Source organism: Sinohyriopsis cumingii, chromosome 11, assembly GCF_028554795.1.
Source record: "Sinohyriopsis cumingii isolate HCF-2022 chromosome 11, ASM2855479v2, whole genome shotgun sequence".
In the NCBI taxonomy this organism is placed as follows: Eukaryota; Metazoa; Mollusca; class Bivalvia; order Unionida; family Unionidae; genus Sinohyriopsis; species Sinohyriopsis cumingii.
Window position 1 is genome coordinate 60,688,169 of NC_142971.1, and position 72,089 is coordinate 60,760,257.

A 72,089-nucleotide genomic window follows, 5' to 3' on the forward strand; every position below is an offset into this window, starting at 1 on the left:
GGACAGAGTTTAGAACTGATGGATCGTTTACATCTGGACATGTGGTTGCAAGAGAAATATTTACTAAACGGGGTCAATGTCCGCCTGAGACTGAATCGGAGCAGTGCCGCTTTCCATTTGATAGGTAATACTGTTTGCAAAACTGTCATCGAGGAAGCCAGGCTCTACGTACGTCGTGTGGAAGTGTTACCTAAAGTGGGTAACGACATCAGTCAAACGTTGAGCAGAACGACAGCCAAGTATCCCATACGACGCGTGGAAGTGAAAACCTTCACCATTCCCAAGGGACAACGATCCATGATCGAAGATCATCTGTTCCAAGGACAGCTACCCAAGCGTTTGATCGTTGGTATCGTCGAAAATGAAGCCTTCAACGGAGCTTTGGCTAAAAATCCTTTCTACTTTCAACACTTTGGCGTGTCCAAGATCGAAGTCAGTCGCGATGGCAAGACCTTGTGTACCCGACCCTTTGAGCCTGACTTTGAGAAGAAGAATTACTTGAGATCGTACTTGTCCCTGTACGAAGCCACCGGTCAGTTAGGAACCAACACCAGTCACGGTATTACGTACGAGGATTATGTAGGAGGCTATGCTTTGTGGGCTTTCGATTTCACTCCAGACCAAGGCAGCGACGAGGGACATTTCCACCCTATAAAATCAGGCCAGATTCGTGTGGAAATTCAGTTTGCAAACCGAGACCCTGATGTAACGGTGAACGTCATCCTGTATGCAGAATTCGATAATACCATAGAAATCAACAGTTTGAGAGAAGTCATCCTAGATTATTAGAAAGCCATGGAAGACTGTTGTCCCTCTTTACCTAGTGGAGAAACTTTGGAGATGGAATGTAAGGAGACCGTGGAAGGAGAAGAATCTCAAGACAAAGACGAAGAAGTTTTGATGAAGTCAAGATGGCCAGAACAAGAAGCCCATTTAGTCTCCTGTTTTGCCAAACACTTGGTCGACAAAATGACGGAATTGATCAAGAAAAATTGCTATGGATGTCAAAACGATCATCCCAGTCAAATTCAACACGATAAATGCCTGATGTTAAGTCAAGAAGAAAAATTGGACGAGTATCTGGACGAAGCTTGGAGCCTCATCTCGAACAAAGACGTGTTGCACCAGTGGTATAAAGACTTGCGTGAACATTCTTGTCCAGCATTAACCACTCAAGAGATCCATCGTATCGAAGCTCTCCTGAATCAGAGTGAGGAAACAGAACGAATAACCGTTTATTCGTCAGACATTTTCAAGCAAAAAGTCAGGATCGAATTGACGACGTATTATTACCTGTGAAGAAGAAAACAAACACAAAACAATGGATACCTGGGAACTTTATTACCTTTTGAACCACAGTTCGTATACGGCTTCTTGGAATCCTGTCGTCTGTGCTAAAGATGAACTCCCTCATCGCAAACCTAAAGACCATCAAGCTTACGTGATCAACACGGACGATAGTCATCTCCCAGGAACCCACTGGGTAGCCGTCTACTTTCCTCAAGAAGGATGTGTGGAATATTTCGATTCGTACGGATTGCCCCCTTTGGAAGACGATATCATCGACTTTATGAGAAGAAATGCTCAAACCACCCGATTCAATAACGTGAAATTACAAGGCACAGATTCCTTGGTGTGTGGACAGTACTGTGTGTATTTTCTGCATCATCGCAGCCTGGGCTATTCCTTAGAACATTTAGTGACTCATTTTGATCCTCGTTCTTCTGCTAGAAATGATGTGAAAGTAGATCGATGGTTTTGTGACCATTATGCTTATCTTTTGTCTCAAGCTAGGAAACGTAGTGTCCATCAATGGCCTAATGATTTCCAACAGTGGAAATCACAATTTCATTCACAACGTTGTAAGCCTTGTTTAAAGTAGATTGTATTTGAAGAAAAAAATGTTTGTGATTTGAAAAAAATTGTTTGATGTTATAGAGTTGGATTATTGTTAAAAATGTTGTTGTTTAGTGTTAAGTGATTTTTGAATAAAAAAATGTTGTGTTTAGAAAAAAATGCCTTTGTCTTTTGTTTAGCTATAAGAATGTTGGATTGATGCTCTTTCATTTCTTACTATCCCTCTCATGAACGTTGCGGCTCGAAAACCGTGTGGGGGATATTTTCCTTCACGTCCGCGCTTTCACTTTAAGAACCGGGTTGTTCCCAGTCTAGCCATCCATTGTCGACTCATCCTCCTAAGAAGATGTGCTCCAAACTAGCTAAGCTCAACGAAGCCTACGTGAATTTGCATAGGGTCAGACACAGTCTGATACCGAAGCCAGAAGAAATAGAGAATGTGAGAATGTTAAAAATCACTGAAGACCTGATAGAAGAGCTCTTCAGAGAAGAAATGAACAGGGAGAAAGAAGAATGGACAGAGAAGTACAGACTTCAGAGACAGCAGCAACAGCAGCAACAGCAACAACAGCAGCAGCAGCAACCTGAAGCTGACAGAGGCTTTGTCGATTGTCGTATCGACACCAAAGAATTCTTCTTCTCTTTTCGAAGAAGCAGACCTATCGCCAGAAAGTCTATCCTCAGAGGACATCGCATTCTTAGAAACTAAAAAGAATGCCATAGCAAAACAAAAAAAACAGCCCTTTTCAGGGCTACCCAATACTCTAGAAAAGAAATAACCATCAATTTGCCAATGTGTGTAGGTAGAGTAGTGTGAAAATAAACACTAACTCTTTTTCAAAAAATGTGAGAGTATGTGTTTGTGTGTTTGTGTGATTGTGTTTGTAAGTGATAAAGTAGGTTGGTGTGGATAGTAGATTAAAATGATGTTTGGTTTTTTTTGGCTGTTAGAGGTGTATATTTGGAGTTAGATTGGATTGCTTTGAGTATGTGGATAGTCTATTGAAGTGATTTATAAAAAATTTTACAATAGTGATGGGTAGCATAAAAAAGTGAGTGAATGTTTCTTTTAGGTCCGCGCGTTGTTTGGTCATGATCTAGGTAAGATGAATTTTATGTTTTTAGGGGGATGTTTTCCTTCACGTACGCGCTTTCACTATAAATTGAAACTCGTTCGGCAGTCCAGCTACCCTTGTTGATTGATCAACACCAAAAATGAACACGAGACTGGAGAAACTGTTGGAACTTCATGTGCATCTGGAATATGCCAGGCGCATATTAAATGAACTGGCCGCGGAAGCCATTGTCGAGGAGGGAAGGATAAGAGAGGAGGAAAGAAGAAACAAAGAAGAGGAGGAGAGAAGATATAAAGAAGAAGAGGAAAGAAGATACAAAGAGGAGGAGAGAAGATACAAAGAAGAGGAGGAGGAGAAGGAAAAGGAGAGAAGAAAAAATTTCAGAATCCCAGAGAGCGAAAATTGGGATTCTGAAGCGACATATCCTGCCTCTGCTCTCTCCCCCCAAAAGGTAAAAAGTAACTGGGGGATAAGATGTGTATGTGGCGCCAGGCCTGGAAGGTGCCACCATTAACCAGGTGTCCATGAAGTTCCAAACAAAACAGCCCTTTTCAGGGCTACCCAATACTCTAGAAAAGAAATAACGATCGATTTGCCAATGTGTGTAGGTAGAGTAGTGTGAATATAAACACTAACTCTTTTTAAAAGATGTGAGGGTATGTGTTTGTGTGTTTGAGTGTTTGTAAGAGCTGAGGTATGTTTGTGTGAATAGTAGATTATAGGTTTCTTAGCGTATGTGGAGAGTATGGTTTGGGTTATATTATATGAAATGAAAAAGTAGGGGGATGTTTTCCTTCACGTACGCGCGTTGTTGGGTCATGATCTAGGTAAGATCCATTTTATGTTTTTAGGGGGATGTTTTCCTTCACGTACGCGCTTTAAGTATAAGAACCCACAGTATTCGTCGTTCAAACCATTCTTCATAGAAGATGGCTTCAAACCACCTGGATAAATTTCAATCATTGCAAGACGTCCTTGACAATTTGGGAATGATAGAACAAATGCTCGTACGACTAGTTGAAGATCACTATTCTTATAGTCAGCATAGAGTAAAAATGGAAATTAATAATTTAAGAAAAGCAAAGGATATGATAAGTGGTGTAATGAAGGAAATAAAGGAGGAGAAGGAGGATGAAGAAGAAAGGACAAGGATGAGAGCATGGAATGAAAAAATTGAAAAAGAAGAAGAAAATGAGAAGAGGAAGAAAGAAGAAGAGGAGGAAGAGAAGAAAGAAGAGGAGGAGAAAAAAAAGAAGAAAAAGAGTGTAGGTGAGAAAATAAGAAGTTGGTGGAGGAAAAGAAGAAATTAGAAGCAGAAGAAGAAAACCCAAAGGCCCTTTTCAGGGCCAGCCATATTTCTCGAAAAGAGATAGTCTTTGAATTGCCTACCCCTTTTTTTAAAAAAATTTTTTAAAAAAAAATCCCATGTTAAATTCCCCTTGTCCGTAGAGTGACCCACGATTTATCACCATGTTAAATTCCCCTTGTCCGTAGAGTGGCCCACGATTTATTCCCATGTTAATTCCCCTTGTCCGTAGATTTGCCCACGATTTTTCTCCATGTTAAATTTCCATTGTCCGTAGATTTGCCCAAGGGTTTTTTTAATGCTAATTCCCATTGTCCGTAGGGTGCCCCCATTCACTACTCTTCTTGTTCGTAGTATTTCTCTTTGAATTGTATTTGGTCTTCGGGAGTGTGACACCAGGAAGGATAGCCGCTGGCTTCTTGCTTCAGTTTCAAAAAGGCATCCACGTAGTCGGCGAAAATGCCTTTCTGACTGGGATCACCCTTGCAATACTGTTGTGTCTTGGGAAAGTGGCAAATTTCGTACACTTCTAACAGTTGGTATCCCATGTCCAAAGCTTTGAACAATTCTACGCTGACCCAGGTTCCCGTCAAGGCCCGTTCTTCCTGGCTGTGATGGCAAGGTTGATCTTGGTTGCACGTTTCGGCACAAGTACGGCACAAGGGAAACATCAGTTTGCCTTGACAATGGTGAGGTAAGACGGGATGGTATAGGTTCGTGGGAGGCAAAACTTTACACTTGATCAAGCCTTCGTATTGTCGAATGTTTTTCAGGTCGATGTGTTCCGTTAACAATTGCGGGTGCCCTACAGGAAAGCGACAATATTTGCACACGTAGGGATACAGCGAGCACACGTCCAAGTATTTGATTTCTTCTCCTTTCTCTTCGTCGGCTTGGTACAGCAAACAGGTGGCATTGGTCCTTCCTCCGTACAAACTATCCCTCGGGTTCAGCGGGTCCATGAACTGGTAACTTTCCACGAGGCGTTTAAACTCGGGATCGGTTTTCAAACGGTGATCGTACTCGTGTTCCCACATTTCCACCACTTGGTATCCTTGCTGTTCTAACTTTAGGCGTCGCTGACAAGTGTCCTGGTACAAGTCTTCCATGGTTCGTTGCAAAAACTGATTTTTAGTGCCACGGTCAGGGTAACAGACGGGACATCCGTGAAATAAGCAACCGTTAAACTCGTACACGATCTTGGGGTTTTCTAAGTCCCAGCCATCGACCGAATACGTTCCGATGGTCTTTTCGCCCCCTCCGTTGCGAGCATGCTGAATCCACTTGTCTTCCTTGTCGCACAAGTAATGTAACCAACGTAGGGCTTTGACCGAGTATTGACGTTTGACAAAGTGGGTCGTTTGAGGACTGATGACAGCCACGGTGTTTTCAGGCATGAATCGTTGTCGATACACTAAGGAACACGCTTTGGCAATGGTGCAAGCTTCTTTCAAAGGATCGACCCCTCCGTGTTCCATGAACAGTTCTCGAAATTTTCCACAGCAACGCCGTAAAATGTCCACGTCGGAACGACAATACTTTAGCATTTCTTCCTGAAAGTCGAAAGGGTCCGAGGCGTGAATCTGGTACCAAGCGTAGAAAGCTTCTCGTTGTTCGGTACGCATGTTGTCGGGGTCGTAATAGTGAGCCTCTGGTAAATGGGGTAGAACGGCGTGTTGATTGGCTTCCGTATTGAAAAAGTGTGGAAAGTACCCTTTAGCCATTTCTGTCATTCCAAACGTTTTAGGCATTCGACTCAAAGGCATGGCCAAATAGCTCATCGAATCTTTAAACTGTACTTGTCCCACTTGCATGAAAATGATTTTGGCTCCGTTCAAAGTCACTTTAGGACGCTCGGTGCCTTGTTCCGTATAGTATCTGAGAAGAAACTGTCCATCGTATCCGGAGAAATTGTGAGCCATCACTGTGGCATGGCGATGACAATCTCGGTAACGTTCGATGTCCTCTTGGCTCCATGTCTTGTCGACGGGGTCTAAGACCCATTGGGCAAAATCGGCTAACGTGTTTGGTCCCCGAAAGATTTTTTCACGCCCTCCGGGAATCTTGCTGCAGTGAGGGCAATGACTGAAGATAGGTTCTTGAATGCACTTCTCGCACGCTCGATGAGCCACTCAGAAATTAGGAATGTGAATGCCGGTTTCTTGCATGCATTCGAAATCGAAAAAGATGAAATTGCCTTTCTTCTTGTGACCGTCCTCTTTCTCTGGTGGGGGTTGGTATTTTTGCACGTAACATTGGTGTTCCAAATCCACGATGTGGTGACAAATGTGACATTTTTTCTTTCCTGAACATACGTGTGCCTTGGTATTATTGGTACGTATGACTTGTTCACACGTAGAGCACAATCTCAGCAGTTGACAAGCGCATTTCTTCTGTGAACCTTGCGTTTTCAGATGTTGTTGGTAACAGGTAGGGCTGACAAACGTGCGCAGACAAGTGGAACAAGGCACTGGTTCTTCGCTCAGACAGGGTGAAGAGGCCAAACATCCTGAGCATTTCCATCCACAATGTTTGTGTTGCTCTCGATTATTATAACCATGGTCACATTTCTCACAGTAATATCTGTATACCAGGAATCCAGTGATACTGGTAATGGTATCGAAATGGTCATCGTGATAATAGACATGAATGTATTTTCCGTCCTTAAAGTCTTGGCCTCGAAACAAGAGAGGCCCGCGCACTTCTTGAGGGTGCACTTTCAAGGTGTAGCGTGGAGCTAGGACATCTTGCAATTTTTGCATCTCGGGAATGCCACAGGGTGTGTCTTTGGGCAATCCGGCTTGTTGTAACAGGAGTTCTGCTTCGTTTCGTTGTTTGGCTCGGTCGGAACGTTGAATAGTGTCCCAGGTTCTTTTCCATTCTACCGTGTTGTTCTTGTTGGCATAGGTTCGTCCCACCACGATGGCACGGGCTAAACACATCTGGTCATGAGGGTTGTTAATTCGAACGAGACTCTTTTTGGTGTTGCGAAGGTCGTCCACCAATAACATCTTTTTGCGTCCTGTCCCTTGAGGAGGAGAGACGTGGGTCATGTCCAGTGTGGCTTTACCATCGGTGATGTCAAACTGATCATTAGATTGTTGTACGTGTTGAATCTTGTCCATGACTTTGGAAGCAGTCAATTCTGCAGGGGTGCTAAACTCGATCCAAACAGGGGATTTCAAACCGTCGTGTTGTATGGAAAGTCTCAAGCGATCGTCTTCTTTGGGTTGACATTGTCGCTTGAGTGCAGTGAGCAAAGAATCCCACACCTCGGTGATGAACACTTCTGCTTTCTCTAACGGCACTTCAGCCTTGAAATCTTTAAACTTCACCGTGTATTTGTAAGCCGTGGTTCTAAATTTTCTAGAGGAGCGCTTTTCCGTCTCTCGAATGGAATAGTACTTTTCAGGGTTGACTAAGGGTGGTGAACTTGGTTTAGAGGCTTCGGATTCTGGTTCACTCATGTCCTCTTCAAAATCACTGGCATGAATTTGTGCCAAGATTTCAGCCCTGGTACGAGGCGATAAATCACGTTTCTGCCTTTTACTTTCTTCTTCTTTTTTCTTGAATGAATGGGATCGTTTCATCTTGAAAGCAAAAAGTCAAATGACTTAAGTTCAAACACCATAAACTACTTTATAGTCATAGCAGACCAGCGTATATAAAAGGGTGTGTGTCTTGTCCTTTTACTATTCATTTCACTCTCAAGCCGAGCACAACGATGGAAGAGACTAACCAGATGGAACGTTTCGTCAGAGCTTTGCGAGGGGTCATTAGAAAATTCTCTTCAGACCAGCCTATGGACTACTCTCCTTCCTTTCGAGATAAAAGTCAAGATACTTGCTATATCTGTCAGAAGAAAGGGCATTGGTCTTCAGAGTGTCCAGACCGTCAAAAAAGAAAAAAAACAGGGGATAAAAAAGACAAAAGTCAAGATACCTGTTATTATTGTAAAGAAAAAGGACATTGGTCTCCAGATTGCCCAAAAAAGAAACAAGAGGAGTCAGAAGAAAAGAGGAATTCTTCAGAAGAAGAGAGGGATTCTTCGGAGGAAGAGAGGGATTCTTCTGAGGAAGAAAGAAGACAGGTGAAGAAAAAGAAACAGGAGAAAAAAAGAAGAAGGGAAGAAAGCGAGGAGGAAGAAGAAGAGGAAAAGAGTGTGACGGTGAAGAAATTCAAAAAACAGAGAGACTAAACAAGGAGAAAAGAAGAAATCAATGAACTTTTGATTAAAGTGTTGTGATGTGAATTGTGAATTGGATTGTAAAAAAAATGGAGAAAAGAATAAATGAATGATATAAGGTAAGAGTCTTTGAGTTTTGATTTTAAAACAAGAAGCTACACTCACGCACTCATACACAGACACGTACTATAAGGGTAAAATGGGTGAGTTATTTTTTTTTTTTGAGTTATTGGCAAATTGAAATTGTATTTCTTTTCGAGAAATGTGGGTGGCCCTGAAAAGGGCCTTTTTTCTTTATGGTGTAGGAGTGAGTTTAAGCAATCAATTTTAACTGCCTTAAGCCTTTGCCACGGCCAAGGCCTACTTCTGGACTGCGTAATGATGATGATAATGATTGGGTTGAAATCACTAAGGGTGGTACGGTAGGCTTAGTCACAGGGTTGACGTGTTTAGCTCGGGAAGGTCGTATTCTCTTCGGTCGTGATAAAGAAGTCTGATACATTTGTTTCAGACTTCTTAACTCCGCTAAAATGTCCAACAGTACCGTGACCGTTTGATTTTCACCCTCTTGTTTCTTTGCTGCTACTTCTTCTTGCTGTTGTTTTTTTCTTACCTCTTCTTCTTGTTGCTGTTGCTGTAGGAGAAAAGCCTGTTCCGCTTCCTTTTGTCGTTGTATAAATTTCTCCAATTCTTCTTTCTGTCTCTGTCTAAAATTCTCCACTTGCGGTAATGAAGAAGGTAACGAAGGTTCCGGAACAAATTCTTGCGAGGAGAGAAAATCCACAAAATCCCAATTCACCTCTTCTGAAAGTAAGTCCGGGTTCCCTTGGGCGGTCTCCCCTGCTGGTGCACCCCACTGGATCGTTTTCTGAGTTTCCGTCATGTTGAATCACTGTCGCATAGATTGACTGCACACAAGCGCTAGCGAATCTATATTGACTACGTGACGTCACAGACTGCTCTCTTCGGATTGGATGTGGGCTGACTGAATTCTGTAACGCGTGTTCGGATTGGTGAATGAACTCAATCCGTTTCAATCCTTTCTGTCCCTATAAATAAGTGCAGTTCACTGCATTGATTCACCTATTCTCGGAGCCTCAACATGTGGACCGACGTTGAATCTTCAACCCTTGTGTCAACAATGATGTTCAGGACGGACATGCTCATGTATGTCCGATCCAAGTGGACCGTTGTCCACAGGACCAACAGCAGCCTGTGGATAAGAAGAGTCTATATAGAGAGACAAGGTTGCCTCAAGAGGACTCTGATGTATGGCCCTGCTGTAAGACGAAGTTTGAGGAAAAGAAGATGTCGCAAATGCCCTTTATGCTAAGGGCATATTAACATAAACCAAAGGCCCTTTTCAGGGCCAGCCATATTTCTCGAAAAGAGATAGCCTTTCCATTGCCTACCCCTTTTTTTAAAAAAAAATTTTTTTAAAAAAAAAAATCCCATGTTAAATTCCCCTTGTCCGTAGAGTGGCCCACGATTTATTGCCATGTTAAATTCCCTTGTCCGTAAAGTGGCCCACGATTTTTCTCCATGTTAATTTTCCATTGTCCGTAAAGTGGCCCAGGGGTGTTTTTAATGCTAATTCCCATTGTCCGTAAAGTGGCCCCCTTCACTACTTATTTAGACGTCAGCACAGAGAATAATGAAGCATGTATGCTGATCCGGACGTGTAATCTGACACATTGCATTTTTTTTTGATTATTATTATATTTTACAGTTCAGTTTCTCCATTAAAATACCGGATAACCTATTACAAGAACTTCACCATAAGTTCATATTTTTAAGGTATTCTAGAACAGCGTATGATTTATTAGGATCTGGACACCGTGGAAGTTCAAAGAAACGATTGTAGAGACCATGTAGGAAAACGAATCGCGATTCGAGTCAGTGTGCAGCTTCATCTGATATTTACAAGAGAAGGACAGACAGGCTAGATGAGCAATACAAGGGTTCGAATGATTGTTTATGATTTACATATTTATATGTAAAATATAAGTAAGGATATAAGCCGCTGAATTCTGGAAAAAGAAATTCTTACGATCCCTCCAAGTTACATGTAATGGCTGAAAATGATATTACCGCGGAATGAGACCTTAAACAAACACTCGTTTCTTCTTTAATTGACATTGTTCTGACTAACACAAAACACTGTTGCGACACGGTTGGAAATAACTAATTTAATACATTTTCTTTATTGCCAACACTTTTTCGTATTGCACCACCCTGAATTTCTCCACTGTTATTGGCCATTCGACGTTCTGTGTCTGGTCTCGAGTGCGGAAGCCAGTGAACCAGACTGTCACAAATTCTCGCCCTTCTTTTGTAAATAGCTGAGGTGGTCCGAATGCAGTTACTGTATATACTTCCGATTGAATATGACGGTGATGCACCACGTTCTTCAGATTTCACACCCTTTCTAGTTTGATGAACTGGATCCAGACTGCGAAGAAGAAAAGTGTTAAATCGGAGTAGCGTAGGTCTAGTTCCGATTTTAGTCCTCTTTTTAATCTCCTCACACTTACCCCGCTGACTTAAAATGTTACTCGAAGGTGATAACATGATTATTATTTTTTAAAGGAAAATAAAAGCGTGGAACAACTTGCTGGTCCCAGTTTTGAGTCTTCACCTTAAAAAAATGAGCCTTTAGAACATTAACAGTAACTATCTGCTGTAACTGACAGTAATGTTATAATAAAAGGCGGAGAACCGAGATGACGAAGTTACTGGCGTTACGTTTTCGATAGACTAACGTCTGACGTTTCTCGATAGAGTAACCTTAGTCCTACATGTAAGACATAGCACATTTTGATTTTGTTTAGATGCTATGTCTTACTATCCAAACAATGGCCTTGTATAGCGTGTTCCGATGTCGTTGACATCAGAACGAGTAGTCATAGTTTCAGGTAGTCCTACCTGTAAGACCGACGCTGATATTTATGTTGTGGGCGTCAGGGTCTTACAGCCTAACTAATGGCGCTGTGTAGTGTGTTTCTGATGCCGACTAACATCGTTACGAAAGTAAAATTTTCAGGAATATTTCACACAACTGACAACTAAAATAATGACGCTTTTCTACAAAGTAAAGTTATATTGTTTTAGTCAGACTTTACTTACTATGATGCCTTTTCTCTAATAAATTCAAATTCTCACAAAAGAAATGGACCCGTTTTCAAATTTCTTTGGCCTACTTTTCAGTGGGCTGGAAAGCGATGAAAGCCGAGAATGCCGAAAGCGGATAAAGTTGAAACATTATTTTTTAACGAAACGAATAACAAATATATTATGCCTATTGGAACTGTAAGCAACGTTTCGTTTCGTTCAAGAAACATATCCCAAACATCAACCTACTTGAACTTACTTCGGCATACTTCGACTACCGTCGCATTGCAGCAAATTCAAATGTATGTCAACGGAACGTGAAAATGCATCCATTTGCTAGTGTCATATTTTTATTCCACCAGGATAAAGACAGCACAGTAAGTATATTAATTATACATAAATTAGTGGAAAAATGTCGATATAGGCTGCCAAATGTGTGAGATGTTCCTGAAACTTTGATTACTCATTCCGATGTCAACGACATCGAAACACACTATACAAGGCCGTTATTTGGATAGTAAGACATAGCACCTCAACAAAATCAAAATGTGCTATGTCTTACATGTAGGACTAAGTTTCAGGAATATCTCACATTTGGCAGCATATATCGACTCTTCCACTAATTTATGTGTAATTAATATACTTACTGTGCTGTCTTTATCCTGGTTGAATGAAAATATGACACTAGCAAATGGACGCATTTTCATGTTCCGTTGACATACATTTGAATTTGTTGCAATGCGACGGTCATCGAGGAATGCCAAAGTATGTGTAAGTAGGTTCATGTGGCAGATATGTTTTGTGAACGAAACAAAACGTTGCTTTACAGTTCCAATAGGCATAATATATTTTATTTGTTTCGTTAAAGAATAATATTATTTTAACTTAACCTGATTTTGGCATTCTCGGCTTTCATCGCTTTCCAGTCAACTGAAATGTAGGCCAATGAAATTTGAAAACAGGTCCATTTCTTTTGTGAGAATTTGAATTTATTAGAGAAAAGACATCAGAGTAAGTAAAGTCTGACTAAAACATTATTACTTTACTTTGTAGAAAAGCGCTGTTATTTTAGTTGACAGTTGTGTGAGATATTCCTGAAAATGTGATTTTCGTTACGATGTTAGTCGACATCAAAACACATTACACAGTGCTGTTAGTTAACACATTAACCCCTGGTGACAAGAATACTTGTCGTACTTTTCCTCCCTGATCTCCCGTGTGCCTCGCTAACATGGCTGAGTTTACATAGCTTGTATCCCGAGCGCCGAGTTTGCGAGGCAGTATTTGTCAAGGTCTGTATCCCACATGACAAGTTAAATCTGTGCAAACCATTGGTTGATTTGAAGCCATTTCCTAATTATACAAGCAGTTTAACCAATAAAATTATAACTTACATAGAGTGAACATGGCTGAATGGAGGGAAAAAAAATTGACTTCGATGGCAGCAGAAATAGTGAAAATATATACATCTGAAAATGATGCAGATTGACGAGAATCAGCAACTGGGAGCAGACTTTTACTTGACAGATTCTGACAGAGAATTTTCTGGATTTTAATCAGACGAGATTGATAGTGACATCGAAAAAGCTACTGGAGAAAACAGTGGTAGTGACGAGAATGTTGAAGAAGAAGAAAATGAAAGTAGAGCTGATCGATGATCGTAAATGATAAAACACACATTGACAAGAGGGTATACAAAGGACCAGCAATGGATTTAGACCCTGATGCAAATGAATTTGATTTCATGGAGCTTTTTTTCTTCTTTTGAATAATCGTTAAATAAATGTTTTGGAAATATATGTTGTTAACATGAGTGTTCATTGTTCAAGGTTTGTTAAGTTTTTTATTAGTTTTAAAAATTTCAGTGAGAGTTCTAAGGAAGAAAGGTAAGTAAAGAGCAAGTAAAATATGCCCATTTGTGTACAGTATTCACAGGATGTTCAGTTTACAAGAGACGACAAGTGGAATTTCTGTGTACATAAAATATAATTATTTCATGTGTTGATGGTTTTACTAATTCTTTGTGAATTCATAATGGATTTTGTGGATTATTCACGGCAAGAGAAGCTAATTGTCAAGTACATCATTTGTTTTCACCATCATGCATTAGTTTTATTTCTGCATGTAGCATGAAATTTATACCATTATGTATGTAAGTTTATTGAGAACTGCCGTGCCAAATTTCAGCTGAATTAAATGAATACAAATCAGATAATAACAATTTTATTGCAAGTAGCCCCCTCTATAAAAATCTGCAAGCCAATTGCTGTCAGGTAGTCTCAGGGATACAGGCACTGGAAAGGCTAACACTGCTCTAGGTGATCTCTGCAAGTATGCTGCAGGGGACTGCCTAGCTGTTTGGCTCAGGGGTTAATGTGTTAAGCAGTAAGACCGTGACACCCAAAACATAAATATCAGCGTCAGGTCTTACATGTAGGACTAGAGTAACCTATGATGTTTTATTATTTTGACAGTTACTGTTTGTCCTCCATGTAAGACCTCGATGCTGATATCTGTTTTGGTAGTCTAGCTCTTACTCTAAATAACAGTGCTGTTTAGCATTTTTTGATGTTGACTAACAGATTTTCAGGACTATCTCACACAACTAGTTACCAATAATGACACTTTTTTACAGAGTAAAATCATGATGTTTTAGTCAGACTTTGCATACTCTGATGTAATTTCTCTAATAAATTGAAATTCTCACAAGACTGCTTCAGTGGCCTAGTGGTTAGAGCATCTGCCTTGTACGCAGGAGGTTGTGGGTTCAAACCCCTGCCGAGTCATACCAAAGGCCAAGGGTTGGGAAACCCCAGATATGCATATACATGTTTCATATTAAAGCTTTGTATTGGATGAAATTACAAACATCCGTTTTCTTTTATAATATTTAGCCAATGAAAATAGTCCTTACATAAAATGATGAACGTATTCTATTAGTAGTTTTACAGCACATAAGCGGGAAATTCTGTTGAAGATGAGGTCAGTGGTGACCTGCAGATTTATCTGAATCCGAGGATGAAACGCGAGACAATCAAATCTGGTCGGAACACGTGAGACCGGTAAATGTGGACAATTTTACAGCAGTTTCAGGGCCAGCATTTATTTTAGAAGTTAATACAAGGGAGATAGATTTTTTTTTACGTGCTTCAGGCAGTATCATAAAAAATTGGTGTGCAAAATAGTGGTGAGAAAAGTAATCTAATATACATTTTAAACACAGATATATTGAGATATATTTCTTTATTATAAATATGTGGATTATATGTACTTGTTGGTGGAAATGAGAGGCACAAAACATTGGTAAGTGTTTAAAATTTTATTTTTCATTAAATGACATAGTTTGCATGGGACAATAATTGACTCAGAAAATGTAGACAGCATGTAAATAACTCAAAAAGTTTTCACTCAGGCAGCTATTAGGATGCTCTGGGGTTCAGCCTACAAACAACTGCTAGAAGGCAGGCTGCTTATCAGGCTTAGTATCCAGGGCAGCAAGTACATGCAGAAGGTAAAGAGTTAAGAGGTTAGTGTTAGGACTGGTTGGCCTGGTGTCAGGATAATGTGACTGGGTGGGACATTATGCTACATGTCTGCGGCATGATGCCTCGGCGCTAGATATTGCTATAAACTGTCACACTGTAGACATTGTAGTGATATGGCTGAAAAATTGTTAAAGCTACGTTAAAAATCTAAATCACATGCACACAAATTCTCACAAAAGTAATGGATTTTTTTCTTGGCCTTTGTTTCAAATGGCTGGAATGAGATGGAAACCAGGAATCTGAAATCTGGTTAAGGTGAAGTATACTTCTTTAATAAAATGAGTAAAAAGTATATTAATGTTGAAGAAAGTATTTAGTCTAGTCCTACATTGTATGATCTCAACCCTTCTATTAAATAAGCTGGCATCTAGTCTAGTCCTACAGTGTAAGACCTCGACCCTGATATTAAATAAGCTGGCATCAAGTCTAGTCCTACAGTGTAAGACCTCGACCCTGATATTGAAAAGGCTGGCATCTAGTCTAGTCCTACAGTGTAGTAAGACCTCATCCCTGATTTTAAATAAGCTGGCATCTAGTCTAGTCCTACAGTGTAAGACCTTGATATTAAATAAGCTGGCATCTAGTCTAGACCTACAGTATAAGACCTTGACCCTGATATTTATATTTTGGGCATTGAGGTCTTAAAATAACTGTATAGCATGTTCCAATTTTGATAAAGATCAGAACAATAAGTCATATTTTAGGAATATCTCACACACTTGGCAGCACATATCGGCGCTTTTCTACAAACTAAAGTTACACTATTTTAGTCAGACTTTACATGCTCTGGTGTCTTTCCTAATAAATTCAAATTACCACACAAGCAAATGGACATGTTTTCAAGTTCCATTGGCCTACATTTCAGTTGGAAGCTGAGAATACTGAAATCAGTTAAGCAGATGATAAGAATCTTCAATGAAACAAAGCTATCTAAATACTTTCTTCAGTATTAATATACTTTTATTCATTTCATTAAAGAAGTATACTTCAACGTAACCCAATTTTGGCATTCCATTCTTAAATAGCATTCAAACTAACTGACATGTAGGCAAAAAAAACTTTTGGAAAATTCTGTAACCTCAGCATTTTTTTTGTGTTGTCTTGTCTCTGTTTTGTGTTTGCCTTTGAAAAAGACTCATTTAACATAGAAAGCTCTCAGGCTAGTTAGGAACTAGTTTTTCACTGTTCGTTGTCAGTTTATTGCATTTATCTTAACCAATCCCTGACACATGTGATCCCTTCCTGGATCTAGTGCACTTGAAAGGAGTGTTATTCACCATGATTTGTATTCTTTTATATATATATATATATATATATATATATATATATATATATATATATATATATATTTATAAGAGAAGTGGCTTTGAAATGCCATGTCATTGTAGTTTTTTTTTTTTTTTTTTAGGGGATGTATGAGAAGCAAGTCAGCAAAGGCCATCTGACATACTGTTACCTAAAGGTCAGACTGTAAGTTACACTAAAGCAAGTCAGCAAAGGCCATCTGATATACTGTTACCTAAAGGTTAGACTGTAAGTTACACTAAAGCAGTGGTTCCCAAACTTTTCAAGTAGAGGGCCATATCTACTATTTTCGGTAACTAAGCGGGCTACAACGTTATAAAATTATCAATGTTTATAAAATTACAAAAGTCGTGTAATATCATTTTTAAATATATTAACTTTCAGCAACCAAATTCTAAAACTTTAAAAGCAGTCAGTGTCAGTCCTGCACTACAGTCATTTTCGGTTTTAAATCAAATCTGCAGATTAAGCAGACCGGTTTACCTCTACAACTAGGCACAAACATAAATTTCTTCGTCCAATCTGGGTTGAATTCACGACAAGCAACGTCCTCATGTTTTCACTTATTAGCATTGTTTGATTCTACGTTATCCACATTCATGCTTATCGGCTTTAACAGTAAATTTGTATTTGAAAAATCTAATTTCAACACAAAACTGCAGACTACTAAATAGTTGTAACAGATGACATCATGGCGTCTTGCGCACTCTGATTGGTCGACAAGGCTGGGAAAAGGATATTTCCAAACGTTACGAGCACGTTCGATAATTATATCTGAGCACAACAACCATGCGCAAAGTGAATTATCGAACGCCGTGGAGCTTCGAGTGCTCGACCAAAATGACAGACTTCTTAGAAATAACATTCTAGACTCTAGAATACTGTAGATCACGCATTATTGCAACTTTTGTCTAGTTATTATTTATTTATTTGAACGTCAATAAATTGTTGAAATTATTAAAATACATTATAGTAAATATAGAGGTCTTGTGGGCCACTTTATGAGAGCTGACGGGCCACAAGTTGCCTGCGGGCCGTGGTTTGGGAACCTCAGCACTAAAGCAAGTCAGCAAAGGCCATCTGACATACTGTTACCTAAAGGTCAGACTGTAAGTTACACTAAAGCATGTCAATAAAGACCACCTGCCTTACTTTTGCCTAAAGGCCTGGTTGTTAAAGTAAAGCATATCAGTAAAGGCCACCTGCCTTAATGTTACCTTAAGGCCAGGTTGTTAAAGTATGTCAGCAAAGGTCTTTTGTCTTAATGTTATATCAAGGTCAGACTGTAAGTCAGAGTATATAACCTTGTATGATGGCCTAAAGATCAGACTGTAAATCGCCTTGCAGTTTTCTGTTTTGAATGGCAGGGATCGTCCTGGGCTTCACCAGTGTCGCAAATTGCGATTTTTTTTCCTTATTGGTGACAAAAATATCCCATCTGGCGATTTTTTTGGCGACAGACTTTTTGGTTATTTAGTTTGTGCATACAATCATGGATTTTGACTGGATAAATTAAAAGTTAGAATGAAAGGAAGCCACAAACTTGACTAAGTAATGCATTGGAATCAATCTGTTACACAAACGATCCTTTGTTCGTATTGACAACCCCATCTTTAGAGTGCATTGTTACATCATAATCTGCTTATGCTGACATCTGGGCTGAGTACTGTATGCTGTGATACGGTCAGTCATGCTACCAAACTATACCTACAACTGACCGACTTCTGAAGACGCGAATAGAACAGATACAATTAATTGAATGGCTAATCCTTCTGTTGTTGTTTTTTTTTTTTTTTTTTTTTTTACATATACCAATACAATAGTTTTGCTGAACCTTCATAGAAAACTGATAATCTTTGAAGTACCGACTATTGCGTATAAATACAATGCAAATGGAAAAAAATCTCAATCACAATTATATCTGTCGCCAGTGCAGCATTTTACTCATTGATCTTTTCCTTTTGCCATCAATCCGTGTTATGGCTGCAGAGACTTAAACTCCGCAACAAGAAATAGCACAAAAAAAAAATAGTTTTGCATAATTAATAATAATTATTTCTCAAAATACAGGAGTGAAAGAATCCCTAAATTGGGTGTGAATTTATGCTTATATATACGGTCCAATATTGCCAGGTGTTGACTCATGTAAGTTTCATTCGTGGGAATGGAGATCCTAGTTTGCTTGTCGAGAAAATTTATACAGCATTCAGTGATCATTCTTGGGATTTAGGAAGTAATTCACTTCAAGCTTTGTGAAGCTAGCCATAAAGGGGGGGGGGGGCTGCCAAGAGACTACTGGTGTCACCTGTCAGTACTGTAGACTGTGAAAGTGGATTCAGTAAGATGAACCTCATAAAAACTGACATCAGAAATAAACTCTGCATCTCATCTCTCGAGAATTTAATGAGAATCAGCATGTACAGATGTGAAAAATTAGACTTTGAAACTGCATTCAACAAGTTGGCAGCCCTAAAATCGCGATGGATCTTCATATAACTAAACACTTTGTAACATTTTGTTAATGCTTATTGTAATTAGAGTATTAACTAACCCATCTTTTGTAATTTTCATTGCCTGTTACATTAATAGACTAAATTAACACTTCAAAAAATGTACACTACTTGTTCTGGCGACACTTATTGAAAATTGGCGACAAAATATTGAGGTTGGCGATTTTTTTGGCGACAGCCAGGACCATCCCTGAATGGGCACCCAAATCCATTCACAGAGTAAATATATTGCATGTACATATAGTAATAATGTAATGTGAAAATTTTAAGAAATTTCTACCAGGTACATCTTGTCTTAACGATCGGTTACACTGGTACCTGGTCAAAGAGAAATTGTATTAACTGTGAACCTGAACTGTTGTAGGTTCATACATGCCATCGCCTAAGAGAGGTATAAGTGTGATTATTACTAATAGAAGTGGCAACAAAGTGTAATATTAGCATAAAAAAGCAATCTATATATCACATGCCATAATTACAGAAAACTGTATGAGAAACATACATTTAGTTTTGCTACTTACCTGGTTCTGCAGTTAAAATTCTTGTTACAAATCAGATAAATCCATGTGGATTAGTAGGTAGTTAAAAGAGTATAGACACAAAAGGAACTGACAAATTATTTATGCATAACACATTTGCAAATAGTCATAAAGTCCACAGAGGATGACTTCTGTATTACATCACTGTAAAATTCTTATTTCATAATTTATTTTTATTGATTTGTCCTTTTCTGGATGCAACATGCATTTAAGCTTAACAATATACATCTCCTCTAACATTTTTCAGTCATATAAACCAGTCACAACAATCAAGCCTGTTTATTATCTTTATCTGGTGCCATTTACTTACAATCTAGACTGGTCCCAGGCATATGTGGTATAAAAATAGAATGGATCTGTCACATATGCCTGGGACCAGTCTAGATTGTGGTTACACATTCAAAAAACATGTCTGTTTTCTTGGAACTGTTTCATGTAATACTATAAGTAGAAGAAGAAATTTTTTTAGATGGAGGTTGAATGATGAGCACGGGGCTTGTATCATTGTTTACAATTTAATGATTAGTCAGAATGTGTTCTATATAATAATACAAAATAAGTACATCATTTTGCTATGACCATTGAGAGGGCAGTATTCCATTCAGAGAGTTGCATTTGCATATTAAGCGGGTATGATCATAGTAATGTTGAGCAGCAGCATGGGAAAATGGTCTGCCGTTCTTACAAGCATGATAGTAAGCCAAACTTTGGACTGGCATACGAAGTCAAATGCCTGAGCTAAGAATTGGTACAAAATTTATTATGCTACTTGAAATCTAGCTTGAAATATCAGCATTGATTCTTGAATATGTCGTATAAGAAAGGAGAGAATTGTCCTCCATCATATTATTATATTGTGCATGTATAACAAGTTAATTGGAAGCAACGATATGAGCCCCAGTGACGGTGAAGACCATATCTCTATTGTAAGCCAGTGGTATACAGAGGGACTTTATACTGCAGGATTACAGTATATGGGGTCCATGACCAAATCCATATTGTAAGTCAGTGGTATACAGAGGGACTTTATAGTGTGGGATTACTGTATATGGGGTCCATGACCAAATCCATTTTGTTAGTCAGTGGTATACAGAAGGGCTTTCTTGAGTTGGATTAATGTCTATGGGTCCATGACCAAATCTATGTTGTAAGTCAGTTGTATACAAAGGGACTTTATAGTGCAGGATTACAGTATATTGGGTCCATGACCAAATCCATATTGGATGTCAGTGGTGAACAGAGGGACTTTATAGTGTGGGAGTAATGTATATGGGGTCAATGACCAAATCCATGTTGTAAGTCAGTGGTATACAGAGGGACTTTATAGTGTGGGATTAATGTATATGGGGTCAATGACCAAATCCATGTTGTAAATCAATGGTATACAGAGGGACTTTAAAGTGTGGGATTACTGTATATGGGGTCCATTACCAAATCCATGTTGTAAGTCAGTGGTATACAGAGGGACTTTATAGTGTGGGATTACTGTATATGGGGTCCATGACCAAATCCATATTGGATGTCAGTGGTGAACAGAGGGACTTTATAGTGTGGGATTAATGTATATGGGGTCAATGACCAAATCCATGTTGTAAGTCAGTGGTATACAGAGGGACTTTATAGTGTGGGATTACTGTATATGGGGTCAATGACCAAATCCATGTTGTAAATCAGTGGTATACAGAGGGACTTTATAGTGTGGGATTACTGTATATGGGGTCAATGACCAAATCCATGTTGTAAATCAGTGGTATACAGAGGGACTTTATAGTGTGGGATTACTGTATATGGGGTCCATGACCAAATCTGTGTTGTAAGTCAGTGGTATACAGAGGGACTTTATAGTGTGGGATTACTGTATATGGGGTCCATGACCAAATCCATATTGGATGTCAGTGGTGAACAGAGGGACTTTATAGTGTGTGATTAATGTATATGGGGTCAACGACCAAATCCATGTTGTAAGTCAGTGGTATACAGAGGGACTTTATAGTGTGGGATTACTGTATATGGGGTCAGTGACCAAATCCATGTTGTAAATCAGTGGTATACAGAGGGACTTTATAGTGTGGGATTACTGTATATGGGGTCCATGACCAAATCCATTTTGTTAGTCAGTGGTGAACAGAGGGACTTTATAGTGTGGGATTACTGTATATGGGGTCCATGACCAAATCCATATTGGATGTCAGTGGTGAACAGAGGGACTTTATAGTGTGTGATTAATGTATATGGGGTCAACGACCAAATCCATGTTGTAAGTCAGTGGTATACAGAGGGACTTTATAGTGTGGGATTACTGTATATGGGGTCAGTGACCAAATCCATGTTGTAAATCAGTGGTATACAGAGGGACTTTATAGTGTGGGATTACTGTATATGGGGTCCATGACCAAATCCATTTTGTTAGTCAGTGGTATACAGAGGGACTTTATAGTGTGGGATTACTGTATATGGGGTCCATGACCAAATCCATTTTGTTAGTCAGTGGTATACAGAGGGACTTTATAGTGTGGGATTACTGTATATGGGGTCCATGACCAAATCCATTTTGTTAGTCAGTGGTATACAGAGGGACTTTATAGTGTGGGATTACTGTATATGGGGTCCATGACCAAATCCATTTTGTTAGTCAGTGGTATACAGAGGGACTTTATAGTGTGGGATTACTGTATATGGGGTCCATGACCAAATCCATTTTGTTAGTCAGTGGTATACAGAGGGACTTTATAGTGTGGGATTACTGTATATGGGGTCCATGACCAAATCCATTTTGTTAGTCAGTGGTATACAGATGGACTTTCTTGAGTTGGATTAATGTATGTATGGCCGAATCCGAGAGTTGAACCCACACAGACAGGTGAGATGGCGGTGATTCGTAATGGAGAGCACTTAAGACCACTTGGCCACTCGGGGCCCCAATATATATGATAGTTTTATGATACACAGAAGTGTATTCTGAATGAAGTAACATCTACTTGTTTTGTATGTCTTTTTCAGGGACTTTGAAGAGGACACAGAACCTACAGATATAGATATAATTATCTTCAAGCATATTGTGATCCAGGCAGTTCAGAGTTTGTTTGGAGAAGTGAGTGTTACAATTTGCCAATTTAGAAGCTTGAACAATTATTAATTTAGTCCTGGAACTTGATTTTAGAATGCTTTTAATTATGAAACTAGATTTTAGAGTCAAGTTCAGTTTTCTGCAGTATTCAGACTCGTTAAGTTAAAATTGAAATTGGAGCAGATCTTCTTCAAATACATTGCCCAATCATGATACCTTTGGAGAACTACTACTACCTTGCAAATCCAGTCCTCCCAGGTTAAAACCTTTTAGCTGAAAAGCTAACATTTATCTGCCAACCTAGGTAGCAGTTAGAGTGATCTCCCCTTGATAGCGGGATTGGCACCATATCCCATGTAAATGTCAGTTCCATTTGTGTATATTAGCATGCTTTCTACAGAGGCCTCGCAAAATCCATAAAAGCAGTTTGGAAGTTTTCTATGTCAAAACAAGCTGGGTGTGTGTGTGTTTCATTTTCAAAGGGAAGTATACTCCATCTATAAATTTCCAACTTTTCTGTTTTTCTTTTGCTGTTTACAAAGTTTCCTTGCTTTCAATCTGTTTTCACTTTCACATCTTCACACATACTTAGGCACCTTTGGTAGATACCTGCATGAGTTGTGAATGCATCACCTCAAATTGCCGTAGCCCTGTTAATACATGTATATTTGGTGTGTGATATAGAAGGCTCGCTAAGCATTGCTGTTTAATTTCTGCTGAGTCAGGATACATACTGTTAAGTTTCTATTATCTTGTCTTAGCATCTAATTTCATAGTTCTATATGTGATGCTTTACTGATTTTAGTTGTGTAGAATGTCACTGGGCCTTTTCCTACAGGTAACATTGTCTTGTAATGGATGTTGTGGTGCCTACTTCATAAGTATCAATAATGATGCTTCATTTCCTGTTATGTGCAGGTTTTGTGTGTAATATAGAAAACTGATTATGTTACTGTTTAGCTTCTGTCATGGTTGGATAAATACAGGCCAGTTTTCCATATATGGTTTACTCAGTAGCATCCAGGTCATCTTTTTATAAGCAACACTTCAGTGATTTTACCTGTATAGGCAGGCAGCCATTTGGCCTTCCTATGGGTAAGGTGTTACTAAAATTGATTATGTAACTTCCACTCCATACATATAGTTGCTATTAGAGATACTTCTGTGATTTTACTGGTATAGGCTGTCAAAATTGACTTTATTGCAGATTACTTGTTACTAAAATTGATTATTTAGCATCCACTTTGTAAGTATTAATGATGTTCTAATTCTTTACTTGCATAGGCCACGTTTGCCCCTTTACATGTATTTATCATAGTGGTTAATGCAGCTTGAACACTCGAAACCTCATAACTCTCACTACACAATATGTATATATTGTCTGCCCTGTTTTGTCATACAGATATATACCAGTCGTCTGACAACCACTCAACAAGTGTAGTTTTCCCTGTTTTTCATTCCTTAAATACATGTCTGGCATATTATGGACAGAAATCAATGGGTGGCAATTCTTTGGATACTAAGGGCAGGGCACAAACATAGCTTGAGGGACACAAAAATCAGCTTGCATGCAAAGGTCCAAAACTATATTATTACTGGGGAGTGTAATGGAGAGCAACAACAGCCTTAGTTATAGTCTTGCAAATCAGAGTTATGGACCAGCTATGTGGATCAGTATCCTGTACTCTGTATCAACCTCAAGAACTGGATCAGAGTTATAGACCAGCTATGTGGATCAGTATCCTGTACTCTGTTTCAACCTCAAGAACTGGATCATAGTTATAGACCAGCTATGTGGATCAGTATCCTGTACTCTGTATCAACCTCAAGAACTGGATCAGAGTTATGGACCAGCTATGTGGATCAGTATCCTGTACTCTGTATCAACCTCAAGAACTGGATCAGAGTTATGGACCAGCTATGTTGCATCAAGGTAGATCACAGCTCATTTGCTTTCAAAGAGGAAAAGGACAATATATCAACTCTGACACTTTCATCCTGAATATAGTGGGTTATCTGATCAGTATCCTGTACTCTGTATCAACCTCAAGAACTGGATCAGAGTTATGGACCTCGACTCACATATTGCTGTTATGCAGGTGCTTCATCTCAATCCAGAGTTAATGAGCCTGCATGTCTGGTTCTTATTAAAACACACCATTAAGAACAAAAAGTTCTCACAACAGGTGGTGGAGAATTCCTCAAGCGAGATGGCCATCCACCTTAGAGGTGTATGAAGGAAACGGAATATATTCTCAGTGGAGTGCACTAGAGCTGTTTATGCCAATGTAGGGATCCACATCACAATAGCTAACTTCATATAGTTCTTCGATGAGAAACAGTAAGCACCAGTCAAAATTAAATCTACCATTCCATGATTACAGGCACACTGTGTTATCATAGAAGAAAAGATATCGGACAAACCTATGACCTATTTGATCTACAGTTAATTTTAGATTTCACCTGGCCAATGACTCTGGGTCCTTGACCAACTGATATTATTAATGGGGATTAACCTGGCTGAAGAAGACAACACTACAAGACACCATTACAACTGCTACCAAGAACTTAAATAGTATACCTCTCTTTGGAGATCGGCAGGCAAAATCAGCAGATACATTTCATACCCATCTACATGCAGTTCTGATGAGATGAAAAAGTAACACTTTTGAATCCCCCTGCTTTTGTTGCCAAGAAAAGGTTATCATCCATGGGTAATCAGATATTGGTAATAATTCCTATCTACTGAAGTGGTATTTCAGGAAGATTGAACTGTTGCATCAAGGTAGATCACAGCTCATTTGCTTTCAAAGAGGAAAAGGACAATATATTAACTGTGACACTTTCGTCCTGAATATAGTGGGTTATCTGTTCTACATATTGGACTAAACTCACACCAATAAATTTGCTTTGCATATCAGATCACAAAGTTAGGACAGTCGCCACAACTGTTCTCTAACTGTAAAAATCCTTGCCAACATTTCTCCAGTTTTTGCCAGAGAGCTTTCATCATAAAATGCTCACTTCAATCTGGAGGAACCTTTGCCAGTGGCGCAAAAGGTTATTTTTGAGGTTGTTCAACAGCTTCATAAAGACATGGGTTCATGACTTATGCTGGATTTGCAGGAGGGAAATTTGTTCCATTTCGAAGCTGCACCTTGACATATGGAGTCTATTTTCCTGTCTGGTTATCTAGAAACTGTCTCACATACCTTAGGGGACCAGAGATGGTCTCTCCTGGGTGAGGGGATGAATCTTCCTTTGCCTCTTACCTGGTCTTCTAAAGTATTATGATTGGGTAAAGTATTTGAAGAAGAAACCAATTTTTGTATAGTAAAATGTTTCTTCACTGATACTTACCCAGTCATAATACATATACACACTCCCATCCTCCACACAGTTACTTTCAGTTATTTGCCTTCCACTCCATTAGTAACTGGCAAATTCACATAATTTAGTTGCCAATCCTGGTATCGAAGGGAGATCACTATAACTGCCTCCTAAATGGGCAGATAACTTTTAGCCTTTTAACTAAAATGTTCTAACCTGAGAGGGCTGGATTTGTGAGGTATTAGTTGCTCTCCAAAGGTATTATGATTAGGTAAAACTTATTATAGAAACATATTTTACTAGAAATTTTTTTGTTTTTAGATTTTCTTTCTTTTCAGATGTAGTCTTCTATTATGAGTCCTTCTAAAACTATGTCAATGACACACATGAGAATAACATTGACTTAAACTGTCCCAACAACACACATGAGAATAACATTGACTAACACTGTCCCAATGACTCATCAAAATAACATTGACTAAAACTGTTTCAATGACACACATGAGAGTAACATTGACTAAAACTGTCCCAGTGGCACACATGAGAAAAACATTGACTTAAACTGTCCCATTGACACACATGAGAAAAACATTGACTTAAACTGTCCCATTGACACACATGAGAAAAACATTGACTAAGACTGTCCCAATGACACACATGAGCATAACACTGACTACAACTGTCCCAATGACACATCATAATAACATTGACTATAACTCCCAATGTCACATCATAATAAGTTGACTAAAACTATCCCAATGACACACATCAGAATAACATTGACTGAAACTCCCATTGACACACATCAGAATAACGTTGACTTAAACTCCCAATGACGCATCAGAATAACATTGACTGAAACTCCCAATGATACACATCAGAATAACATTGACTAAACATCCCAATGACACACATTAGAATAACACTGACTAAAACTCCCAATGACATGCATCAGAATGACATGCACTGTAACTGTCCCAATGACACACATCAGAATAACATGGACTAAAACTGTCCCCTGACACACATCAGAATAACACTGACTAAAACTCCCAATGACATGCATCAGAATGACATGCACTGTAACTGTCCCAATGACACACATCAGAATAACATGGACTAAAACTGTCCCCTGACACACATCAGAATAACACTGACTAAAACTCCCAATGACATGCATCAGAATGACATGCACTGTAACTGTCCCAATGACACACATCAGAATAACATGGACTAAAACTGTCCCCTGACACACATCAGAATAACACTGACTAAAACTCCCAATGACACACATCAGAATAACATTGACTACAACTGTCCCAATGAACACATCAGAATAACATTGACTAAAACTCCCAATGACACATCAGAAAAACATTGCCTAAAACTGTCCCATTGACACACATCAGAATAACATTGACTACAACTGTCCCAATGAACACATCAGAATAACATTGACTAAAACTCCCAATGACACATCAGAATAACATTGACTACAACTGTCCCAATGACACACATCAGAATAACATTGACTAAAACTCCCAATGACACATCAGAAGAATATTGCCTAAAACTGTCCCATTGACACACATCAGAATAACATTGACTACAACTGTCCCAATGAACACATCAGAATAACATTGACTAAAACTCCCAATGACACATCAGAAAAACATTGCCTAAAACTGTCCCATTGACACACATCAGAATAACATTGACTACAACTGTCCCAATGAACACATCAGAATAACATTGACTAAAACTCCCAATGACACACATCAGAATAACATTGACTACAACTGTCCCAATGAAAACATCAGAATAATATTGACTAAAACTCCCAATGACACAAATAATAACTTTTCAATTCTAATTCCACACAAAATTAGACCTTTATTGACTTAATTTTTATATTGTTGTATGACAGCAAGGTGTTGAAAATGGAAGTCACATGTATGACAGCAAGGTGTTGAAAATAGAAGCCACATGTATGACAGCAAGGTCTTGAAAATGGAAGTCACATGTATGACAGCAAGGTCTTGAAAATGGAAGTCCCATGTATAACAGCAAGGTGTTAAAAATGAAGTCAGATGATTAAGATGGGAATGAGATGTAATTATAAATACTCATTTAAGAGACTCTTAAATTTAAGAAGATTGTAAATTCATATTTCAGGCAGCGTCTTGTACCCCTATAGATGTTCTGAAATACAGACAGACTAACAGGGAGGCCATCTTAAGAGTCAGCAGCAGGTAAATACAACCATGAAGATCCCAAGTTACATTTCTCCTTCAGATATTTTAACCTATCAGAATACATTTGTAGTACTTCCACTACTTCACAAATCAAACCCTTCAACGCTAAAAAGTAAATTGGGAGTGCTTCAGCTTCTTAAAAATCCTTCCAAAGCAACAAAAAAATACCTTCATAGTGGCTTCTGGTTTGTTTTGGCATGAAAAGTGTTAGTCATCTACTTCTTGAGATGGACGTTAGATGAGACTGTTATCCCCTTTGATAGTGGGATTGGTCCCAGATCCCATTATTTTGTAAGTTCTTTCTGCTCATGCCTGGTCAGCATGCATTTATAAGGGGCCTCAAATACTGTCCACTGTCAAAATCTCTTTCATCATGGATGAATACATTGCACTTCCCATGGTTTAACTTTATTATACAAACAAGGGTATTCTTCACCATTCCTATTCTTCCTATAGCACTATGATATTACAAATGTAAATAAACATGATATGTATTGCATTATGGGATTAAACAGGTGTGTACCTTTGCCACGAAGAATGAGTTGTGTTTTTGAATGATAATATTAACATTTTGTGGGATTCACATAGTTCCTAAAGTCAGAAATAATGTCTTAGATACTGTTCAGCACAAGTAAAAGAAATTTCCAACCTAGAATATCATTGTATTTATGCCGAAGACACTCTTTGAAATGGACTTGTACCTGATAACATTTTGTCATGTTATATTGTCTTAATTTACCATTTTGTTTAATTTCATTTTTGTCTTATATTTTAAAATCTATATTTTTTTTCTTCAAAATCTCCCCAACAAATCTCCAAATTGTAAATTAAGATTTAATGGGGGGGAAAACTGACGATAACTTTGGCAAACATTTTGTTAGTTGTGGGCATGCATCCTGCACACCAGTCTCCTGGAGATGAAGACCATATGGTATGCCTTTTAGTTGTGGGCAGATATCTGGAAGAGGTGTTTTGTTAGACTTGACTTCTTTAGAATTAAAGGTTTGAAAGGAAACAAAACTAATTTATGTTCATCGTGTTGTTCCCACTTAGCAACATAATGCAGGTCAGCAAAATAAAGTTTGTATATTTATTTTGTGCATTGAAATGACTTAATGTGCCAATTTATAGGAATATAATCAAACTTACTTTATGGTTTTGTACACGATCATCTTTTCTGGCTTAGATGTTTTGGAGATTCTTGAAAGAGAACCATCTTTAAATTTATAAAATACATGTTTTGTAATCTGAACTGTTCTTTGATTCCATTCATTAATGGTCATATGTGAAACTTTAATAAAATTAATTTAATCCGGGAAATGACCTGGAAATTTATCTTTAGAAAAGCATGGGAACCACAGTTGTTTATGCTTATTGGCTTACTAGGTTAGGGTAGTCATAGCATTTGACCATAAGTATTCTTTAACTGACTTAATGCAAGTCATGGGATGGAGAGATGACTTTTTAAGGCTTTTACAGGAGAGATCTTTATCTCCAAAGGGCTCACTTCAGCCTGATGGAACCAGCTACCTTTCCAGTTTAATCAGCAGTAGTGACATAGGTTACTCTGTGTTTGCTGAGATGTGAGTGCAGAACTTTTTCTCTAAATCACGCATTGACCATGTGCTAACCCTATCTAACAAGGGACTCAATGCTTCCTCACATGTTTTAGAAGGCCAGAGAAAGGGCCAACTTTTATGTATGGGGATGTAACTCCATCCTGCTCATTCCTGTCATCCTAATGTTTTATGAGCAAGTAATGCATTTAAAGAAGAAAGCGATTTTTGCAGTCCAAATTTGTTTATTAAGTACACGTTACTTGATCATAATATGGACACACCTTCCCATAACTCTCCCCCACTTTCATCTTTGGAAGAGCATGTACATTAACTCTGGTAGTAACATATGTTTTAAGGGATTATCCAAGAAAAGATCGATCTTATATGATTTCCATATCAGGAGGCAGTTGAACTTTTAGCATGGGTTGGCTGTAGGTAGTGGATGTTCTAAGTAATAAAATATGTGTATGTATTACTGAAGAAAGCTATTTAACTCCCACAATTGGTTTCTCATGACCACAAGGCCAGACTTTTCCACTATTTGAAAGCTTTATATTTATAAGAATATGCCTTGTGAATAATAACTGTAAATGTAAATGATAACTTTCCTTTGAGAATGAAAGTGCATGTTAAAAAGTAACAAAAAGTGAAAGGTAGTGCCCTTGAATTTATAACATTCATATTGCAGTGTATTCAGTTCTCCAGTCAACTTAAATTATAATAATATGACTCTGTGGTAGTAAAACAAGTAATAGAAAAAGATGGAGAAGTAACAAGCTTTGTAAAATTCAACAAATAATTTATCTCCCAAGAATACAGAGTGAAAATGTAAAATAAAAGAAACTATTGTGAATTAAATCTCAAATGATTCTAGAATTACAGAGCCCTAATGATTCAAGTTCTGAATAAACTGTGTTGGAAGTCCAAATTAAATCCAATGCTGAAGGTGTTGATGTGCCTGTTATTGCCCATGTCATGGTGATGTACCAGCAGTAATTTGTTGCATCACAATAATACAGTCCAAGAATTAAATCCTTATTTGAAATTTCACTATCAATTCAAGTCTTTATTTCCAAGAATGTTGTTTTTGATGAGCACTCTGTATTTCCAGTAAATAAATCATTTTGAATAAATTCCAACCAAATGAATTTCTAACACAAAAATAATACAACTGATTCTGCTAAGATCTTAAAGAACAAATGACTAATTTTCAAATAAACACAATTTATAATTTAAACTAAGATGTAAAAATAGACCTCTGATAAGGTTCAAAGGTATGTTGTTCTCGAAGGATCTTAGTTATAATTAGAAGGTCTGTTACTAAAATTAGAACATAGAATGTAGAATATATCAGACAGGTCCAGTATATTTAAAGTGAATTCCAATAACCTAGAGCCAGACCCAAATGAATGTTTACTTCTGTTAATAATGATCCTAATATTAAACCCATACTCATAGGAAACTATTTGGCTACATATTAGTTATTTACAGAATTTTTAAAAAAAGTTAATGATTCACATCAAGTAGCAAATGAATTTTATTTTGGACAAGGTCAGGTCCAGCATACAGTGTTATATTATCAATAACATATAATGAAATTTTAAAAAAAAATAAAAATACCTGACTAATAAACGATGCTAATTAAATATACATAATTAATAATAACATTTATATTGAAGTGTATTCAGTCCACCAATCAACTTGAATTTTAGAATACTGATTATTTACATGGTTGCCATGCACATGTTTTACCTAAAAATAATACTTTGCACACCAGAAACTTTTTTAACCTTAGTAGAATGCAGTTTGACATTTTTAAAATAATATTTGCCAAATGATTTGTTTTGGCTGTAGACCATACTCAGAGAAAGTGCTTTTAACCTAAACTATCCATAGAAGAAACATGCCATGAAAGTATTTGACATAGAACAAACATTCTGTCAAAGAACTTGCCATTCTAAACATACTGTCAGTATGTCAGTTTAATTTTCACCTGCTATATAAAAAAACATGCTGTAAAAGATTCAGTCTTATGTTCAGTTGCTATGGTGTTAAAAAAACGTGCTGTCAGTATTTCAGTTTAATTTCACCTGCTATGTAAAAAACATGCTGTAAAAGATTCAGTCTTATGTTCACTTGCTATGGAGTCAAAAATAACATGCTATCAGTATTTCAGTTTAATTTTCATTTGTTACAAACTAAAGATGCTATTCTTGAAGATAATATCATTTTCAAACATGGTCACATGTTAGGGTTGGTCTGGTAGTCTGCTTTGAAAAACATTTTCATAAAGCATGAAGTACCCTAAAATGATATATTACAGGCTATACTAACATGAATCCCCTAAAATGATATATTACAGGTTATGCTAACATGAATTCCCATAAATGATATATTACAGGCTATGCTAACATGGAGTACCCAAAAATGATCTACTATAGGTTATGCTAACATGAAGTACCCAAAAATGATACAGGCTATGGTAACATGGAGTACCCAGAAATGATATAGGCTATGCTAACATGGAGTACCCAAAAATGACATAGGCTGTGCTAATATGGAGTACCCAAAAATGATATATTACAGGCTGTGCTAACATGGAGTACCCAAAAATGATATAAGCTATGCTAACATGGAGTACCCAAAAATCATAAATTACAGGCTGTGCTAACATGGAGTACCCAAAAATGATATACTATAGGCTGTGCTAACATGGAGTACCCAAAAATGATACAGGCTATGCTAACATCAATCCCCATAAATGATATATTACAGACTATGCTAATGTTATAGGTGAAGCTTATAAATGTGGGGCCGAGATAAAGTTCTTTTCAGGTCAATTTGGTGTAAATATGGGTTGGGGGCTTGTATTGTTTGCTTCATGTTGTGAACAAATACTTATTTTGGGAGTGTCCTAGGATTCACTGGAATTCTATGAAATCCCTTTGCAAGTGTCCTGGGATCCAATGAAATCCCTTTGGGAGTGTCACCCACTGGTATCCAATGAAATGTCTCTTTGGGACTGTCCAATGATCAGCTAAGATCCAGTGAAATATAATTATTGATAGAATTTTCCTACATTATTTGCAATGAAGTCAGCTTGTTTGCCAGAAACTTTTGCATGTTAACTCTTGGATTTTAAATTGATTTTCAAGTCATTCTCATTCATATTTTGTTTTTGAAAAAGTAATCGGATAATTCCATGTGAGATGAACCAGCTATGACATTTCTAACTTCCATCCATTCTTTTTAAAACCCCAAGAATAATTTGCATTTATTCATTTGTCTATAAAAGCCCAAGGTTATTTTGTAGTTATTTATTCAGCTATAAAAACCAAGAATGTTTTGCAGTTATTTATTTCTCTCCAAGCAATCAACATTTCATTTGCTTTGTATTCTTCACATTAGATTTAATTTGCTGACAGAAATTCCTTTGGATAAGATTTTTCTCACGTTTTATTTTTTCTCATCAAGTACAATCAAAACTGACTTTTAATGCTGCAAACACAATCAAGTTATAGAATCCTTTTTGAAAATATCCTGTGAAATTTATAAATATTCATACTCGGAAAATGATAGTTGTAACTACATCAAAGTTGCCTCCCTTACATCTGAATTTATTCTGAAAGGGCATGCTTGTGTGTGTATGTGACAATGTTGAATGGGAGGTAAGGTAGGTCATTAATGGCCAAATGTCTTTGCGGATTGTACGTCACTACTGGCCATCTGTCTTTATGGATTGGTACATCATTACTGGCCATCTATCTTTGTGCAGTGGTAAGTCATTGATGGTCATCTGTCTTTTAGGAATGGTAAGTCATTGATGGCTATCTGTCTGTTCAGAATGGTGAGTCATTGATGACTATCTGTCTGTTCAGAATGGTGAGTCATTGATGGCTATCTGTTTGTGTGGTATGGCAAATCATTAATGGATATCTGTCTTTGTGGAATACTAAGTCATTGATCACCATTGGTCTGTGTGGAATGGTAAGTCATTGATCTGTATGGAATGGTAAGTCATTGATCACCATCAGTATGTTTGGAATGGTAAGTCATTGATCACCATCAATATGTTTGGAATGGTAAGTCATTGATCACCATTGATCTTTGTGGAATGGTAAATCATTGATGGCCATCTGTCTTTGTCAGATCAGTGCCTGTTTGGTTTTAATCATATTTTAATTAAACCTAGCATGCAAAGAAAATGAATAAAAAGTAATTATTCCAATTAGTTATGAACTTATTTAAATACAGTAAATTTTAAATATAGAAAATTGACTGGCTTTTGCTGTTAGTTCATACATTCTTATTTTATCCTTTATTTCTTTTAATGTTGCAGCTACTTTACCAAGCTGTGGGCATCTTTGACATGGTACTCTGAATACAATGAACAGAGTTGTGCCTTTCGAGTTTTACAGGTGAGACTAATTCTATCACACATTTGCTGTTAAGCCTTCCTAACTTCTGTCACAAATTAGTTTGGCTTGTTATTCCTCATTCTTGATAAGATTCCAATGCATGCAAGAGGAACTCACAACTATATATCTAAACTGCTAAGACAGTGTACCAAGGCATAGATGGGGTCAAAACTTTGTTACAGCAATGATGTAATCTGGATGGGTACCTGTTGCTTGAAGCTTGAATTTGTTTGCCCTTCATTTTACTTAAGAATATTGTAATTTCATTGGTGGATGGAGCTTCTACCTAAATATTTAAAGTGGTTAGGCAGGAAGGGGAGTAGTATGAATTGTGGCAGGCCTGACAAGAAGGGTTTTGATTTTACCTGTCTTGTAGATACAAGAACACTAAATAAGAAAATCGGGTAAATTGAGAGATCTGAGGGAGCTGGCATGTAATACTTTGATATAATTTTATATATAATGTAGGTCCCATCTGGTGGCCTAAGTGGTTAGAGCTTCCACCTCTGATGCAAGAGATCGTGGGTTCGAGCATTGGCCAAGTCATACCAAAGACTTATTAAAAAAAGTACTGGAGCTGCCTCACTTGGCTCTCAGCATTAAGAGGGTAGTGTTGGGACTGGTCGACCTGGTGTCAGGATAACGTGACTTGGTGGGACATGTCTGTGGCATGATGGCCCAGGACTACACACCACTATAAACTGACACAATGCAGACATCGTAGTGATATGACTGAATTTTTTGTAAAGCTACGTTAAAAATCCAAATTACACACATACATATCTAATATAGGATACAAGAACACTACGAAATCCAGTAAACAAATTGAGCCAGTCTGATTTAAATCAGATCTCCGCTGTACTACATGAAGATCTGATGACTACCGCCTAGGGGTCATGTTCTGTTGACCTTTGAATTAGCCATTGGAAATGCAGCTTTCAGAAATCTGAAAGTGAATCAAATTGTTCGGTACATTCATGCTCTTCATCCACACTGATTGAAAGAATATAAGACTTCATCTGATTTGGTTGATAAAATTAATGATAATGGTAATAACATGGTTGCCAGAACATGACCTCTAAGCGGTCGCTGTCAGATCTTCATGTATAACAGTAGAGATCTGATTTTAATCAGATTGCAAATTGAGCAAGCTGATGACTTCAATTTTTTTCATTTTACATCTTAAGGGACTTAACAACAAGACAAACATGTAAAAGTTATTCAAGCACTAACACAGTGAACAAAATAATAACTTGTTATAGTTTCTAATATTAGAGTTGTAATTTGTAAACAGAAATAGTTGAAAACTGTTTTACAAAACATAAATTCATTTTTTAATCGGTTTCCTCCTCACTAGAAGACAACCTTAATCTTTATAGTCTAGTCTGAGCTTTATCAGACAGTTATCCCTTTAGCATTCAATATCACTTCCATCCGAGATGGTAATGCCTTTAATAAGCATTATTACTTCCATAGGAGATGGTTATGCCTTTAATAAGCATTATCACTTCCATAGGAGATGGTAGTGCCTTTGATAAGCATTACCACTTCCATAGGATATGGTAGTGCCTTTAATAAGCATTATCACTTCCATAGGAGATGGTAATGCCTTTAATAAGCATTATTACTTCCATAGGAGATGGTTATGACTTTTACCAGCATTATCACTTCCATATGAGATGGTAATGTCTATAATAAGCATTATCATTTCCGTAGAAGATGGTAATGCCTTTAATAAGCATTATCATTTCCAGAGGAGATGGTTGTGACTTTAATAAGCATTACCACTTCCATATGAGATGGTAGTGCCTTTAATAAGCATTATCACTTTCATAGGAGATGGCAATGCCTTTAATAAGCATTACCACTTCCATAGGAGATGGTAGTGCCTTTAATAAGCATTATCACTTCCATAGGAGATGGTTATGACTTTTACCAGCATTATCACTTCCATAGGAGATGGTTGTTGCCTTTAATAAGCATTAACACTTCCATAGGAGATGGTTATGACTTTTACCAGCATTATCACTTCCATAGGAGATGGTTGTTGCCTTTAATAAGCATTAACACTTCCATAGGAGATTGTAGTACCTTTAATAAGCATTATCACTTCCATAGGAGATGGTTGATGTCTTTAATAAGCATTATCACTTCCATAGGAGATTGTTATGCCTTTAATAAGCATTATCACTTCCATACGAGATGGTTATGTCTTTAATAAACTTTCTCTCCACTGCATTATTAGTATCCCCTTTTATGGGCATCACTGGTTCTGTGATCAAGGTGTCGACACATGAAAGGTGTGAATTTGATTCTAACGATCAGATTAGGTGTGTCCTCACTCTGCTTGAATATTATTTTTTTCATCTACATACTTTCTCTATGACCATTTTTTTTGTTTTTAAAGACCTTGTATTGCATGTGACTGAATGCAGCTAACAAAGATATGTTCACAAACTAATGACATAGTGAGAACAAGTGTCACAACATAAGAACAAGTAAGCTGGTGTAAAGAAATGGCACAACATAAAAAGAGTAAGATGGTCTGAAGATGAGTCATACACTTTTATTTTCTCTTGCAGGTTTCATCCCATCTTATGGCCCTTGCAGCAAATAGTCGTCAACTCAGTCTAGCCTGATTTTCAAAGTCATCTGCATCCAGGCATTTTGTCTGTGTGTCAGTTCCATTGGAGATAATTAAAGCCATCTGCCTCTCAGTGTGTTGTTGTCAGAGTGTCAAGTCCATTGGAGATAAATAGCCTCATTGGGCTAAAGGATATACGTGACACGGGATTCTTAAGATACTTTCAGTATGTTTGTAAAAGAGTCTATAGATGTCAAGCTGTGGAGAGAAGTCATCACAAAATATCTTGGAAAAGGAGCTGGAAAGAAGTTCATACTCATCATGCATAACATCATGGTAGTGGATGAAGGCCTCAAACCAAGTTATCTTTATGACTCTGGAATGGCTGATGCAGACATGCTGCTCAGCCTTGTGACAGAGCTACATAACAGTGGACAAATTAAAAATCAGCTCACAATTTTCAAAGTATGTGACGATTTATTTGTTGCAAAACTTGTCTCTCTTGACTGCCATTATGAACAGCTGGTTGATAGGTTACAATATTGCCTTGTAGATATCAGTAAGCATGGTTCACCGCAGCTATGTGAGGATCCGAATGTAGTGGTACATGTTCTCTCAGAACTTAATAAACTGTTGGAGAAGTGTAGAGAGAACAGAAATACACTTCCAACCTTTTATCCATCATGTAATGTGACGGCAGTCTATGGTATGTTACTAGGTTATCCGGTGATCTACTGGTATAATGAAAAGGATGTTACTGGCAGAACTGGTGACCTATCAATGGAGAAGCTCATAGTTGTAAATATCTGTGGATTTGTTCAGACAAAAGGGGACATCACTCTTAAAGAAACATTATACTCGTTTAGCTTTCCTTCATGTCTGAGAAATAAGTTGGAACCTTTAGTTCAACAGTGGTTTCAAGCTCTGTTGAAACAACAAGGTACCAAAGATTCTCGATTTTGTGAATTAAAGATAAGTTTGGCAGAGAAGGAATTCCCTGCCATTTGTATGTAGATTTCAGACTGTAACAATCAAAAGGATGTGAAAAAACTGAAATTAATAAATGCTAGCTAAAAATATTCAGTGGAAATGTTCATTTTTTTGAAAGTCCTTCAGAAAACAGAGCATAACATGTCTCTCAGTATGTTGCTTTTTTCTTTACAAAAAATTACTTTAGGTTTACACTTTGAACCTTTATCAAACTTAGGATGGCTTGTATATGGAGTAAGGATTATTCTTATCGATGTTTTGGTAAATGATCAGAGTCACTGAGAGGTGCTTTTGTGCACAGAGATATTACTTCAGTATCACAGACATGGATCAAACTTTGAGGATAGCATGCCCATTTGGTAAGTTGAAAGTCTTTCAGTTATGGCAACTGTGTCTGATAAAAGAAAATTTATTTCTGTGAAATAACTTCACTTACATTGCACAAAATCTTCAGTTTGCAAACTATGTACCTTCATGAGAAAGTGTGGATAGATTATTCCTTGGGCAGTGTAGCTTTAACGGTGTTTCAGTCATATTGCTACAATGTCTAGCACTGGGGCATCATGCTGCAGACATGTAGCATCATGTCCCACCCAGTTAAATTATCCTGACACCAGGCCAACCAGTCATAACACTCCCCTTTTAATGCTTTGTGCCAAAAGAGGCAGCTGCTAGTACCATTTTTATATATAAAAAATTGATATGGCTCAGCCAGGGTTCAAACCCATGACCACCCACATCTGAAGCAGACACTCTAGCCACTTAGGCCACAGGAGCAATCAGTCTATCTAGAAACAGTGATCTTTCTGTGGAAACAATAAGACCCCTTTCCCAATGCACAACATTAAGTACCAACAAAAATATAATTTTTCACAAAACTTTTAAATTGAAACCCATAAAGATAAATGAGTTGGTACTTTAAATATTTTGATTCTCATTCTGTCATGGGCTGTGGTTATCATTCTCGTTATGTCATGGGCGGGGCCCTGAGTGGTCTAAAGTGCTCTCCATCACAAATCACTGCCATCTCACCTCTGTCTGCGTGGGTTCAAGTCTCAGATTCAGCTACTGTGGGTATGTGAGAAATCTTGCCAGTAGCTTCTCGTGGGTCGGTGGTTCTTTCCGGGATTTTCCCGGGTTCTTCCTCCACCATTAATACTGGCCGCCATGTATAGCCTATCTTGTGCTGAAAAATGGCGTTAAACCCTATAACAACAACAACTGTCATGGGCTATGGTTATCATTCTCATTATGTCATGGGCTGTGGTTGTCATTCTCATTCTGTCATGGGCTGTGGTTATCATTTATAATCTGGTGAAGTTACTTTGTTGCAAACATACAAGAACTGGTTACTTGAGCTTTTTGAAAATGATTTTAACCAGGGTATAAAAAGGGGAACTAAAGTATCTAAGATGGGATGAAACCTGCAAGAGAAAACGAAATATAGATATCCAAAGGGGGACTCAAGGATCCTAAAGGGGACTCAATTATCTTAACCTAAAATATAGATATACATAGGGGGACTATAGGATCCTAACATAGGTATAGAAAACGAGACTCAATTATCTAAAAAGAAGGACTTGAGTATCTTAATATAGGCATGCAATGGGTGTGTGTGTGATTTGGATTTTTAACATAGCTTTAACAATATTTCAGTCATATCGCTAGGATGGGTTTGATCCCCAGCAAGTCATTCCAAAGACTTATAAAAATGGTACTAACAGCTGCCTTGCTTGGCGCTCAGCATTAAGAGGTTAGTGTTAGGACTGGTTGGCCTTGTGTCAGGATGATGTGACTGGGTGGGACATCATGCTACATGTCTGCGGCATGATGCCCCAGTGCTAGACGTCACTATAAACTGCGACACTGCAAACATCATAGCGATATGACTGAAAAATTGTTAAAGCTACATTAAAAATCCAAATCACACATTCGCACATACCTCATGGACTGTGAGGAACGTTTCCTTCATGAGATTTAAAGCCCATGAAGTTGGCGTTGTTTTCTCATGCTTTTGTTCTGGCATTTGGCATACCAGAGCAAATGCATTTTTTCCTTGGACACAGTAGTTAACGGTACATAAAATGACCCAATTGGCTGCTAACTTGAGTAATGGACATCCCAAACATAACAGTGAAGACATTGTTTAGAGGACATCAGCTGGCAAGTTCAGCAAGGCAGTATTACAAGTAATGTATTACTGCTATTTAAATGTAGTTTGGGTGAGGGTAAACTAATTTTAATAATGTAATACCTGTCACTAATGCAAGATTCCCTACCCCCCCACCACATACTCACACATTTTGATGGCCAAAATGTAGACTGGATCTGAGTCTGCAAGGAATAATGATGCATCTGGTAGTCAGACTGGTTCTTTGTTCTCTCTGCTGTAGATTTATAGAACATACCATACAATGGAAGCTAGAATTATGAGCAACTAATAGATAGGTATTACATTATTTAAATTATTTTACACCTACACTATATATATGCATGGTCATCCAAGCAAACTTATAATGTCTGGATCGTCTTAAATTAAAATAGTGCTAAGTTGACCTCCATTTCTATGACCATTGAAGCTGCAATGAAAAGTCGCATAACATGGAGTTTTTGCTAAAAGCATTTTATAATATTTACTGGATTCTAGTGGTAGCCATATTGAAAATGTTATAGCTACTTAACCTGAATAGATGGATCTGTTATCAAACTTCTTGACGTGATGTCTAGTTGATCTCAGTAAAAATGGTGGCCATCTTGAAAACCCTCTTATCACAACTCCTGTTGATTGGTCCTCCGTCATGATCATACTGACATCTGGCTTTCACTGAAAACACTTTTTCACTAAATGTAGTTGGTCCTAAATAAAAAATGATGTGACCTCCCAAAATTTTAAAACTCTTATAACATCAACTTCTTTGAAAGAGATGACAATAGTGACATGTTAAAGAAAAGCATTTTCTGTTGCATAATTAGTTATTTTGAAATTAAAATGAAGATCTAGCTTTCAAAATGGCTGCTTTGACAGCTGTTATGAAAATCTTTTTTTGTCTACTTCCCTAAATTAATGGACTCGTTGACGCTAAAATGTTTATTATAGCAATATATATATATAGTTGTTTCTGAATGAAAATGGAGCTCATCAGATCTCCAATATGGCATGTAAAAATTCTTCTTGTCACTCCAGTCTTTGCATGAATGATGTCATTGACATCATTTTCGTTAAAACACTTCTTGCAATATTTTAATTGGTTCTGAAAGAAAATGGTGCAGATCTATCCACCAGTATATCTCTTCACTAAAGTAGGAATTGATAGAGTGTGTCAGCTGATCATGTGGGACTTTAGATCAGTATACCCTGACAATAAAACTTTATAGCTATATAAATGCCTCTTTTATGTTCTTTCATTTGCCTCTAACAATGACCCATAAATATAATATTTGCCTCTATTTGACCCATAAATATATTTGTGTCATAACAATGACCCATAAACATACTTATAATATTTGTCTTGCCTGCATAGGCATGACAACATAGGTGTCACTTTGGTGGCAATACATTGAAATGAACATTGAAGCTTATTTCATCATAAATCAGCATATCTGTAAATGCATCATAGATCGGTATATCTGTAAATGCATCTTAGATCAGTATATCAGTAAGTTTATCATAGATAGTATATCTTAAGTGCATCATAGATCAGTATATCTATAAATGCATCATAGATCAGTATATCTAAGTGCACCATAGATCAGAGTATCTGTAAGTGCATCATAGATCAGTATATCTAAGTGCATCATAGATCAGTATATCTGTAAGTGCATCATAGACCAGTGTATCTGTAAATGCATCATAGATCGGTATATCTATAAATGCATCATAGATCAGTATATCTATAAATGCATCATAGATCAGTATATCTATAAATGCATCATAGATCAGTATATCTAAGTGCATCATAGATCAGAGTATCTGTAAGTGCATCATAGATCAGTATATCTAAGTGCATCATAGATAGTATATCTGTAAGTGCATCATAGACCAGTGTATCTGGAAATGCATCATAGATCGGTATATCTGTAAGTGCATCATAGATCAGTATATCTAAGTGCATCATAGATCAGTATATCTGTAAGTGCATCATAGATCAGTATATCTATAAGTGCATCATAGATCAGTATATCTGTAAGTGCATCATAGACCAGTGTATATAAGTGCATCATAGATCAGTATATCTAAGTGCATCATAGATCAGTATATCTGTAAGTGCATCATAGATCAGAGTATCTGTAAGTACATCATAGATCAGTATATCTGTAAGTGTATCATAGATCAGTATATCTAAGTGCATCATAGATCAGTATATCTGTAAGTGCATCATAGATCAGAGTATCTGTAAGTGCATCATAGATCAGTATATCTGTAAGTGTATCATAGATCAGTATATCTAAGTGCATCATAGATCAGTATATCTATAAGTGCATCATAGATCAGTATATCTGTAAGTGCATCATAGACCAGTGTATATAAGTGCATCATAGATCAGTATATCTAAGTGCATCATAGATCAGTATATCTGTAAGTGCATCATAGATCAGAGTATCTGTAAGTACATCATAGATCAGTATATCTGTAAGTGTATCATAGATCAGTATATCTAAGTGCATCATAGATCAGTATATCTGTAAGTGCATCATAGATCAGAGTATCTGTAAGTGCATCATAGATCAGTATATCTGTAAGTGTATCATAGATCAGTATATCTAAGTGCATCATAGATCAGTATATCTGTAAGTGCATCATAGATCAAAGTATCTGTAAGTGCATCATAGATCAGTATATCTGTAAGTGCATCATAAATTTGTATATCTATAAGTGCATCATAGATCAGTATATCTGTAAGTGTATCATAGATCAGTATATCTATAAGTGCATCATAGATCAGTATATCTGTAAGTGTATCATAGAGCAGTATATCTATAAGTGTATCATAGATCAGTATATCTGTAAGTGCATCATAGATCAATATATCTATAAGTGTATCATAGACCAGTATATCTGTAAGTGCATCATAAATTTGTATATCTATAAGTGCATCATAGATCAGTATATCTGTAAGTGTATCATCAGTATATCTATAAGTACATCATAGATCAGTATATCTGTAAGTGTATCATAGATCAGTATATCTGTAAGTGCATCATAAATCGGTATATCTATAAGTGCATCATAGATCAGTATATCTGTAAGTGTATCATAGATCAGTATATCTATAAGTGTATCATAGATCAGTATATCTGTAAGTGTATCATAGATCAGTATATCTATAAGTGTATCATAGATCAGTATATCTGTAAGTGTATCATAGATCAGTATATCTATAAGTGCATCATAAATTTGTATATCTATAAGTGCATCATAGATCAGTATATCTGTAAGTGTATCATAGATCAGTATATCTATAAGTGCATCATAGATCAGTATATCTGTAAGTGTATCATAGATCAGTATATCTGTAAGTGCATCATAGATCAGTATATCTTAAGTGCATCATAGATCAGTAAATCTGTAAGTGCATCATAGATCGATATATCTGTAAATGCATCATAGATCAACAATTCTGTAATTGCATCATAGATCAGTATATTTATAAATGCATCAGAGATCAGTATATCTATAAATGCATCAGAGATTAGTATATTTGTAAGTGCATCATAGATCAACATATCTGTAAGAACATACCTAAGTCACACCTTTAATGCCTCAAACCTTCTGTTTTCTTTGTAATGTGTCAGATACAGTTTTTATAAATAGAAAATAAGGAAATCATATTTACATCTAGAATAGAAAAATGTTCTCATACCCTATTATTATGCAGCAGTCTTCTTTTTTAGAATATTCTGAAATTAAATCGGGAGTTAGAAATGTGGTTAAAGACATGATGATAAAAATGACAAATGCAACTTTTTATTGCTTTATTATTGTTTCACTTTTTAATGTACCAGAAAAGCATAATCCATATACACATGAGCAATATATGTAACTAGTGAAGAAAAGCATAATGATTATACCAAAAGTGTAATTTTTGGCAAGTATGATTTAATCCATGATAGAAATTAAATGATCACTGACATAAAATAATCACAAATCTTGGGGTTTTAGTAGTTGGTTTCTTATGACAAGTGGTCTGTCACAACAGATCATAACACTATAAAATCAATACATCTGTGCATGGAGATCCTGGTCTATCAAAACAGATGGTTTCTCATAGCAGTAGTCTCTTTAGACAGTTTTACTGTAGTTTGTATAGTACACCATGACAAAGCACTAATTTCATTACTGATTGATATCTTATATGTAATTGCAAAATGGAGGACTAACTCTGTCATCAGCCAACTTGTATAAATTGAGCTTGCAAACAGCTGTTCACACTTAAAACAATATCTAGCCAGTTGCAGAAATCAAAAGACAGTTGGCTTATGGGACAGTGAGTCATATGTGGCTATTCTTTGTGTGCCGTGAACTGAAACTTATGGGACAGTGAGTCATATGTGGCTATTCTTTGGGTGCCGTGAGCTGAAACTTATGGGACAGTGAGTCATATGTGGCTATTCTTTGGGTGCCATGAACTGAAACTTATGGGACAGTGAGTCATATGTGGCTATTCTTTGTGTGCTGTGAACTGAAACTTATGGGACAGTGAGCCATATGTGGCTATTCTTTGTGTGCCATGAACTGAAACTTATTTTCAGTGAGTCATATGTGGCTATTCTTTGTGCCATGAACTGAAACTTCTGCCTTAAGTTTACAGGCAAGTTACAAATATTGAATGACCTCTGAACTAATTGAAAAGGGATACAACGTGTTTCTTCTCAAAGATTAACTTTTGTAAGCAGAGCTAGTGTTTATTTGCATGCAAATAGATGAAGATATCAAAATATGCCCATCATACTGGACCAAAAGGTGGCTTCCATTTCTGCTATAACAAGACAACTACAATTCCCACCACCCAGCAAACAAATTGCCTTGTCCATCTGCCTTAAGGATAAAAACTGCCTTAGTTTTGAATTTGACAAGTTGACACCTTTGAGTTACATTATCAGCGTGATTGAAGTAAGATGTGTAAAAATGATTGAAGAAATGTTTGCACATTGATTTTGTGATATCTGTTATCTAAACAATATCTTTCTCAGAAAGCAAAAGTATAGATTTGCATTGACTGAGTTGTCACTGTAGACAGGCTGCAGTGACTACTTAAGGCAGGAAAAACAATTATTTGGTTAGGAAACGACTGGCCATTAAACAGCAAAACAAGGTGACTGTTCCATAGATGACATTTATTTAGTAAATTTGTCGGGGGAAATTAGAGTGTCTGTAGTGACCAAGTGACTGCAATGTAAGGGTGGCTTATAACAAGTCTGGCTGTATGTATGTATGTATGGTATGTATGTTTATGTATATATATGTATATATATATTGCTGTACTGGCCACAGAGTTTAATTCCTTCTATGGTGCTTGATTTTTAATAGCACTGTCAACAATTTATTTGGCTATAACTTGCCAAGGAAATTAATTGGGAACTAAGTGTCTTTCCTACAGAATCACTAAGGTAGTTGACCCATGCTGGCCTGTGTGGGATCTCAACTCTAGATGTCTGAAGTACTTCAGAACCAATTGAGAATATTGAACAGTATAATATCAAGACCAATTCTACATTGAAAATAGTGAACAGTATAATATCAAAGCCAATGCTACATTGAGAATATTGAACAGTGTAATACATGTATATAAATCAATGCTACATTGAGAATATTGAACAGTGTAATATCAAAATCAATGCTATATTGAAAATATTGAACAGCATAATATCATAGCCAATGCTACATTGAAAATATTGAACAGTATAATATCAAAGCCAATGCTACATCGAGAATATTGAACAGTGTAATATATAAATCAATGCTACATTGAGAATATTGAACAGTGTAATATCAAAATCAATGCTATATTGAAAATATTGAACAGCATAATATCATAGCCAATGCTACATTGGAAATATTGAACACTGTAACATCAAAATCAATGCTATATTGAGAGTATTGAATAGTGTAATATCAAAATCAATGCTACATTGAGAATATTTTACAGTGTAATATAAAACTCAATGCTATATTGAGAATATTGAACAGCATAATGTCAAAGCCAATGCTACATTGAAAATATTGAACAGTGTAATATCAAAGCCAATGCTACCTTGAGAATATTGAACAGTGTAATATCAAGACCAATGCCACATTGAAAATATTGAACAGCATAATATCATAGCCAATGCTACATTGGAAATATTGAACAGTGTAATATATAAATCAATGCTACATTGAGAATATTGAACAGTGTAATATCAAAATCAATGCTACATTGAAAATATTGAACAGCATAATATCATAGCCAATGCTACATTGGAAATATTAAACAGAGTAATATCAAAACCAATGCTATATTGAGAATATTGAACATTGTAACATCAAAATGAATGCTATATTGAGAGTATTGAACAGTGTAATATCAAAATCAATGCTACATTGAGAATATTTTACAGTGTAATATAACAATCAATGCTATATTCAGAATATTGAACAGCATAATATCAAAACCAATGCTACATTGAGAATATTGAACAGTGTAATATCAAAGCCAATGCTACCTTGAGAATATTGAACAGTGTAATATCAAAACCAATGCTACATTGAAAATATTGAACAGTGTAATATCAATACCAATGCTATATTGAGAATATTGAACAGCATAATATCAAAACCAATGTTACATTGAGAATATTGAACAGTGTAATATCAAAACCAATGCTACATTGAGAATATTGAACAGTGTAATATCAAAGCCAATGCTACCTTGAGAATATTGAACAGTGTAATATCAAGACCAATGCCACATTGAAAATATTGAACAGCATAATATCATAGCCAATGCTGCATTGGAAATATTGAACAGTGTAATATATAAATCAATGTTACGTTGAGAATATTGAACAGTGTAATATCAAAATAAATGCTACATTGAAAATATTGAACAGCATAATATCATAGCCAATGCTACATTGGAAATATTAAACAGTGTAATATTAAAACCAATGCTATATTGAGAATATTGAACATTGTAACATCAAAATCAATGCTATATTGAAAGTATTGAACAGTGTAATATCAAAATAAATGCTACATTGAGAATATTTTACAGTCTGATATAACAATCAATGCTATATTCGGAATATTGAACAGCATAATATCAAAACCAATGCTACATTGAGAATATTGAACAGTGTAATATCAAAGCCAAAGCTACCTTGAGAATATTGAACAGTGTAATATCAAATCCAATGCTACATTGAAAATATTGAACAGTGTAATATCAATACCAATGCTATATTGAGAATATTGAACAGCATAATATCAAAACCAATGTTACATTGAGAATATTGAACAGTGTAATATCAAAGCCAATGCTACCTTGAGAATATTGAACAGTGTAATATCAAAACCAATGCTATATTGAGAATATTGAACAGTGTAATATCAAAACCAATGCTATATTGAGAATATTGAACATCATAATATCAAAACCAATGCTACATTGAGAATATTGAACAGTGTAATATCAAAGCCAATGCTACACTGAGAAAATTGAACAGTGTAATATCAAAGCTAATGCTACATTGAGAATATTGAACAGTGTAATATCAAAGCCAAAGCTACCTTGAGAATATTGAACAGTGTAATATCAAATCCAATGCTACATTGAAAATATTGAACAGTGTAATATCAATACCAATGCTATTTTGAGAGTATTGAACAGTGTAATATCAAAATCAATGCTACATTGAGAATATTTTACAGTGTAATATAAAAATCAATGCTATATTCAGAGATTGAACAGTGTAGTATCAAAATCAATGCTACATTGAGAATATTGAACAGCGTAATATCAAAACCAACGCTATATTGAGAATATTGAACAGTGTAATATCAAAACCAATGCTATATTGAGAATATTGAACATCATAATATCAAAACCAATGCTACATTGAGAATATTGAACAGTGTAATATCAAAGCCAATGCTACACTGAGAAAATTGAACAGTGTAATATCAAAACCAATGCTACATTGAAAATATTGAACAGTGTAATATCAAAATCAATGCTATATTGAGAGTATTGAACAGTGTAATATCAAAACCAATGCTATATTGAGAATCTTGAACAGTGTAATATCAAAACCAAAGCGATATTGAGAATATTAAACAGCATAATATCAAAACCAATGCTACATTGAGAATATTGAACAGTGTAATATCAAAGCCAATGCTACACTGAGAATATTGAAGAGTGTAATATCAAAACCAATGCTACATTGAAAATATTGAACAGTATAACATCAAAACCAATGCTACATTGAGAATATTGAACAGCATAATATCAAAGCTAATGCTACAATGAGAATATTGAACAGTGTAATATCAAAACCAATGCTATATTGAGAGCATTGAACAGTGTAATATCAAAGTCAATGCTACATTGAAAATATTGATCAGCATAATATCAAAGCCAATGCTACATTGAGAATATTGAACAGTGTAATATCAAAACCAAAGCTATATTGAACAGTTTAAAATCAAAACCAATGCTACATTGAGAATATGGAATAGTGTAATATCAAAATCAATGCTACATTGAGAATATTTTACGGTGTAATATAAAAATCAATGCCATATTGAGAGTATTGAACAGTGTAGTATCAAAATCAATGCTACATTGAGAATATTGAACAGTGTAATATCAAAATCAATGCTACGTTGAGAATATTTTACAGTGTAATATCAAAATCAATGCTATATTGAGAATATTGAACAGCATAATATCAAAAACCAATGCTACATTGAGAATATTTTACAGTGTAATATCAAAACCAATGCTATATTGAGAATATTGAATAGTGTAATATCAAAGCCAACGCTATATTGAGAATCTTGAACAGTGTAATATCAGAATCAATGCTACATTGAGAATAGTGAACAATGTAATATCAAAATCAATGCTACATTGAGAATATTGAACATTGTAATATCAAAATCAATGCTACATTGAGAATATTGAACATTGTAATATCAAAATCAATGCTACATTGAGAATATTGAACATTGTAATATCAAAACAAATTCTATATTGAGAATATTGAACAGTGTAATATCAAAGCCAATGCTGAGAATATTGAACAGTGTAATATATAAATCAATGCTACATTGAGAATATTGAACAGTGTAACATCAAAGCCGATGCTACGTTAAAAATATTGAACATTGTAATATCAAAATTAATGCTACATTGAGAATATTTTACAGTGTAATATCAAAACCAATGCTATATTGAGAATATTGAACAGTGTAATATCAAAATCAATGCTACATTAAGAATATTGAACAGTTTAATATCAAAATCAATGCTACATTGAGAATATTGAACATCATAATATCAAAATCAATGCTACATTGAGAATATTGGACAGTGTAATATCAAAACCAATGCTATATTGAGAATATTGAACAGTGTAATATCAAAGCCAATGCTATATTGAGAAATCTTGAACAGTGTAATATATAAATCAATGCTACATTGAGAATATTGAACAGTGTAATATCAAAATCAATGCTACATTAAGAATATTAAACAGTGTAATATCAAAATCAATGCTACATTGAGAATATTTGACAGTGTAATATCAAAACCAATGCTATATTGAGAATATTGAACAGTGTAATATCAAAGCCAATGCTATATTGAGAATATTGAACAGTGTAATATATAAATTGATGCTACATTGAGAATATTGAACAGTGTAATATCAAAGCCAATGCTACATTAAAAATATTGAACAGTGTAATATCAAAACCAATGCTACATTGAAAATATTGAACAGCATAATATCATAGCCAATGCTACATTGAGAATATTGAACAGTGTAATATCAAAGCCAATGCTACATTAAAAATATTGAACAGTGTAATATCAAAACCAATGCTATATTGAGAATATTGAACAGTGTAATATCAAAACCAATGCTACATTGAAAATATTGAACAGCATAATATCATAGCCAATGCTACATTGAGAATATTGAACAGTGTAATATCATAGCCAATGCTACATTAAAAATATTGAACAGTGTAATATCAAAACCAATGCTACATTGAGAATATTGAACAGTGTAATATCAAAGCCAATGCTACATTAAAAATATTGAACAGTGTAATATCAAAACCAATGCTACATTGAGAATATTGATAGTGTAATATCAAAATCAAAGCTACATTGAGAATATTGAACAGTGTAATATCATAGCCAATGCTACATTAAAAATATTGAACAGTGTAATATCAAAACCAATGCTATATTGAGAATATTGAACAGTGTAATATCAAAGCCAATGCTATATTGAGAATATTGAACAGTGTAATATATAAATTGATGCTACATTGAGAATATTGAACAGTGTAATATCAAAGCCAATGCTACATTAAAAATATTGAACAGTGTAATATCAAAACCAATGCTACATTGAAAATATTGAACAGCATAATATCATAGCCAATGCTACATTGAGAATATTGAACAGTGTAATATCAAAGCCAATGCTACATTAAAAATATTGAACAGTGTAATATCAAAACCAATGCTATATTGAGAATATTGAACAGTGTAATATCAAAACCAATGCTACATTGAAAATATTGAACAGCATAATATCATAGCCAATGCTACATTGAGAATATTGAACAGTGTAATATCATAGCCAATGCTACATTAAAAATATTGAACAGTGTAATATCAAAACCAATGCTACATTGAGAATATTGAACAGTGTAATATCAAAGCCAATGCTACATTAAAAATATTGAACAGTGTAATATCAAAACCAATGCTACATTGAGAATATTGAACAGTGTAACATCAAAATCAATGCTACATTGAGAGTATTGAACAGTGTAATATCAAAATCAAAGCTACATTGAGAGTATTGAACAGTGTAACATCAAAATCAATGCTACATTGAGAGTATTGAACAGTGTAACATCAAAATCAATGCTATATTGAGAGTATTGAACAGTGTAATATCAAAACCAATGCTATATTGAGAATATTTGACAGTGTAATATCAAAACCAATGCTATATTGAGAGTATTGAACAGTGTAACATCAAAATCAATGCTATATTGAGAGTATTGAACAGTGTAATATCAAAATCAATGCTACACTGAGAACATTAAACTTTGTAGTATCAAAACCCTTGCTATATTGAGAATGTTGAATAGTATATGTCAAAACCAACATTACATTGAGACTTTTGAACAGTAATATCAAAACCAACAGTGTAATATCAAAAATAACAGTGTAATGTCAAAACTATTGCTTTGTTGAGAATAGTATAATATCAAAATCAATGCTACATTGCGAATATTGAACTGTGTATTGTCAAAATCAGTGCAATATTGAGAACGTTGAAGAGTTTAATATTTCTGTTACATGTAGTATGACTAAATTAGTTCTTATAATAATTGTAGAATTTTTTTTTTCCTTCCTTAAAAAATACTATTTGAATCATTGAACTTTTTGCAGGCAAAAATGATGAGATATTTTAGATTTGCACATATATAAAATTTAAATTTATCTCAATTTGATCACCAGTGAAATTTCTTGAACTTTCCTTTTTAAGATTTTCATATTTCTCTTTATGGGACACTTTCGAAAGCCAAATTTGTTCAGTTTCGTCACATTGTAGAATTTGATCATCACAATCTAGCATTTGGTATCAGATATAGGTATTACTCACTACCCTTTCAAGACTATCTGCTCTATTCTAAAATGCTTTGGAGTTTATAGACAAGCGTTTAATTTATTACCCATGTCAAGTAGAACACTTAATCACTAAAAATATATGTCACTTGAAACACAGCTTTGATGATTGTTTAAGCATTTGTACACAGACTGTTTATTTAAGAATCAACACTTTTACAACCATTAGATTGCTGTATCAATATGACATAGTTGTCTAGTGGATTAGATTAAATTGTCTGTAAATATTGTAACAGTGGGTGGAGTACTTGGAGTTGTCTGTTTGACTTTAGAGATGGCCAGTTTGGTGTGACCTATGGCATGTTTTTTTAAAAATCTGGCACATTTTCACACTATGATTATTCCCCATGTAAAAGAAATCTTGTTGAAGATTGATAGGGTTGATTCCAATCAAACAGTACAGTATGACTAACATAGAACTTGCATTAAGAAAAGGACTATATATATTTTCCTTAGTCTGTTTCAATGGAAAAAATATGTTATTGATAAGATTTTGATTAAACTTTGTAAATCATTTGGATCTCAGATGAGTTCAGTTATGAGTGGTATCTTTTCATATAACTGAAGCATTCTGGTTTTCATATAGACTGTGCTTGCTGCTACTCATGAGTTCTCTCTCACTTGGTATGTAAGTCTGAATTATCTAGATCGAAGATGGGTTTGACTTTTAGTGACATCATTACATGTTAATTTAGTGGCCTGTATGCAGTCCTAACATTTTTAACTTTTTTTTTTATTTTACAAGAAAAATTTATTTTTATTTCATTGCCACATAATGTGATTTTTAAAAAAAAACAACATGGACTCCACTGCGGTTGATGATAAACCTGGACATGGGTTTTGGTTAAGTTGTTACATTTCTCACATATATAGAGATATTGGCATTTGTCACATATATAGAGATATTGGCATTTGGCACATATATAGAGATATTGGCATTTGTCACATATATAGAGATATTGGCATTTGGCACATATATAGAGATATTGGCATTTGGCACATATATAGAGATATTGGCATTTGGCACATATATAGAGATATTGGCATTTGTTACATTTATTCTTGCAATTTATAATTGCTTATAGATGTGTTTCCATTAAAAATCTTGAAATAGCTGCCTTGCAGCAAGTCTCAGATGAGAAAATAAGCTATTTGTTATTCTCCCATAGTATGAATCACTGCATAAACAGTATAATAATTAGGATGACTTCACTGCATAAACAGTATAAAAATTAGTATGACTTTGCTGCATACTTAGTATAATAATTAGTATGACTTCACTGCATAAACAGTATAATAATTAGAATGACCTTACTGCATAAACAGTATAAAAACTAGTTTCACTTCACTGCATAAACAGTATAATAATTAGTATGACTTCACTGCATAAACAGTATAATAATTAGCATGACTTCACTGCATAAACAGTATAAAAACTAGTATGACTTCACTGCATAAACAGTATAATAATTAGTATGACTTTGCTGCATAATTAGTATGATAATTAGTATGACTTCACTGCATAAACAGTATAATAATTAGAATGACTTCACTGCATAAACAGCATAATAATTAGAATGACTTTACTGCATAAACAGTATAATAATTAGTATAAATTCACTGCATAAACAGTATAACAATTAGTATGACTTCACTGAATAAACAGTATAATAATTAATATGACTTCACTGCATAAACAGTATAATAATTAGTATGACTTCACTGCATAAACAGTATAAAAACTAGTATGACTTCAGTACATAAACAGTATAATAATTAGTATGACTTTGCTGCATAATTAGTATGATAATTAGAATGACTTCACTGCATAAACAGCATAATAATTAGAATGTCTTTACTGCATAAACAGTATAATAATTAGTATAAATTCACTGCATAAACAGTATAACAATTAGTATGACTTCACTGAATAAACAGTATAATAATTAGTATGACTTCACTGCATAAACAGTATAATAATTAGTCTGACTTCACTGCATAAACATAATTAGAATGACTTCACTGCATAAATAGTATAATAATTAGTATGACTTCACTGCAAAAACAGTATAATAATTAGAATGACCTTACTGCATAAACAGTATAATAATTAGTATGACTTCACTGCATAAATAGTATAATAATTAGTATAAATTCACTGCATAAACAGTATAACAATTAGTATGACTTCACTGAATAAACAGTATAATAATTAGAATGACTTTACTGCATAGACCGTATAATTATTTGTATGACTTCACTGCATAAACATAATAATTAGAATGACTTCACTGCATAAATAGTATAATAATTAGTATGACTTCACTGCAAAAGCAGTATAATAATTAGAATGATCTTACTGCATAAACAGTATAATAATTAGCATGACTTCACTGCATAAATAGTATAATAATTAGTATAAATTCACTGCATAAACAGTATAATAATTAGTATGACTTCACTGCACAAACAGTATAATAATTAGTATGACTTCACTGCATAAACAGTATAATGATTAGTATGACTTCACTGCATAAACAGTATAATAATTAGTATGACCACTGCAAAAACAGTATAATAATTAGAATGACCTTACTGCATAAACAGTATAATAATTAGTATGACTTCACTGCATAAACAGTATAATAATTAGTATGACTTCACTGCAAAAACAGTATAATAATTAGAATGACCTTACTGCATAAACAGTATAATAATTAGTATGACTTCACTGCATAAATAGTATAATAATTAGTATAAATTCACTGCATAAACAGTATAATAATTAGTATGACTTCACTGTATAAACAGTATAATAATTAGTATGACTTCACTGCAAAAACAGTATAATAATTAGAATGACCTTACTGCATAAACAGTATAATAATTAGTATGACTTCACTGCATAAACAGTATAATAATTAGTATGACTTCACTGCAAAAACAGTATAATAATTAGAATGACCTTACTGCATAAACATTATAATAATTAGTATGACTTCACTGCATAAATAGTATAATAATTAGTATAAATTCACTGCATAAACAGTATAATAATTAGTATGACTTCACTGCATAAACAGTATAATAATTAGTATGACTTCACTGCAAAAACAGTATAATAATTAGAATGACCTTACTGCATAAACAGTATAATAATTAGTATGACTTCACTGCATAAATAGTATAATAATTAGTATAAATTCACTGCATAAACAGTATAATAATTAGTATGACTTCACTGCATAAACAGTATAATAATTAGTATGATTTCACTGCATAAACAGTATAAAAACTAGTATGACTTCACTGCATAAACAGTATAATAATTAATATGACTTTGCTGCATAATTAGTATAATAATTAGTATGACTAAACTGCATAAAAGTATAATAATTAGAATGACTTCACTGCATAAACAGTATAGAAACTAGTATGACTTCACTGCATAAACAGTATAATAATTAATATGACTTTAATGCATAATTAGTATAATAATTAGTATGACTAAACTGCATAAACAGTATAATAATTAGAATGACTTCACTAAATAAACAGTATAATAATTAGAAAAACTTTACTGCAGAGACCGTATGATTATTAGTATGACTTCACTGCATAAACATTATGATAATTAGAATGACTTACCTGCATAAACAGTATAATAATTAGTATGACTTCACTGCATAAACAGCATAATAATTAGTATGACTTCACTGCATAAGCAGTATATGCATTAGTATTTTACGTTTATAATTAAAGAATTCTTCAAAAATGAATGCTGTGTTTAGTTGCATAAAAGTTTCTGCCAACAATATTACTTTAAAATGTCTTTTAAACATTTTAAATACTATCATTTTTAAGTGAATAAAGTTGTATTTTATATAGAGACAATTTTTGATTAATAACTGTACAGAAATATTGCATCATGCAAATATTATACTAATGTTACGAGTATATGCGCTTAAAAAAAAAAGAAAGAGTGACAAGCAACAGGCTTTGTAAAATTCAGCAGATAATTTATTTCCCTTGAATACAAAGTGAAAATGAAAAAAGATCTTTCAGTATTGTGAATTAAGTTCCAAAATAATCCTAGAATTACAGACAAGTCCTAAAAATAAGAGTTCTAAATAAGCTTTAGTGGAATCCAAATTACATCAACATTGAAAATGTTGATGTGTCCGTGGTGACCTGTAATGTGGCTTTGTACCAACAGAATTTTGTTGAATCACAGTAATATAATTCCAGGTTTGAATTCAGCATAAATCCCAGTGAATGTCTATCCAAGAGTCTTATTTTTTATGAGCACTCTGTATTTCCAGAGAAAAATCACTTGAATAATTTGAAGAAATAAATTCCAGCCAAAATGAACTATTGGACACAACAATAATACAATTAATCCTGCAAGAGCTTAGAGCACAAATGACTAATTTTGCCATTGACAAGATTATGTAGTCTTCTACTTGACCTCAGGTCACAATTAGCATTTTCTAATAAAAACTATTACCTAATGGAATATTTCCATCTGAAAGATTCTAAATGTTTTTTAAAAAATGTTGGTTATAATTAGAAGGTCTGTTACTAAAATTATAGAACCTAGACAACATCAGGCACACCAGGGGAATCCCAATAACCAAGACCCAGATCCAATAAACATGTTTACTTCTATTGATAGTAATTCTAATATTAAACACAAACACATAGAGAATATTTTGGTTATGTATTGGTTGTTCACAGAATTAAAAAGAATACAATAATTCAGGTGAAGAAGAAAATGAACTTGATTTTGGACAAAGTTATTTCCAACATACAATGTTACATTACAATAGTATATAATACAATTTTTTTAATAAAAACTAACTAACAACAATGCAAATTAAATATACATAACACTGAAATGTGTGGACATTCTGGAAAGTAAAACTTGAGTTATTTCGCTTAGACATCAAAATGATGAATTGACGTTATGTAGAAAAAATGTATCTGTCTGTATACAAATTCTGAATATTTGATGGATTGGCATGAAACTTGGAAAATATTATAATAATGACCTAAAGGTATGCATTATCAATAAATCACTATGGTCCCACAAGTTTATTTAGAGTTATGCATTATCAATAAATTAATATGGTGCCACAAGTTTATTTAGAGTTATGCATTATCAATAAATTAATATGGTGCCACAAGTTTATTTAGAGTTATTGAACTGCTTTTTTTTCTTGCATAATGTAGTGTATGACACAATGTTGAGAGATTGCATTCATTTAGAGACTGCATTTCATTTCATTCTCATGTAAAAGTCTTATAGATTGCATGTGACCAGACTGCATTTCATTTGATTCTTATATAATAGAATGTGTGTGACCAGATTGTATTTCATTTCATTCTTATGTAACAGTATTAGAGACTGTGTGTGTCTGGACTGCACTTCATTTCATTCTTATGTAACAGTATTAGAGACTGTGTGTGACCAGACTGCATTTCATTTCATTCTTATGTAACATTATTAGAGACTGGGGGTGACCAGATTGTATTTCATTTCATTCTTATTCATTCTTATGTATTATTGACTGTGTGTGTCTGGACTGCATTTCATTTCATTCTTATGTAACAGTATTAGAGACTGTGTGTGACCAGACTGCATTTCATTTCATTCTTATGTAACATTATTAGAGACTGGGGGTGACCAGATTGTATTTCATTTCATTCTTATTCATTCTTATGTATTATAGACTGTGTGTGTCTGGACTGCATTTCATTTCGTTCTTATGTAACAGTATTAGAGACTGTGGGTGACCAGACTGCATTTCATTTCATTCTTATGTAACATTATTAGAGACTGTGGGTGACCAGATTGTATTTCATTTCATTCTTATGTATTATAGACTGTGTGTGCCTGGACTGCATTTCATTTCATTCTTATTTAACAGTATTAGAGACTGTGGGTGACCAGACTGCATTTCATTTCATTCTTATGTAACATTATTAGAGACTGTGGGTGACCAGATTGTATTTCATTTCATTCTTATGTATTATAGACTGTGTGTGTCTGGACTGCATTTCATTTCATTCTTATGTAACATTATTAGAGACTGGGGGTGACCAGACTGCATTTCATTTCATTCTTATGTAACAGTATTAGAGACTGTGTGTGACAAGACTGCATTTCATTTCATTCTTATGTAACAGTATTAGAGACTGTGTGTGACCAGACTGTATTTCATTTCATTCTTATGTAACAGTATTAGAGACTGTGTGTGACCAGACTGTATTTCATTTCATTCTTATGTAACAGTATTAGAGACTGTGTGTGACCAGACTGCATTTCATTTCATTCTTATGTAACAGTATTAGAGACTGTGTGTGACCAGACTGTATTTCATTTCATTCTTATGTAACAGTATTAGAGACTGTGTGTGACCAGATTGAATTTCATTTCATTCTTATGTAATTTTATTATAGACTGTGTTTGACTGGACTGCATTTCATTTCATTCTTTTGTACCAGTATTATAGACTGTGTGACCAGACTGCATTTTGTTTCATTCTCATGTAACAGAACTGCTCCAGTGGCCTAGTGGTTAGAGTGTCCACCTCAGATGCGGGAGGTCATGGGTTCGATCCCTGGCTGAGTCATACCAAAGACTTACAAAAATGGTACTTACAGCTGTCAAAAGGTCTAAGGTTGAAGTGACAGGTATTAAAGGAAAATGATTTCCACAGAACTTTGTAAATGGCTTGCATTTGAGACAAGGGAACCATCTGTCAGTTTAGGGTCAAAAGGTCAAAGATCAAGGTCAGGATCTGCAAGAAGAAAACCATGTTACATATAGTAACTTAAGTCAAATGACACAAACAATGACCCAACTTTGTGGATGACTTGCATGATCTGAAACAAGAAAAGAGCCAATCCATTTTTGACCAACATGTTAAGGGTTAAGGACACAAAGACTGAGAGAAGATACATGGTTTACCCAAAATAACTTGAGTTTTGTGTCTTTTATCCTGACCAAACTTTGCAGACACCAATTCATTTCAGATTCAGTTGGTCAAATATTGGACCAAAAGGTCAAATATCAGACCAAAAGGTCAAATATCAGACCAAAAGAAGGACTTGACAGGTATATAATACACTATTTATGGTAATCATGTTATCTTTGGCCAGAAAGGTTTGTGATGATCAAGGGTTGTCCTTCGTGCTATTGCAGATCTTAGAATTTTAATTTTATGCTCACACTGTAATATCAAAATACTGTTGTTCATCTGTATGGCCATCTTGAGTTCTTTTAGCATTATAGCACATCAATTAGTAACTTAGAGATATGCAGTTGTTCTTGTAGCATTATAGCACATCAGTTAGTAACTTAGAGATATGTAATTGTTCTTTTAGCATTTTAGCACATCAATTAGTAACCTAGAGATATGCAGTTGTTCACATGATTTAAGTAGATGATTGAGCAATTACACCTATTTTTTCAATTATTTTTCCCCCAGTTTTAAACATTTAGGACAAAATACTAAGTAGCATAATGAAGCAAAAAATGACTTTAAATGAAATTTGGTGTGTATGTATATATATATGCACATGAAAATGGTTGGATTTAGACAGACAAATACAATTTGGTGTGCATGTATATATATGCACATGTAAATGGTTGGATTTTGACAGACAGATTAAACTTGATGTGTATGTATATATATGCATATGTAAATGGTTGGATTTAGACAGACAAATGAAACTTGGTGTGTATGTATATATATGCATATGTAAATGATTGGATTTAGAGGGATGAATGAAATTTTGTGTGTATGTATATATATGCATATCTAAATGATAAGATTAGATTATCATGCTATTGTAGCAACTTCTTCATTGGATTTAAATCTTTGAATCAGTGCCCTGCCCATCTCAGCTAAAGACATTCACAACTCACCACAAAAATATGTATTGCTCACAAGGCTGCATAAAGTCTCTCTAGCGTCAGCCTTTGGTTACATTTTAGTTTTAGTGGCCCGGCAGTATGTCTAGTTTCATCAATGGACAGTCATATACAAAAGTGTTTTTTAAAGAGAGTTGAAAAAACAGATATGGGTCTGTAGTCTTTGCTGCCAGACTTGTGAATGGGAGTAAATTTTGCTAGTTTCCATGTCTATAAAGTCCAGTGGTGGATATGCTTAGATTACATACGTAGGCTACACTGTCACATATTATATCTACAGCAGCCCTCAGTGGTCCAATATTTTCTAGACCTGTTGTTTTATTTGTCTCAATAGTTTGCAAGAATTTAAAAAACAAAATTCATTTGATATTGGATAGATTTCAGTATTCGTGTTAGCTGAATTTTGGCTAAGCAGAAAATTCTTAGTTCAATGTGATTGGAGTTTATTAAATGTTCTTTACATTTGGAAACTGTGCTAAAAAAATCATTAAAAGTGTTTGCTATTTCCACATACTCATCAATAATCTGGCTTCCTGTCTTAGTTGTTGGATTTCGGATGATTTTGTGGAATTTTTACTAGCTCTTCTTTTGCATTATGATAACAATCATGTGTGCACCTAACTGTCCCCATTTCTTATGTTTGAAAGCATCTCAGTTAATGCGCATCATTTGAGGGAACTGCTACAGTTTAATTGATTGAGCATAATCCTGATAGTGCCAATGGTCATGCAATGGTCATTCAATGCCCGCAGATGCCAACCCAGGTCAGCAGCCTCTGAGTGCCCTGTGTAGGACAATCAACACAATGAAAGAAAAAAATCAAAACCTGGCATAGGAAAATGTAAATATTTTGTAATAAAAACACAAATATTGTGTGCCTGGTGGCACACCCATTGAGAATTACTAAAAACAACAAAGTTTTTAGTATTAACATGCTCGAATCTAGTATGAAACTGTGAAGGTTGTGTATCTGAAATGCCCCAGGCCACCCACCCCAACCATCACTTTAGTATGAACCCAAATATAACAAAATCTGAGGATTCTGAATGGACATATATAAATCTAGCCCCATTAGGAACCACACCAAATTCATACTAGCCCCATTAGAAACCACACCAGAATTCATACTAGCCCCATTAGAAACCACACCAAATTCATACTAGCCCCATTAGGAACCACACCAAGTTCATACTAGCCTCATTAGGAACCACACCAAGTTCATACTAGCCCCATTAGGAACCACACCAAATTCATACTAGCCCCATTAGGAACCACACCAAGTTCATACTAGAAAAGATCCCTCTTGAGTCTGATATAGGCAACATATGTGTGAAAGTGGTTTGGTAAGTTCAGAGTACTTCAAAAACATTTTAAAGATTATGAAGTGAACACATAATTCATGAGAAAATAAAAGTTTTCTTGGTTCAGCTACATATGAAGTATTGCTGGATTTACATTTAACATTGATATCAGTGATGAAATTATTAAATATTGTTCTCATTTATATTTGGAATCCAGCTTTTGGCATTTAAGCTTTAAAATGACTTGTTCCATGGAAACCAACTTCTCATGATAATAATTTTGATAAATCTTCTTTTGTTTATTTCAACAGTATTTAAGACAGAGCTAATAATTTATTCCCTGTTTTATTAATTTTCCAATTTTGTATTAATAAAATTCCTTATGGACAAGACAGTCTAGGAAAAAAGCAGACAAGTAAAGAGTTGAAAAAGTATACCCACACAAATAAGAACTTAATAAAAACATGCCAATGCATGATATTAACCAACCATATTTATCCATTTTCCATCCTACCTTGTCTACACCACACCTACAGGAATGGATAAATGCTTAAATTATCAAAACATTCTATAAATTAACTGAAACATGTATAATCAGCAAACACGTGCAAGTAAAATCAATTATATGCTATACAGTGGCTTTTACCGAAATATGCACAATTAATTATATGCTATACAGTGGCTTTTACCATAATGTATACAACCAATTATATACAGTACAGTGGCTTTTACCACAACATATACAATGAATTATATGCAGTACAGTGGCTTTTACCAAAACATATACAATTAATTATATGCAGTACAGTGGCTTTTACCACAACATATACAATTATATTCAATACAGTGGCTTTAACCACAACATATATAATTAATTATATGTGGTATCATGGCTTTTACCACAACATGTACAATTTATTATATGTTGTACTCTGGTTTTTACCACATGTAAAATTATATGCTGTACAGTGGTTTTTACCACAGTGTGTACAATTAATTATATGTTGTACAGTGGCTTTTACCACAATGTGTAAAATTAATTATATGCTGTACAGTGGCTTTTACCATGTGGAAATTAATTATATGCTGTACAGTGGCTTTTACCACAATGTGTACAATTAATTATATGCTGTACAGTGACTTTTACCACAATGTATACAATTAATTATATGATGTACAGTGGCTTTTACCATGTGGAAATTAATTATATGCTGTACAGTGGCTTTTACCACAATATGTACAATCAATTATATGCTGTACATTGGCTTTACCATGATGTGTACAATTATATACTGTACAGTGGCTTTACCACAAGGTGTACAATTATGTGCTGTACATTGGCTTTACCATGATGTGTACAATTATATACTGTACAGTGGTTTTACCACAAGGTGTACAATTATATGCTGCACAGTGACTTTACCACAATGTTTACAATTAATTATATACTGTACAGTGGCTTTCACCACATGTATTCAGCAAGAAATACTATATTTCTTTCACAAAACTATGGCCATTCAACTTACAAAATTATCATGAGAAAATTTTGAATTTTTAACACATATTTCATATTAAGTGCTTAATGTTGTTTTGTTTTTACATCAGTTTCAGATTTTATCCTTGAACAATTTCAGTGAGACACATCCTGCATACCAAATCACTTAAATACCTTGAACAATTTCAGTGAGAGTAACATCCTGCATACCAAATCACTTAAAAAATGTCAGTGACTGAGGGTGTACCAATGACAAAGGCTCTGGCATCTGGTCTTAGTTACATGTTTAACCTCTATTGTTGGCATTTTGGAACTATTTGACACCGAGGGTTCCATCCATTGTTAGTAGACCATCCATTAAAATTAAAGGGTTGTTTAATAGATTGAAATGATGAATTTTCTCTACCGATATCATAAGTCCTAAAATTATTAAAATAATCAATGACTTTATCTTGGATATGAAAAACTAAAGCAAAATAAACCCTTAGATAAATAATACAGTTTAATTCCTTAGTAAAAATTGGTGTGATAAATACATTTGCCTTTCCAAGTGTCTTTAGGAGAGAAGAGCTTTATGGGAAGTTTATAATCTCTTTGGTAACACCCATCAAACAAAATGTGAAAATAATTTATGTTGGACTCATTATTATGTAAATAAAGAAATCAAATGTTTCTATTAGAAAAGTTGTGGAGCGAATATTAGAGTTAAATATTGTGTTCTTTTGGAAAATGATGTCATGCAATCCTGACTTATCACTTCAAGTTTAATTGTATCATAGTATCATATAGTCAATCTAACATATCATTAAGCCAAGATTCAACAAGAAATAATTTTATTATGCTTGTTATTAAACTTTGTTTTCAGTTATAATTAAGCATATTAACAAATTTAATTCTAAATGTTGCTTGAAAGGTATCTGTTAGGAACAACTTGATGGTGCTCTACGCTTCATTTTCATCTTTCTCTCCTAGATTTATTATGTTTAAAGAATTCCTGATCCTCGAGAATTTTCCACCTTTCTCTATTCTCAGCAGGAGCCTGCTTGATTTGTATACAGTACTTTTATGAACCCCGATATCATGACCCAGACAATTGGCTAGAATGTCAGGTATGTTGTATTCATGTTTATCGGTTGTGAAATGGTCACATTTTTTTCTTCTTAATTTGATGTTAATTTCTCTGGTTCTTTTGCACCACACCTTTACTGAAACATGACTACAACAGAATGTTCATCATAAATGCAAGCTCATAGATTTCTCTCGGGGGAATAAAAACATGTTTGAACTTGTGACTACCAGAGATCCCTTTTCATTTTCAAGTATTTCATGGTTTGACTGTTGAACAGTACTGGTACTGATCTTTCTCTTGTTTTTCAACTCTAGTCTTGCACAGTATTTCCTCCAGATCAGACAATTTTTAATTGGACCGTCTGTGTTAATTATATATTGTCCTACAATTACATTAGAAACTGGCATCCTAAGCTAAAACAGTTTCTAAACCTTCAATTCAGCATTGTTTCACTGCTTCATTCTGTGTGGAGGATATGAAGGACTAGCATGAAAAGGAGCAGTGGACTTGATGGATCCATCATTTGTCATCTTCCCTCTTCTTTTGATGGTTTAAAAGGACAATTGTGCTGCCAGAGCTCCATGTGTACTGAATAAATGAAACATTATGGCCATAGTTGACAGCTTTGAAATTCTCCCATTTAGCCCAAAAGCATAATGCCAGTCAATCCCACACCCTTTTTCAGAATGTTGTGGGTGTGATTGGTTATATTACTGACTTTAACAAGGAGCTCTTGTTCTTTCTCCTCTTGTTCATATGGAGGACTATCAGTGGCCCCCTGTTGAGTGCTGGTTCCAAACAGGTCAATTGAAGAAGTATTGTATTTGTTATGTAGTTGGTTTGTTGATATTATTTGATACAGGCATTTCATTTGATTAGATGTCATTCATGTTAATCCAGCAGTCTTAGCCAATGTGGGCATGTGAGAAAGCTTGCCAGTAGCTTCTCGTGGGTCGGTGGTTCTTTCCGGGGTTTTCCGGGTTCTTCCTCCACCATTAATACTGGCCGCCATATATAGCCTATCGTGCTGAAAAATGGCGTTAAACCCCACAACAACAACAACAACAACCAGCAGTCTTATTTTTCTTTGAAATCTTGGGCTTTGGATATTCCTCTGCTTTACACGGTCTGATTTTAAGCTCATATGGTACTACATTGGAGGATCATGAGTCAGATATGTGGTCTGATTTTAAGCTCATATGGTACTACATCATGAGTCAGAGGTGGACACATATTGCTTATTATCATATTCACTATCGGAGTCCTTCTGGAATCGAGAATAAATAAATATTACAAATTGTACTATCACTCAACACATCAATGGAAATTATCTGGCAAATGTACATGTCATTATTACACAGTGCATACTTCATTGCAAGAGAGAATGATGTTTAATGGCAGAAATAGTCAGAATATACTTGTACAAAAAGAACCTGCCCCATGTATTAGTTAAATGCTGCCCATTACCAGATAAGATCTATTTTAAATATGGTAATTTAGATATATATGTAGGTTTGTACTCACATTAGACACCTGTATGGGTGTACACATTAACACTGTGCTGAAAGGCTAATTTAAACACTAAAGGCAATACTTCTAATCTTAAAATATTGTCAAAAATATCATAATAACTACATTATTGGGAATATAATTATGTTCATTGTGTTTTACATCATAAAAGAATCAGGCTTTGTAAAATTTAACAAATAATTTATTTCCCTCGAATACAAAGTGAAAAATGAGGAAAAAGAACTGTTTTATGAATTAAATCCAAATTGTGATCCAAAAATTACAAAACACAAGTCCTATCAATGAAAAGTTCTAAGTGAATTGCACTTCAAATCCTGATGAAATTCGAGATGGAAGGCAATGACATCAGTAATAACCTATGAAGTGCAGATGTGTCAACAGTCTCTTGTTGAAACACAGAAAATATTATTCCAGTTTTTAATTCAATATAAATTCCAGTAAATGTCTTTGTTCAAGAATTATATCAGAGCACTTTTGTATTTCCAGAGAAAATAATCACTTGAATTCAGTAATTTGAAGAAAATCAAATTCAGTATAAAACTGATCACAACATAATACAACTTAACATGTCAAATGTTTTAAGACTGACTGGCAATCCTTTATCATAACATCAGTTACAAGACTAACTAAAATGCAAAACAGATTCCCAGATGGGAGTCAAAAGTTCATCGTTATGGAAAAAAAATAGAAGTTTGTTTACCAATTTGACACATGCTTGATGACACGTAGTCCAGGTATGACCTTGACTCAACCTAATGATTCTTACTCTGAGACATTTAAAAAAAATTTGTTTACCAAAACTGTCACTGATTTTGGAACAAGGTCAGCAACAAGATACAATTTTAATTATTCAGTATAGAATATAACGAGAAGAAAAAAAAGAAAAGAAAAAAATCAATTCTGGACAATGTCAAATCCAGTAAACATAGTTACATTACAGTAGCTTTTTTGTTGTTGTTGTTGTGGGGTTTAATGCCATTTCTCAGCACACGATAGGCTATGCATGGTGGCCAGTATTAATGGTGGAGGAAGAACCTGGGAAGAACCACCGACCCATGAGAAGCTACTGGCAAGCTTTCTCACATACCCACATTGGCCGAATCCTAGACTCGAACCCATGCAGACAGAGGTGAGATGGCAGTGATCCGTAACGGAGAGCACTTTAGACTACTCGGCCACTTGAGGCCCCTTATTACAGTAGCATCTAATGGAATCAATTTTTTTTTAAAAACAAACAAACAATTAAATATACATAACAGGTGACTCAGTAAGTGCCAGGGCTGAAGAAGATTTACCAATCTCTTGAAAACCAACAAGGAGAAAGTTCACCACCAAAACTGTTAATATGCATTTGACCAGTCATATATCCAGAGTGCAAACAACAGGAGGAAGGTTCACTGCCAAAGCTGTAAAAAATTATTTACCCAGAGTACATACAAAATGGGTGGTTTTACTACCAAAGCTGTAAAAATTCATTTACCCTTAGTACAAACAACAGGGGAGGGTTTACTAACAAAGCTGTAAAAATTCATTTACACACACTTACCCTTGCTTGACACATTAAAAAGAAAAATCAACTTTTTGAACATTTTATATATTGCAAATTGTGCTCCGCAAAAATGTTGAAAATAATTTGAGAAATTCTCTACAGTGAAATATTGCTCAACAAGTCTTTTATGCACTTCCATTTGATTGATTCATATACTGAAATCCACTAGTACCAGTAAGTGCATGCTATAGATATACTGAAATCTACTTACCGGTACGTTCATGCTTTCAATATATTGAAATCTACTTACTGGTAAATGCATGCTGTAGATATACTGAAATCCACTAAGTGGTAAGTCCATGCTTTAGTAATACTGAAATCTACTTACCGATAAGTGCATGCTTTAGTAATACTGAAATCTACTTACCGATAAGTCCATGCTTTAGTAATACTGAAATCTACTTACCGATAAGTGCATGCTTTAGTAATACTGAAATCTACTTACCGATAAGTCCATGCTTTAGTAATATTGAAATCTACTTACCGATAAGTGCATGCTTTAGTAATACTGAAATCTACTTACCGATAAGTCCATGCTTTAGTAATACTGAAATCTACTTACCGATAAGTGCATGCTTTAGTAATACTGAAATCTACTTACCGATAAGTGCATGCTTTAGTAATACTGAAATCTACTTACCGATAAGTGCATGCTTTAGTAATACTGAAATCTACTTGCCGATAAGTCCATGCTTTAGTAATACTGAAATCTACTTACCGATAAGTGCATGCTTTAGCCAACAAAAGAGATTATGATTATTGATCTGCATAAAAAATTAAATGTTTTAACTGCCTTAAAAAGATCTGTCTTCATATGAATTCTATTTTGTCTATCATTTTATTGTAAAGTTGTAAATAGGCAGCAGATATTTTGATGGTTTTGGGATGCATATTACATCTACTTTCATCGTGATAAGTCATTGTATCCTGCCAATTCATGTTCCATGTACTTTCATCATGATAGGTCATTGTATCCTGCCAATTCATGTTCCATGTACTTTCATCATGATAGGTCATGGTATCCTGCCAATTCATGTTCCATGTACTTTCATCATGATAAGTCATTGTATCCTGCCAATTCATGTTCCATGTACTTTCATCATGATAGGTCATGGTATCCTGCCAATTCATGTTCCATGTACTTTCATCATGATAAGTCACGGTATCCTGCCAATTCATGTTCCATGTACTTTCGTCATGATAAGTCATTGTATCCTGCCAGCTGCCTGCATTATCCATATTAAGCAGTTTCTAAAATGGCAGAATTTGCATTTTTAGAGGAATTTTGTGTTGCGAGTCTTTAATTTTGGATTGTACAGACCCTTTCACCAATATAAAGTTAAACAACTGCCAGATACACGTTCACATTTTTTTCTTAAATTTCCGGGCATTAAGCTCACTAATAATTTTTATCATTCCAAACCATTTGTGACATAATAGTTAGCCCATGTGATAAAGTAATCAGGGATACACCTATTTTGGCAAGCAAAATTTACCAGAATTCAGGTAATATATACATGTTACAAGTTACCAGAAATAAATCTAGTTTGTCTGGTAAGTATTCCTATATTACCTGGAGTTTGTTGGCCAGAGTAAACTATATGGTACTTTTGCAATGGTACTATATGGTACTTTGTGATGGTACTGTATGGTACTTTTGTAATGGTACTATATGGTACTTTCTAATGGTACTCTTTAGTACTTTTGTAATGGTACTATATGGTCTTTTGTATTGGTACTATATGGTACTTTTGTAATGGTACTATATGGTACTTTTGTATTGGTAATATATGGTACTTTTATATTGGTTCTGTATGGTACTTTTGTATTAGTACTATATGGTACTTTTGTATTAGTACTATATGGTACTTTTGTAGTGGTACTATATGGTACTTTTGTAGTGGTACTATATGGTACTTTTGTAGTGGTACTATATGGTACTTAATAATGGTACTTTTGTAATATTTATAACAGTTTACTGCAGATTAGTTAGCTTTTAGGGCAAGTGATGTAAATCAAATTAAAAACATATGTGGAACAAATAAATACATGATATAAGCTTAGTTCATCTGCCAGGTATTCCTGTTGTTATGACTTTATGGTCTTAAACTATGGAACCGAAGGCAATGAAGCCATGCAACATCTTGAGTAAATATTAACAAACAATTTAATTCCCCATTTCTCTCTCTCTCTCTCTCTCTCTCTCTCTCTCTCTCTCTCTCTCTCTCTCTCACTTTGTGTCTCTCTGAATTTGTTGTTGTTGTTGTAGGGTTTAACACCATTTTCCAGCACACAATAGGCTATACATGGCGGCCAGTGTTAATGGTGGAGGAAGAACCCGGGAGAACCCCGGAAAGAACCACCGATCCACAATCTCTGAATTTGTAACAGTATTAGAGATTGTATGTGACCAATCTACATTTCATTTCATTTCATTTCATTTCATATAACAGTATTAGAGATTGCGTCTGACCAAACTGAACACAAACTACAAACTGTGATCTTAGATTCCCAAAGACTGACATGAAACAGAAATGAATTTTGTTTACCAACTCAGCAGTATATATAAATATTCACTTGACCCATGATGCAATAGATTATTTATGGATGTGATTTATTTCTAATTGAAAACTCCATCAAATTGCAAACAAGTTCATTTGCAGAACATTCTGAGTTTGTAAACAAGGTTAGACAATGAACTCAGAGTTTTGTAAATATCTTAACAAAACATGACAAGTCAGGTAGGCAAAAACTCTGCCCTCAATAACTGACAAAGGTTAAACAATGAACTCAGAGTTTTGTAAATATCTTAACAAAACATGACAAGTCAGGTAGGCAAAAACTCTACCCTCAATAACTGACAAAAGTCAAGCATACATTATAAATAAAAAATACATAACACATTACTTCCTGACACTAGTTTTAATTACATGCAGGTATGTATATGTTACTGGATTATTTTGTGAATTTGGGGCAGGTATCTTTGAATTACCTTAGATGATTTAGGTTTAGGGTAGATAATCCTAATTAAAACACAAACAAAATTGAGACAAACTTCACTTAAAATATTTATTTGAATTTAATTAATATTTTATGCAGAAACATTAGCAGATAATATAAGTGTATCTGTATTTTTTTAGATAATTTGTATTATCTAATGCAAATGCTAACTCAGCCTTGCAAAAGTCAGACTTGTTTTCGAGTGCTTTGTATATTTAAGTAGTATTGTTTGTTAGCTAGTTTTTTTTATAAAATAAAATTATTATATGCTATAGTAATGTAACATTGTTTATTGAACTTGACCTTCATCCAAAATTAAGTTTATTTTCTACTTCACCTGATTATTTTTTATTTTGTTTTATTATCTAAACAACTATTACATTGCTAAACTATTCTCTTTGTATGGGTGTATTATTAATGAAGTAAATATGTTTATTTGGGTCTGGGTCTAGGTTATTGGGATTCTCCTACAATTTAGCTAGTGTACCTGACATTGTCTAGGTTATATATTATAATTTTAGTAACATACTTTCTAATAATGACTAACATTTTATTTTGTAAACATTAAAAACTTTCTAGAAGGTTATTTTCCTTTAGGTAATTATTTTTGGTAGAAAATGTTAATTGTGACCTGAGGTCAAGTAGAGGACTATATAATCTTGTCACCGAAAAGATTATTCATTCATGCTTAAGATCTAGCAGAATCAGTTTGTATTATTGTTGTGTTCAGTGTTTATTTGGGCTGGAATTTATTTATTTAAATCATTTAATTCAGTAATTATTTTCTCTGGAAATAAAAAGTGTTTATGAAAAAATAATATTCTTGAGCAGAGATATTCACTGTGAATCCAAACCTGGAATTATATTGCTGTGTTTCAACTAAAGACAGTTGGCACATCAGCATTATACAGGTCATCACAGACAAATCAATACTTCAGCATTGGTTTTAATTTGCATTTTACTAAAGTTTATTCAGAAATTTAAATTATTATGACTTGTGTCTGTAATTCTAAGATTATTTGATGATTTATTTTGCAATACCACAATTGTTTTTTCATTTTCACTTTTTATTCTAGGAAAATAAATTATTTGTTGAATTTTACTAAGCTTGTAGCTTTAGACTCTTTTCTGTTACTTAGCATAGACTTGTAGCAAGAGAACACACATAAACCAGTCTGCCAGGTATCTACAATATGTCATTATCTGCCGGTAACTTTATATAACCTGAATGTTTGTGAATTTCATGTCATGTATATATGAATAACATGTAAATTATCTGTCAGGTATATTTAATTTACCTGATGAATTATCATTGTTTAGAAAGGAATTTGTTTAGGGTATAGCAAAATAGGTAAAATCAATATACATACATGTGATAGAACATGGACATCAATAAGTAGATTCAAAATATTTTGATCAATAGATTGATTTCTAAACCAGTCAGATTTTTTATCAACATAAATTTTGCATGTCTTAAGGGTAATGAAAATAATTTGTTTAAAGTAATATGTGTTCTTTTCATACTCGAATACAACAAGTTTTGAACATGAATCAGTTTCTTATAGAAAATATTAATATAATAATTACTTAATACTAGTTGGTGTATTATCAAAATGGGAATGGATGTATATCCCATAGTTCTCTGCAAAGATATTTTCTTTTATATATAACATCTGCAAGTATTTTTAGTTTCCTTCACAGTGCCACTGTCTGGTGACAACTGATGACATTCATTGTAATTATTAAGTTTGACACTTAACTGTCTGTAAATAGTTTTCTAGTCCAGATTTTCCCTGAAATGCATTGTGTTTTGTGAAGGATGGAGAGTTTCTTTCCTGTATTAGCATTTACAGATGATAGCATTATAATGATTCGATGACAAAACAATCATGTTCAGCCTGCAAGACAGTTCAAACTAAAGATCTCTTGTGACTGGAATTTTAAGGCTACTGACTTTTATCTAATGCTCATTGAGTTCACCCTGAGGAGGAAGTTCCTGAGTTGAACTTGAAATGCATTCCTGAGTCTTTGCCAGTGATCTTAGCATTGGGAGAAAGCACATGTTTTGGCATTTTGACATGAATTGAAGAACAAATATATCTGAGCTGCCCTTAAATAGTTCCCTAAAACATTTTGAACAGATCCAATAATAATTAACAATGCAAAAACCTGAGATACTAATGCAAGTATTTCCACTGAAATTATTTTTTGATCTGTCTATTCTTTTATCTGTCCTCCAAAAGGTCAGCCAATTTTTATTCAAACACTTGAAAGACATCATGTTTTTCATTTGCTTAAATTTTCTAAACCTCAGATGGATTATCTTCATACTTGGTATAAATCTAAGACAATGCTTTCAGTAAAATGCAATGCTTGCCACCTTTACCTTGGGGTCAAGGTCACAGTCACAGAAAATGTGCAATTAGGTTATGGTTAAATATTTTTCACTTGTTTATATTTCCTGATTCCTTTGATGGATTTTGTTTGTATAGTGGATGAATCATTGTGTAGCCAAAACAATTCAGTCTAAGACACATTTGCTCATTCTTTTCACCTTGGGGTCAAGGTCACACATTTTAAAGTACAGTTTTGATTGTGGGCTTATCATGCAGACTCTGGGCTTGTTGTGTACAAGGATCATTGTCT

The 72,089-nt window shown here is 34.9% G+C and overlaps 2 protein-coding genes across 2 annotated transcripts; both read left to right on the forward strand.

Moving 5' to 3' along the window:
* The first annotated feature begins 10,776 nt into the window (after window positions 1–10,776).
* LOC149788539 (ribonuclease P protein subunit p14-like) lies at window positions 10,777–36,783 on the forward strand. Its single transcript, XM_089974558.1, has 6 exons — window positions 10,777–10,910; window positions 16,490–16,551; window positions 22,436–22,526; window positions 28,008–28,084; window positions 33,986–34,064; window positions 36,647–36,783. Exons 2-6 carry the CDS (start codon window positions 16,493–16,495, stop codon window positions 36,701–36,703), a joined length of 363 nt encoding a protein of 120 aa, XP_089830684.1. The 5' UTR covers window positions 10,777–10,910; window positions 16,490–16,492; the 3' UTR covers window positions 36,704–36,783.
* Window positions 36,784–36,876: 93 nt separating this feature from the next.
* LOC149788540 (UPF0739 protein C1orf74 homolog) lies at window positions 36,877–37,727 on the forward strand. Its single transcript, XM_089974557.1, has one exon. The coding sequence runs from the start codon at window positions 36,877–36,879 to the stop codon at window positions 37,660–37,662; it is 786 nt and encodes a 261-aa protein (XP_089830683.1). The 3' UTR covers window positions 37,663–37,727.
* The last annotated feature ends 34,362 nt before the right edge of the window (window positions 37,728–72,089 follow it).

Bases quoted from the DNA above. Each gene is read 5' to 3' on its own strand.
- LOC149788540 (XM_089974557.1), top strand. From the start codon at position 36,877: ATGTTTGTAAAAGAGTCTATAGATGTCAAGCTGTGGAGAGAAGTCATC.
- LOC149788539 (XM_089974558.1), top strand. From the start codon at position 16,493: ATGTATGAGAAGCAAGTCAGCAAAGGCCATCTGACATACTGTTACCTA. The intron at 16,552-22,435 runs GTAAGTTACACT...TGTCTTTTTCAG, and splicing joins TGTTACCTAAAGGTCAGACT to GGACTTTGAAGAGGACACAG. The intron at 22,527-28,007 runs GTGAGTGTTACA...TTCATATTTCAG, and splicing joins TTCAGAGTTTGTTTGGAGAA to GCAGCGTCTTGTACCCCTAT.